The sequence below is a fragment of the Peromyscus maniculatus genome, chromosome 1, assembly GCF_049852395.1.
Source record: "Peromyscus maniculatus bairdii isolate BWxNUB_F1_BW_parent chromosome 1, HU_Pman_BW_mat_3.1, whole genome shotgun sequence".
NCBI classification, from domain to species: Eukaryota; Metazoa; Chordata; class Mammalia; order Rodentia; family Cricetidae; genus Peromyscus; species Peromyscus maniculatus.
This window is the reverse complement of record NC_134852.1, coordinates 22,268,990-22,341,078: the sequence shown is the minus strand read 5'-3', so window position 1 is coordinate 22,341,078 and position 72,089 is coordinate 22,268,990. Positions and strand designations below refer to the sequence as shown.

Below are 72,089 nucleotides of genomic sequence, written 5' to 3'. Positions count from 1 at the left end.
AGACTGGGATGCCCTTGCCCTCTCTGCTACCCAAATAATGGCATATAATACTTATTGACTTAAAAGACTGCTTCTTTACCATACCCTTACAAGAAAATGATAGAGAAAAATTTGCCTTCATAGTACCTAATTATAATAATTCTCAGCCATTCAAGAGATATCAATGGAAGGTCCTCCCACAGGGAATGTTAAGCAGCCTTACTTTGTGCCAATAATTTGTGCAGAAACCATTGCAGATAATTCATGTAAAGTTTCCACAAACCATAATTTATCACTATATGGATGATATCCCATTAGACGATCCAAAGTTAGATACATTAGAAAGCATGTTTGAAGAAGTAAAAACAGTTTTGCCTCGCTGGGGACTGCAAATTGCTCCTGAAAAAATACAAAGAGGAGATTTTATTAATTACTTAGAATATAAGATAGAGCTACAAAAAATTAGACCCCAAAAGGTACAAATAAGGAGAGATCGTTTAAAGACTCTTAATGATTTTCAAAAGTTATTAGGAAGCATTTCCAACTTACTGGGTATCATGGGAATACCCAAAGATGGACTACAAAATTTGGCTAATACTCTAGAAAGAGACAAAGAATTAAATAGTCCAAGAGAATTATCAGCCGAAGCTGAGAAGGAATTGACTCTAGTAGAAAAGACAATTCAAGAAGAACATGTGGATCATGTGGATCCAGAACTTAAATGCATTCTTGTCATATTCCCCTCCAGACATTTCCCAACAGGTATTTTGATGCAGAGGGAAGATATTATATTGGAATGGATATTCCTACCATGTAACCAAATAAGAAATTAAAGACTTATATAGAAAAGATCTCTGACTTGATTCAAAAAGGTAAATTAAGACTTTGCCAGTTGACAGGAATGGACCCAGCAGAAATTGTAGTACCTTTAACTAATGAGGAAATTTCATCACTATGGAAAGATAATGAATACTGGCAGAGAGCCTGAAGTAACTTTTTGGGAGAGATTAACAACCACTATCCCAAAAGCAAGAGAATAGAAATCATAAAGAAGACTGAATGGGTCCTTCCTCACATTGTACAACAAAAGCCAATTTCTGGAGTCCTCACATTTTATACTGATGCAAATAAATCAGGGAAAGCAGGATATAAATCAGGAGACTTAAGTAAAGTGTTACAAAGTCCATACAACTCTGTACAAAAGGCAGAACTGTATGCCATTCTTATGGTACTGATGGACTTCACAGAACCCCTCAATATAGTCACTGACTCTCAATATGCAGAGAGAATTGTTTTACATATTGAAACTCCTGAATTTATTCCTGATAATACAGAATTAACATAATCATTCATTCAATTGCAGGAAATCATCAGAAAAAGGGAATATCCTATATATATATATAACACATATCAGATCCCATACAGGTCTGCCAGGACCTCTAGCACAAGGTAACGATGAAATTGATCAGTTACTAATAGGTAATATGCTAGAAGCCTCAGAATTTCATAAGAAATACAATGTAAATAGCAAAGGTTTGAAGAAGGATTTCTCCATCACTTGGTAACAGGCTAAGGATATTGTGAAAAAATGTCCTACTTGTTCCATCTATAACCAAACTCCATTGCCTGCAAGAAGCAATGCAAAAGGTATGCAAAGAAATGAAATTTGACAGATGGGTGTGTTTCATTTTGCAGAATTTGGAAGATAAAAGTATGTACATCACACCATTGACACCTATTCAGGATTTCAGTTGGCAACTCCTATGAGTTCTGAAAAGGCTGATCTGTGATCACACATCTATTAGAAGTTATGGCCATCATGGGAATACCTATGCAAATTAAGACAGACAATGCCCCAGCATATGTCTCCAATAAAATGAGACAATTCTTCGCTTATTACAATATAAAGCATGTTACAGGTATAATACACAATCCCACAGGCCAAGCAGTCATAGAAAGATCCAATCGAACCTTAAAGGATATGCTAAATAAACAGAAACAGGTAACAATGACTCCTAGAAATAGACTGCATAGTGCTTTTTTAACCTTCAATTTTCTCAATGCTGATGAGAAAGGAACAACAACAGCGGAGACACATTGGACGACAGACAAAACTCCTGAGCTAAACCAACGGGTTTATTTCACGGATGTGCTGACCTCAGAATGGAAACCTGGATATGTTCTACGTTGGGGAAGGGGTTTTGCCTTTGTTTCTGCAGGAGAAGAAAAGCTATGGATACCAACAAAATTAATAAAAATTCGATTCGAATAGGAAAAACCCCTCGATGAAGAGAAGAAAAAGATCATTCATCAATGTGACATCTCTACAAGGTATAAAAAAATTTAACATTTAAAGGTTGGGGTAGGGTTCTGTTTTTGTCTTTCCAGGATAACAGAAATACCCATCTTCCAAAAATCATAACGCATTGGATATCCGGATGTTTACAGCAGAAAGAAAAAATCTATTGGTACCAGTCTACACATGGTAAAATCTCACTGTCTAACATCTATCTCTGTATCAATCTAATAAAGTTATGGTTCCAATTCAATTATAAGCCAAGCTGGCTTTGGAGATGGAATTGGCTCACTCCTTCTCTAAACCCAAGCATATTTCTAAAAGAAAAGTTTGAGAGATTCTTCAGTCCCGTATCAGATAAGCCCTCATGTGTGGGACAGAAGGAAATCAATAAAAAGGAACCATTGTCTTCTAAATTCTAATTCTCTCCATGATTACTCTTGATTTCTCAGAATCGTTTCTTACATGCTATGTCCTATTTAAATCCAAACCTTCCATTTTCAATAACAAATAAGTTTTTCCAAAAGCAATCTCAGAAGTCTGCAGAAGGAAGTTGGGGCCCTAACAACAACCCATTGAATGATGCCATGGTAATCATCATCATACTACACTTCTTGCCAGAATTTCTGACAATCTTACCTATTACTCTAAGACTTGCTGCAGAACCTACAGTAAGTCTAACTGAGATTTAACTATGTGAGCTTTCTCACAGTACCCAACAGAGATAACATCACCCCCTAAACAGCAGGAAGCAATTCTAAGAAAACAATGCCCCTTCTCCCTTAGGTTTCATATTTCTCAGGGTTATGGATGATGGTTATACGGTTGTGGGTGGACAAAAATATTAAACTCAGTATTCTCCTTAAAAAAAGGAAAAAGAAGAAATGGAATGGATAGGTATAAGATTTTATGGTAGATCATTGTATATACAAGTAAACAAATTTAGTAAAAAAGCAACCTTAGGTAATTTGCACTGTAATTTGTACTGTTATGGATTCTTATATGTTGATGCAAATGTAAGCTATTTTATATTCCTGTTTAAGATAATTTGTATATTGATACAAATACAGAATTATATTTTTATAATGTACATATATTTCTACTCTTATTTGAAATATTTTTATATTGCTACAAATGTAAATTTATATCTGTCATACTTTATGTATGTTCTACTTCTGTTTAGGATATTCGGTATATTGATATATATTTAAGATTATTGTCATATTGCATATCGCACTATATATTCCTACCTCTGTTATAAATATCTTGTGTATAATCACAATTTTGAAGTCATCGTTCTTCACCATACATTTGCTTATAGACTGTTTACCTGGTTTACATGAAGCCTTAGTTCTTAGGTTATTTCGGCAGATAAGACTTATAGGTTTATAGTCACCTATGTCTGTCATCTCTATAGTTATATTAGTTAGGTTATCCAGATTTATTGATACATTGGTCAGATGGACAGATAATCTTCAAACACTTCATAGACCTAGAGAATATGGCATTTAAATAACTTAGAATTCTGTTGACATGAGACACAATTGCTCCTGGCTGCGCCAATTTGATCCCGAGAGAATGTTGGGCTTCTAAGACATTTCCATTTGGAAGTTTGTCTTCTTGGCACAAAATGGCCTACTAGGCAAAGAACTACCCTTTCCTTGATGGCTGACAGTACGAATGCAATGCTGTCCTTCCTGGACAAGCGGGACACAAGGAAAGGGACCACTGTACTTTGCCAAGACAGAATAAGATGGTCTTTCAGAATTCCTGCTTCTGAAAATGGTCTGTCAGATACTCTAGGCCTGTAGCCAATTTGAATGCACCAACAATGCTGAGAAGCATTAGGTGACTGTCCAGGCTGCCAGTTGTCTCTGTCTACTCTTGCAAGACTCCTGAAAGTTGCTTGAATCCATCTTCCATTTCTCAGGTACCATTATGTTCCTTCTCAGGTCTTTGATGGGATTGAAGACTAGCAGTTATAGTTACAACTTAGTATATATAATATCTTAGATAGAACATATTAAGTATTAGATTCAGGTTCTTTAGGATAGGACACCTTTTGGAATGATCTTAATATCATGCCATTTACCTATGCTCTATAATTCTCTGAATTTTAGTATGTGCTTCTTGCATGATATTGTTTGCGTTGTTTGTAGTTCCATCTTGTCTAGGTCATTATCCCTCATTATTCCTGGACAATATTTGATAACCATTCATTTGTATATAGTCTTGTACTACTTTAGAACCTTCTTATTTAGACAAAAGGGGGAGATGTAGTGGGTAGCCATTCCAGCTTGGATCTGTAAGTTCCAACACCCATTGAGTGAGCAGAGCTCCAGAGAATACCGCTAGACTGCGATACACCTTCCCCAGACTTCCGCAATCTACCTATCCCTTCATTTGTAAGTCACCCACTAAATAAATCTTCCTTTCAACTACGTGAGTGGCCTTAATAATTTCACCAATAGAAAAGGGCAGATGTCTACTTAGAACTGAAGAGGTCACGTGGCAGATCACTCCTCCCTAACTCAGTCCTCCCTAACTCATTCCTTATAGTTTCCTTAGTCTGCTTTTCCAAACAAACCAAAACCAACTGCCTAGGGTAGGTGCCTCCAAAACCACTGGATTGGGTCCTTCCACATGAATAATTAACCAAGAAATGGCTAAGACATAACTATATGCCAGTCAGTTGGAGGCATTTTCAAAATTGCGATTCCTTCTTCCAGGATGTACCTGGTATATATAAAATTGCATAAATATTAACCAGAAGACTTGAGTTTATTAATGAATATACAATGACTTATGTATAGCTACCTATCACTGGACCAAACAGCAAGTCTCTCCTATAAGGTCTATCAGGCATCATCTTTATCTTCATTCACATCTGTGTTCCTTCTAGAAAAATATTAACTCTTTTTTATTTAAAATATATCAATTGCCTACAGTTCTTCTATGTTATGTACAACCAACTGGTCACTTCAAAACAGACATATGATCAAAATTAAATCAACACATTAGGTGTGATATATTATATATGTATACCAATATAAATGCATCCAAATTATATATATATACATACATAACATATGCATTTATCTATTATATTTGTACATATATAAGATATGTAAAAATTCTTATGAATTTGGGAAATGAGGACCACAAGAGGAGGGAAGAGTAGCAAAACAGAGAGAAGGTACAATGTAATGATTACAATATTAGTGTAGGAGTTTCTCAACAGACTAAAGGGGAATAAATTAAAAAAACTATCAAACAACATATAGCTAGAGAGTTCATATTAGACCATACAAAGGAAACAGGAATTTGGACTTAGAAATTGGTGTATGCCATTGTTCAAGGCTAACTTACTAAAGTAGAAGTAATTTAATCTTGACATAACTCTAACCAAGCAATTGAAAGACCAGCCTGACAAAAACTTCAAGTCCTTGAAGAATGACTATCATAGAAGACTAATTGTTTTATTATAATTTAAATGAGTTGGATGAACATAATACCTTAAATAAGAGTAAAAATACATATATAGTATAACAAAATTAACTTTAAATCTGCATCAATAAACTAAAATCCATAGCAATATAAAACGCTTTTAAAGAAGTTGTTGCTTTTTAAAAGTAGGTTCAACAATCTACCCTTTTATCCTATATATCTATATCAAACAGCTCATGCTGGAGAGGAGGTAGAGTAAGGGGAGCACTCTTCCATAGCTGGTGGGAGTGAAAAATTGTACATTCTCTTTGAAAGTCATTGAGGAGGTTACTCAGAAAACTGGAAATCAACCTACAAAAAGACCCAGCTATACCACACTTGGGCACATTCCCAAACGATACGCAATCATACAACTATGATATTGTTCAACTATGTTCCTAGCAACTATATTTATAATTCATGGAGAATTGCTTAGTCTTCCTGCACCTTCACAGGCCATGGTTTGTTGATACTCATGGGAGACCTGCCCCTTCCTAAACAGAAACAAAGAAGGAAGGGTTTGAGAGGGAGATTGGAGGAGTTCCGGGGAGGCAAGGAGGAATGGGAAACTATGGCTTGAATATAAAAATATACATGAGTAAATTTATTTTAAAATGAAAAGAAAAAAACAAACCAAAAACCCAATCTTGTCAAATACTCTGGTCATGGAAATGCTCCACTATCAATAGCAGCAATCTCTCATACCAGCCAAACATGTCATGCCTTCAGTTCCAACCTACTTGTCCCACTTTACTACTCCATTTTTCCCACATCTCATTAATTTTTTGTTCATCATAATGGCATAGGGAACTGGGGAGTGTCATGCAGTATATCATTTTGCCCAAACATTTTACTTACTGATAATGTACATTGCAATGAGCTGTTGGTCTGGTTTAGGGCCTCCGCATTCTGTTACACCATCAATACTGGACCCTCACCTAGACACATCTTGGATATGTTACTATCACTCACAGTCATGGATATCCTGTGACTAGGTTCTGAAGGATCAGCCCTTTTAACCTTCTCCACCACCTCACATATAGGGCCAATGTTGTGGTGACCCAACTCAAAGCCCTAGATTGGGCCTCAGTGGTAGCTGAGTTATTCAGTGATGGTCTTTAATGTGCCTTTTCCCACCACAGAGGTTACAGGCAAGGGGCAGAGCCAGTCCTGACTATTTTTAAGGTTCCTTTTATTTTATGTGTAGAAGTGATTTTCTTGAATGTATGTATGTGTTTGTTGCAAATGTCTGTGGCCCCAAGAGTCTAAGCAATGGCATTGTGCATTGTTATACAGGTACTAGAAATTGAATCCTGGTTCTCTACAAGAACAGTCAATGCTTTTAACTGCTGAGCCTTATCCCCATCCACACTTGATTAAATGTTTAAATCATCATCTTAGTTTAATTATGGTAGTTTTTGATCTCTCTAGAAATTCATTCATATGTCTTACATTTTTCCAGTTTTGTGGAATGTTATTAAAATAAACTCTAATAATTTTCTGAATTTGACTGTTGCTTTTCATAATGACTCCGTTTTTGAGTCCTACATTTCAGTGTTGGATTACACGCTTCCTTTTGGATAGTTTGTCAATATTGTATATATTTTGAAGGACCAAAATCAATTTCATTGACTCTGTGGTTTGTTTCCCTTTCAGCTGTTTTCATTTCACTGATTTCATTAATGTCAGTGCTTTCTTTCCAGCTCCTGATTTTGATGTGTAAGTTGTTCTTTTTCCAGAGCCCTAAGGTGAACCATTAACTAAATTATTAGAAATCTCTTTAAATTTTTAATGTAGACATGTTGGCCTTTAAACATCTCTTTTAGGACTATTTACATTGCATCTCAGAGATTAAAGTACATTGATTGGTTTTAATTTTCATGTTATTATAGGAGTCTTTCTACTCTTGGATTCTTCAAGAAATTATTCATGATTATGTTGTGAGTTGTTAAACCGCCATGAATTTCTTTACCTTCTAGTGTTTCTCTTGTTTTTTGATTATTTCATTGTTGTCATGTACAATAAAAGATAATATTTCAGTTTCTCCATGTTTGCTCCGATGTTCTTTGTGTCTTAATATATGATCTATATTAAAGAAAGTTCCATGGGCTGCTGAGAACAATTTGTATTCTGCAATGTATCATACAATATTCTATAGTTGTCTTTTTAGGCAATTTTATCTTTGATTTCATTTAACTCTGTCTACTTGTTTTGGGATGAAAGATTAATTCTTAGAATGAACTACTATGATACCTGGTGATAGCCTTTGGTTTTACATCTAGTAGTAGTTTCTGTGTAGTACTGTGTGCACCTCTGTGTATAATTGTACAGTTCTCTCCATGAATTGTTCCCTTAATCAGTAGTAAGTGATATTTATCATTTTTCATTACATGTGTTTTCAAGTCAATTTTGTGAGATTGCATCAGCAACAATTTCTTGTTTTCAAGCTCCATTTACCTCAAATATCTTTTTTCATCATTTCATTTTAAGGTTACATATGTCGTTTTATGATGGAGTACAACAAAAAAATACTTCATACTTTATTATTCTAAGTCAGGGCAGTATCTCCAAAACGAACTGAAGCAGAAATCATTTTCCTAATCTGCTTGTTAACTTCATCATTGTTTCATGCTCAGTTTCTTTCTTATACAACTCAATCTCAGCTACCTATGCTGTGGGCCCAAACACATTGATCATCAATAAAGATAACATCTCAATCACCTGGTAACAAGTCAGCCTGATGAGGACAATATCTTAACTGAGGCTTTCTCAGATAATTCTAGGTTGTGTCAAGTTGACTGGTGAAATGAATTTTGCTTGTTTCACTCTTAAGGATACACCTATATTTCTCTTAACTGTAAAAGACTCCTTTCCTTTAAATATGCTTTGTAGAGGTGTATTGGTGGTCATAATCTCATTTTGCCTATTTTTCGCATATAAATTTTTGTATCTCATTCAGTAATGACAAGCAGCTTTGATGGGTAGTCTGAATTGTCATTAGCTGTCTTTTGGAACATGAAATACCACTTTCCAGTTTTTCCTGCTTTTCAAAATCTCAGCTAAAATCTATTATTCTGACAGATCTTCCTTTAATTTTGTCTTGATGTTTCTCTTGCCAATGTCAATGCATATATTTTATTTAAATATAATATTTTGAGAGGTGGTTCTTTTCTGGTCTTATCTATTTGAGGTGCTAAATTCTGCCTGTATCTGAATGTGTATCCATTCTAACAAAATGCAACTTAGTGAGAAAGGGGTTTGTTTTACTTACAACTCCAGAGTACAGTATATCATTGATAAGAAATCTTGGTAGGAAGTTAAAACACTGTATTCACAGTCAAAATCAGACAGACAATGTGGTTACTCTTGCTTTCTTACCTGCAACTAGCTTTCTCTTCCCTTATACTTTTGTGGACTCCTATGAGTAGGGAATGATGCTGCCCAAAATGTGATTCATCATTCTACGTTATCAATGAACTATCAGGATACTCTTTCAAAGACATGCCCACAGGCCAATGTAATCTAGATGATTCCTCATTGCAAATCTCTTCTAAGATGGATATAGAATGTGTTAAATTAACATTAAAAGACACTAAACATGATATCTCATTTCCTTATTACAAGAAATGATCATAAAATATTTACTACACCTATAAAACTTACATTTCAACTTTGCATAGGATGACAGATATCCTGGAATTCCTACTTTTATCTTCTTATTGTGTTACCTTTATTATTATTGGATTGTCCCAAGTCTGCCATCTTGCTTTCACACTATTATTTTTTTCCTTTAAACATACATTTTTAAAATCATTTTCAAATTTATTTTTTTTATTTTTCTTTATTAAGAAATTTTCTACTCACTCCACATACCACCCATAGATCCACCCTCCCCCTTCCTCCCACCCCCAGCCATAAAAATATCTTATTAATTTTGGTCCAGTATGTATGTGTGCATGTGTGACTGTGAGGTTACACAAATTTCAAAGAACATTTCAGAGAACTTGAGAACAATGTTGTGGAGTTACTTTTCTACTTCTGATTTATGTGGGTTACAGACAGAGTTTGATCATTAGGTTTATATGATGAACAATGTATATTTTTACCCATTGTTATCTCATAATGCCACCATTCCCTTTTGTATATTTATTTACTTTATTTACAATTATTTTTTGTCATGTCATCTGTGAAAATTTCTACACTTCCTTCTTGAATAAAGTTGTTTTTATAACTTACTCTTCAAAATTATGTCATTAGGGCTGGATAGACACTTCAGTAATCAAAAGTACTTAGAAATACTTAGAAAATAGTACTTAGAAGAGTGCCATGTGTTTCCTAGCACTCACATTAAGTAGCTCAAATTGTTTCATTACTCCAGCTTCATGGAAATGACACTCTGCAAACCTCAGTGAGCACACACACATGCAAACTCACACATACACACACAGATTCATACGTCTCTGATTATGAAAAAACATATACAAAAATAGAAATAAATCTCTTGAAAATGATTTCATTAACTACAAATTTCTAGGGTGTCACATACTATCTGAATGCCCAAGTAAACCATTCTCTCTCTCTGCCCCCCATCTCTGTCTTTCCTACTCCCTCTCTGCATCCCCACTCCAGTCTCTATGAGATGATTTATTCTCCTCACTCTGTTCATTGATGTGATTATTAACAATGTCATATAACCTTGATTCATACCATCAATTCTTTTCACTCAAAATGTTTTGGTATTGATGTGAATCATTCATCCCAACATCTACAAAATATCATTCTTCCCATTTCTGTCATGTAATCTTTCTGTCCTCACAGCACACTTCACCAGGAGGCAGGTATTTACTTGTTTGCTTTTTGAACATTACTCCCTGTTAACACATAGATTTTGTGGTTGTTTTTTGTTTTAGATCCAGCCATTAGTTCTCATCACCTGATAATCATCAATGAAAATGTAACAAAATAATAAATATCCAGGCTGACTATTATGGTGCACGCCTTCAATCAAAACATTCATGAGACATATTCAAGTGGATCAATAATTTATAACCATCCTCAGCTATATGCCAAGACTGAGACACCCTTATTGACATACCCTTTGGAATCCATGTCTCCAAGTAAACACATATTTTCAATATCACTTTCAAGTCAGAACCACTGTTAATTATCTGCTATATTTATGATATTGTTTATTTTTGTGCTTGTAGTAACAGAGTTCGCCTTTTTTTTTCTTTTACAGATCTGTTGTATTCTAGGACGGCCACAAATGCTATGTGAACTGGAAAATGACACTGGAACTTTGGTCTTCTCAAGTCTCTTTCTCCTGAGTTTTAGTATCACAGATGGATGCCATCACATTTGACTTGGCTTTACCTTTTCTTTTGATGTGCATAGGTATGTTATTTTACGATGGTATGAATACAAATGTGTGAATATGGTAGTTCTTTTGCTAAAATTAGAGTGCAGAAGAGAAACAACCACATCAGGTTTATTACATTTTACTCAATTACTCCTGAACATGAAGACTGCATTGGAATGCTTGATATATCCAGTGTCACTGCATTGGAGAAAAATGGTTCTCCCTCTCCAAGCCGGTATAAATGAGAGCTGAGTTGTTAACCTGTAGCTTAGTATGTAGATTTCCATTCATTCATTCACTCATTAATTGATTCATTTAAAAAATATATAGCAAAATAAAATACAATATGTTGAAATATTATAAGCAGAAAACTGGTGCAGAGTAGAGAGGCACTATGCATGCTGCTCCAGTCTGTGGGTCATATGAGCTTTTCTTGTGTTGATGTGGAAGGCCTTGTTGTTTGCTGTCGTCCCTCTAAGTGGTTCTAACATTCTTTCTTCTTCTGAAGAGTTCTCTGATACATAAAGTGAGAGATTTGGTTGAGACAGATGATTTAGGGCTGATTGTTCAAGAGCATCTCAAACTCTTTGTGTTGTCTATCTGTTTGTTCCCCACTACTTTGGAAGAAAATTTATCTAATGATGACTGAACAAGTGACTCATCTGAACATAGCAGAATATCATTAGTCATCATTTTTCACAATATTTTAGACCAGTATTATTTGGTTTTACCCCAGTCTCTTGTCACCAAAGCAGTGTCTAGAATGCATCCCATCTCATGTAGTGGGCCTTAAGTAAAATCTGTTACTGGTTGTTCATTGCCATGAGATTTGTAGTATCTTTGGCCTATCTTATCTTGCAAGTTTGACTATGTAAATGAATGTTTCCTGTTCTAATTGCCTGGTCTCAAATAAACAACAGAGTCTGAATGTGAATTATGAATGATTGGCTGATAGCTTAGGCATTTTACTAGCTAACCCTTACCTTTAAATTTACCCATTTCTATTAATCTATATATTGCCATGTAGCTTCTGACTTTACCTGTCCTCTAGTATGTCTTGTTTCCTGGGTGGGTGGCTAGCATGTCTTCTAACTCCTCCCTTCTTCTTCCCATCATTCAGAGTTTGGCTTTTCTCCATTACTCCCTTCCAAGTTACTTTTCTATCAACTTTTTATTAACTAATGAGACTAAACATATGCATAGTGTAGAAAAGTATTGCTGAACTGCAGACACCATTGTAGATCAAAAGATTTGTTGCTGGCTTCATGTCTACATTTCTCTTTTGATAGTGTGCAAAGCACATTGCAGTATCAAAGATCTAGGAACTAGAGGTGAAAGCTCTAGGTGGTCACCAGTCTATTATCTCCATGTTCAATGAGTTCTGAAGGTGTTGTCCTCAAGATTGGGTCCTTGCAGTCATTTTGTAAAGAGCAACCTAGAAACTGAGATGTTTAGAGGTTTCAATAAGGTCTCTTTGCAAAAAAATAAATTTAATTTAATCAAATCAAAGTAAAAGAAAATTCCTTTGTTGTCTAGACATAAACATTTAGAAAACTATCTCCACCATTACTATTTTATAGTATTTAGATGGTATTCATATGTATGTACATTCATATTTATATTTACTATTCATTTATATATTATATAATTTATAATATTTATATATAATTGACCTGAGTTTTCTTCTTTATCTTCTATTCTTAATATTAAACATTATTTTCATGGTGTCCCAGACATCCTGCATGTTTTGTGCAAGGAATATTTTAGATATAACATTTTCTCTGACAAATGTCTACATTTCTTCTACATTGTCTTCAATGCTCTAGTTTCCCTCATCTATTTCTTGTACTGCATTATTAAAGTTCATCTCTGAGGTTCCTGTTTGAGTTCCTAAATTTTTCTCTTACATTTCTTTCAATTTGTTGTTGTTGTTGTTTTTGGTGACTAATATTCTTTCCATTTTCAGGTCTTGAATGTTTTCTTTAATTCCTTGTACTGCTTATATTTTCACAGATTACTTTATGAGATTTATTATTTGCTCTTTAATGATGTCTGTCATCTCCACCCAAACATTTTAGTGTTGTTTTCTTTTTTCCAATTATTTTGGAATATTCAGAGCCTGTTGTAGTATATTTGGTGGGCTCTAGTGAAGGTATACTGTCCTGGATGTTATTTACTGTGTTTTTAGGCTGGTGTCTAGGCATCTGGGATTGGGGAAATTGTAATTCTACATGCTGATATCTGATCTTGTCTTTGCTGGGTTGGTATTTCCTTCCTTACTTTCTGTTGCTCTGTCTGGTACTTAGGACAGTGTGTTGCCTGGTAGAAAATTCTTCTGGAATCCTGATAAGTGTGGCCACTTGCAGTTTCAGGTAAAATGTCTCCATTTTTACAATGCTTACATTTAGGATTGGGAATGATCTAGGAGGAAGGCATAAGAAGATCCACAGAAGGGAAGATAAGAGATTAATATACAGGAGCTACTTAGTTAGTTACCCGGGAATGGGAACACTGAGTGAAGTCAGATCACAAGAGAAGGTCTGAAAACAAGCTGTGAATGAGACTGAAGATTGGACTTGGAAGAATGGAAGGAGAGATCAAGATCTGCAGTTAGTCTACTTGTTTCCTGATTAGACTGGCCAGTAAGTATTTAGATAGTATCTTCTGGATTTCATCATTTGCTACACAAAAAAAATGAGTAGGGGGGAAGAACTTTGTTTGTTAAGATCCGTGTTATCTACATGAGACAGGGACATATGTGGGAGGAAGGCTGCAGCAGGTGATCCACTTAGAGCTTGAAACATAAGACTAGGAAATTGGATGTGGAGATTCAAATGGAGAGGTGAAGATCTGCATTTAACCTGTTTCCTTGCGTAGGTTCTTTTGGATGTTTTTATGGAATGCTTGATTGAGTTGAGATATGGGGCAAATCCTTGCATTGTGGTAGGGATGTTAGCAGGGATCTCAGACATCCACTAGAGAGGGGGTAGCTAACCCATGTTGTCTTCTGCAGAGCTGGGGGGAAACCTGGGAAATTGGACTCAAAGGAATAAGGAAAAGTGAAGATCTGTATTTAGGTTAGCTCTTCTTTGACACAGTAGTTGGTGGGTTCCCAAGGAGGCCGCATTTGAGTTAAAAGTTGAGACAGTACTCCGAGTTTGATTATTGAGTTTAGAAATTTTGTTGGATTCAATCTAGATGAGGGAGATACCACAGATTATTCTCTGGCATAAATGAGGATGAGACAGGGGATTTGGAGCTGTAAAAGCACAGGAACAGGTAAAAATCTTCAGTCAGCCTACCAGCTTCACTAGCAGGTATTCAAATCTTAAAAGGTATTATTAAAGCTGGGTGGTGGTGGTATATGGCTTTAATCCTAGCACTTGGGAGGTAAAGGGAAGTTGATCTCTGTGAGTTTGAGGCCCAAGAAGGGTGCAATTCTACAGAGAAACCTTGGCACAAAATAAAAAAAAATGTTTTATTTATAAAAATCCATTAGCCAGATAATGGGGTGAAAGCTGAAAGATCAGCGAAACAGAGAAAGCCACAGCCAACTTCACATCACCAACTCCTCAGCCAGTCCTGAAAGCCTCTGAGTTATAAATGTAAAGGCATAGGCCAAAAAGAGCCTCTAGTTCCTTTCTCCTTGTAACTTGTCGAATTTTCTTCATCTTCACATAATACATCCTGAGATTAAAGGCATGTGTACTTCCTCACCAAAGGCATGGGATCTTAAGTGTTAGGATTAAAGGTGTGCACCATCATTATCTGGCTCTGATTCCTCTCTGAGACTGAATCAGTCTTCTGTAGTCCAGAGTGGCATTGAACTCACAAAGATGAAGATGAATTTCTGTGTAGCTGGAGAGTTCTCCAGTCCTGCTTGGCCTATGGTCAGGACAAATCTCTCTCACCTGCCAGTACTGCAGCTGCTTAGAACCAACTGAGTAAGCACACAGAGACATATTGTTTACAAACTGTATGGCCACAACAGGCTTTTTCTATCTAGTTTTTATATCTTAAATTAACCCATTTCTATTAGTCTATAAGTTACCGTGTAGCATGTGGCTTAGTGGTATCTTACATCTCACTTGTCATGGCAGCAGCTGACATTGTGTCTATGCCTTAGCCTTTTAATTTTTTGAATTCTCCTCCCTCCGTTTCACACCTATACTTCCTGCCTGGTTACTGGCCGATCAATGTTTTATTTATTAACCAATCAGAACACACATTTGACATACAAAACATCTCACAGCATCTCTGCCTCCCAAGTGCTAGGATTAAAGATGTGTGCCACTACTGCCTGATCCAGTGGATGGCTCGGCCCTCCGATCCTCAGGCAAGTTTTATTAGGTTACACAATATATCACCACATTTCCACATTTTTGTCTAAAGTAATAAAATAAGATTATAACTAATATAAGAATTCTATATTCAGTAAGTATAATAAGTATATACAATATATCCAGTCAAGAATTACATTAACATTGTCCAGTCCATTAACATTGGACAGATTGAGAGAAATTATTCCATTATTTATTCCATTTTGGTGAGTCCAGAATATTGTACCTAATTCACTTTCTATCCTAACTTTTATTACCAACTGAATATTCTCTTTCAATGACTTTCAAACACTTTATACCTTTTTAGTGAGTTTCTTTTCTCAATTAGTTAACAAGTAAAACTATAACTATCTAGTCTTGAACTCCCTCAGAGACCCAAGAAGGAAGTAATATTCACTAAGTAAGCAATAAGTGCAAGCAGGTAACTTCCAAAAAATGTGAGAAATGACAGAAACTGATGGCTGCCTGGACATTCACCCAAGGATTCTCAGTTGTAGTATCCATCTTTGGCCCACAGGACTAGTATTTGGGACAGAGTCATCCATGAAGCAGGATGTTCTAAAGGGTTTTATACCTTGTCTATGCAAGGTTCAGCAGTCCTGTCATTTGTGTCCTCCTTGTCCATTCAGACACTCTGCTGTCAGCACTTGAGGCAAGGGCCCTTTCTTACCAAGTGGCTAACATTTTGCAACAAACGAAGTAAACTCCATAAGGAGTTATTAAGTGCCCCTCATTTTCTCTGAAGTAGTTTAATGCTGCCAGGAGTACACATGTCTCACAGACATGAAACAGAATATATATTATTAAATCATCACAAATACCATATTCTGCAGATCTCTGAGGTGTTTGAGATGACCTATCTAAAATATATTTCAGTTTGAATTTGAAAATGTACTTAATATAAATACAAGTTCAAATGTAACAAGTGACTAACAACTAACTTTTATTTCTTTATATGCTAAATACATGATAATAATAAATTTCAGGGACTAGCAATTTGCATTACATTTTAAAGGAGTTGTATAGGTACAAAGCCTTGAACAAGATTGGAATAGTTTGTACAATATGGTCTTGTATACAAATTTCTAAAGGGTCTTACTAAATAAAAACAAGGAAACTAATACAGGGGTAAAGCCTTAGAGAGATCAGGGAAATAAGAAAAGCTAACAGCCAACCTCACCTCACCAACTCTGTGGTTTCCAAATGCAATCTACTTCCTGTCTACCCATGCCTCTTTATGCATTGCTTTTCTGCCCTCTTATTGGCTCTTATACCAACTACCTCACTGCCTTGTAACTGTCTGTCTGTACAGACCTCCAGATGTCTATATTTGGTAATGAGATTAAAGGCATATGTCAACACACTTGACTCTGTTCCCTAGTATGTCTTTGAAAACCCAGAGACTCTGCCTGCTAGTTGATCAGATTAAGGGCATTGTACTGCCTGACTTTGTTTACTTAAAATGGCTGGTCTTTCACCCTGATTTCCAGGAAAATTTCATTTCTAAAAGCATAAATAAAATATCACCACACTTTGCCTTTTTTTATCTAATAAAAATTTTCAAAATTAAAAATTTATAATTAATATAAGAAAAACTATATACTATAAGTACAATAAATACATACAATACATACAAGCAATAAATACATCAATAATGTGTAGTCCATTTATATTGGACAAATTCAGAGAAAATGTTCATTTATCTATTCTATTTTGGTACGTCCAAAATGTATCTAATTCACTTTTTATTCTAACGTATATTATCAACAGAAATGTCTTTCAGACTTATATACTTAACACATCTTAGTGAGTTTCTTTTCTAAAATTTTTAAGTAGGAAATTTGTAACTACACCTATATATTGTTTAACTCCCTCAGAGACCAAAGAAGGAAATCATATTATCTAGTAAAACAGGAAGTGTAAACAAGCAACTTCCAAAAAATTGAGAGTTTGTAGAAACTTTCAGCTGTGTGTACAGTCATCTGAGGTTTCTCTGCATGTTAGGGAATTATCTTCAGCCTATAAGCTTAGAGTATCTGACAGACCAATTTGTGAAGTAGGATGTATGCTAGGCCTACAGTTTAACATCATATTTGGTGCAAGTGTTCCATGTTCCATATAAACTTGAATTCCACCGGTGTCCCGTCCTGATTCAGGATTTTAAATTCTGGAAATTATTGTTGTTGTTGGAATTTGATTGTGTATTCTTCTCAACTAGTTGGTGGCTTCATCTCAGAATCATATCATTCTTAGCTTATGGATGGTTTCATCTCCTTTCTTCAATGCCAGTCTATCATTGAGAGGATGTATGCCATCAGCCTAGTTACTCCTTCAGGAAAAACTGTTTCAGTTACTCTTTCACTGCCTACAAGAAGCCATCAGGCCACTGTTTGTTTGGTTGACTTGCAATAAAGGGCACTGTACCTTTTCTGGATTGCAAAGCCACTTTGGTAATGGTACCATATTGTCCGTGTCTCAGAGGACATCTGTTGACAAAGCTGCAACTACACTTGTCATGGCAAGAATTGGTCATCCTGTGTTTGGTGTACTATTTGTCCATTTTGGACATAACACTGTCAGCAGTCAATGTGAGGTCACTTTGTTGCCCAGTGGCTAAGTTTTGCTACAAAATAGTTAACTCTATATGTATTTATTTCTTTGCCCATATCTTCTCTGAAGTAGATTGGTACTGCCAGGAACTGACATGTATAGGCAGCTAAATGAAGCCTTTTTCTAGAATAAGTTTGTACTTTCTAACCACTAATATCATAACATAAGTTTAATACATATGTATATATACATGTATTTATACATATATATTAATCTTATAAATTTTGACATAAAATTCATACCTTAAAAAAGTTTAAAGAATCAAAATAGAACCAAAGAATTGAGATCAATGGCAGTAGAAAAGTTCCTTAAATTTTTGGTTTTTTTCTGTCCCATATCAGAAGATGTTTTTTGCTTCTGACATGATACAGAGAATTTCCAATTCCCTTTTTACAATATGCTTGGGTTTAGAGAAGGAAAAAACCATTCTCCAATTCCAAAACCAGCTTTAATTTTTAATTGAACTGGGACTACTTAAAGACCATTTGTGTTAAGTGTCTGTAGAGAAGATTAAAAACAAACATTTAAGGAAGATTTATGAAATTTTACATGTGATATACCAATAGGCCAATTTTCTCTGTCCTATTTTTTTCTGATGTCTCATTTGTCCAGTATTCTTCAGATCCCTTAGCCTTTATTCTTCTGAAAGAAAAAAACAAAAACCTTTCCCCTAGCCATCCAGATAGTTATATCTGAGTAAGTGAAAAATGAAATGAAAAGCATTTGTTACTTGACTAAGTTTCAAATTGGGTGATCATACTGGTTGATGAAATATTACCCCTTCTAATTAAGAGGTCTCTCCTGTTCAAATCAATCCTTTATCACTTTTAATGATATCCATAGCTTTTCTTCTCCTGTAGAAACAAAGCAAAACATCATCCTCAATGTAACACATATCCTGGTTTCCATTTTGGCGTCATCATATCTTTAAAGTATATAGGCTAATTTAATACTGTAGATTTTTTTATTATCCAATGTCTCTCCAGGAGATATAACCATTGTGTTAAATAAGAAATACAGAGCCAATTGCAAAGTTAAAAAGCCCAAGAGGTCAGAGCAAATGCTAAGAGCTAAAAACCTTACCCTTCTTTGTTGCTGTTGTCCTCCTCCGCAAGAGACCCCCTTCCTGTTTTTTTGTCCTTTTTATTGACTTTCTATTCTGCCTTCTCATTTGTTGTAAACCCAACCACATGACCTCCTCGTCACTGCCCATCTATACAGACCTCCAGATCTTCTATGGTTGGTATTGAGATTAAAGGTATGTGTCTCCATGCTGGCTGTATCCTTGAACACACAGATATCTGTCTAGCTCTGCCTCCCAAGTGCTGGGGTTAAAGGTGTACATCACCACAACCAGGCTTCTGTTTTGTCTTGCTAATAACTCTGACCCCCAGGCAACTTTATTTCTTAAGACATTTCAATACAAATAAAATATCACCATCCTCTCCACAGCTGTTGCTCCTTTCTTATTAGCACTGAGAAAATTCAGTGCTAATAGAGCACTATGTAATCTCTTTCTTGTGGGTTGTGTTTCTTTTTTTCTGTTTATTTAGCATATTCTTTAGAGTTGTATTTGATCTTAATGTGACTGCTTGGCTTGTAGGATTATGTGGTATACCTGTAATATGCTTTATCTTGTAATAAGCAAAACATTGTTTCACTTAAACATAGAGATATGTTGGAGCATTGTCACGTTAATTTCTTATACATGTACCCACAATAACCATCACTTCTAGCAAATGTGTGAATACAGAACCACTTTACTTATTTTTTTATTTGTATCCTGCCTTTCCTTGTTTGTTTTCATCTGAATAAAATGCTTCGGCTTCAGTAATGGGTGTTTTCCTGAAAATTTTAAGGCAGAATCCAATCAGCTCTCTTAATAAATTAAACTCTATCACTTTTGGGATATTTACTGTTAATCTCTCCCCAAAATTTATAGCAAGTTCTTTGCCAAGGTTCACTTTCTGCCCATAATTTGTCATTTTTTTCTTTAGTTAAAGGTACTACAATTTCTGCTGCATCTATTCATGCTAATTGACAAAGTCTGAATTTTCCTTTTAAAATTAAGAGATATTTTCCACATAAATTTTTGATTTTTTACCCATTTGCTTAGTAGAAATATTCATTCCAGTATATTATCTTCCCTCTTCACTAAAATTCCTGTAGGATAATGCTAAGACTGTGAAATAACCAAAATTGATCAAGCTTTGGATCTACACGATATACATCTCCTTCCTGTACTATCTATTAAAACAAGGCTAATTCTCACAGCTTCCCCTGAAAATTCTCTTGGAGTATAAAAATTCTTAACACCTTCTAAGGTTTTGAACAAATTACTCAGTTCATCATTTTTTTACCCCCAAAATAGTTTGTGGAAGGGAAATTTTTCCAAATAAACTTTGAAATTAATTAATAGTCTATAGTAGATCTCTCCTAATTTGCACCTATTGGGGTCTAATTTTTTGTAGACCTGTGTTATATTCTAAATACTTAATAGAATCTCCTTTTTGTATATTTTCATGAACAATTTTCAATACCCAGTAAGGCAAAATTTTATTTACTTCTTCAAACATTTGTTCTAAATTATCTGCATTTGAATCAGCTAGTAAAATATTGTCCATGTAAAGATAACTTATAGATTTGAGAAATTTTGTATGTATTACTTCCAATGGCTGTTGTACAAAATATTGGCACAGGGTTGGGCTATTCTACATTCCTTGTGGGATAACCCTCCATTGATATCTCGGAACCATCTGAGAATTATTATAACTAGGCAACATGAAGACAAATTATCTCTGACCATTTCTTGTAAGGGTATTGTAAAAAAACAGTCTTTTAAATCAATACCTATAATAGGCTAGGTAACAGAGTAAGCAAAAGAATTCCAGATTGTAGAGATCCCATTGGCTGAATTACTTTGTTAATTGCCCTGAGGTCTGTTATCATTCTCCATTTACCAGATATCTTTATAATACCACATACAGGAGAATGCCAAAGGCTGTTTTATTCTTTGATATGCTGAGATTCAACTGTTCTTGTACCAGGTTTTCTAAAGCCTGCAGTTTCTCTGTTGTGAAAGGCCATTGCTAAACCCATACATCTTATCTGTTAACCATTTTAAAGACAGACCTGTTGGGGTCTATGAAAGATCAACAGTTGTTGAGTCCTGTACTTGTACAATCTGGATGACCAGTGATCTCTCTTTGTAATAATAGCTCCTAATATTTCTCTCAGAAACATTTGTTAGTTTGTGGTTTGCTTCTGAGGTTGGAGGAATGTTAATCTGAGTATTCCAATGTTGTAATAGATCATGTCCCAATAAATTCATAGGTATATAAGCCACATATGCCTGTAATTTTCTTCTATGTTCTTTTGGACCTATACATTCTAGCCATCTAGAGTTCTGTTTCACTTGAGATAATGTTCCAGTCTCTAACAGGTGAACATTTGCCTCGTGAAGAGGGAAATTTGGATGACAAAATTCTGGTGCAATTAGTGTAACATCCACACCTGTGTTTAACAAATCTTCCAAGAGAATGACATTTTCCATATTTTTAATTTGGTATTTGTTCATTTATAGAATTTTGTGAAAAAAAATTGCTTTATGGTTTCTCCTGAAATTTCTGTTCTCTGCTACAGCTGTTCTGTTATTCTGAGCACCCTGGTTTATTCCAATAGGCATTTGGTTATTTAATTGCTCTGAGAAGAGGTTTCTTCTATGTTGACAGGAAAAGTCTGAATTTAATTTGCTGTGGGTACCTTCATGAGACCTCTCTGGGAGTTCCCAAGGGCAGACGAAAAGGATTACCTTGTCTGTTCATTGTTGATCTACATTTGTTTGTCCAATGTTTATTCTTAACACACTTTCTCCATAATCCAGAATGGAGGGCCTTCTGTTGCTGCTGTTCCTTGAATTAACATTCTTTATAGGAAAACCTTGTTTACACTCCCTTTTAAAATTACTTTCTTTCTTAAAGCCAAAACAGCTCACATTATATTTCCTCAATGATAATACCACTGAGATGATAAACACCACCAAAAGATAAGCTTTGGACTATAAAGTGCTCAGGACAACTTCAAGTTGGCTAGCTGAGATGATCCAGCTTGAGAGTCTACTTTAACATGGACTTGAGAAATAAAATTTTATTATTTTAGACAAAAAAAATGGAAATGTGGTTATACCTTGTACACCCCAATAAAACTTATCTGGGGATCAGAGGACAGAGCCAGGCACTAGATTATGAATATAGACTAGACAGTGATAACACACACCCTTCACTATCACTCAGGATACATAGATCGGTCTGGTTTTCTGTGAGTTTAAGGCCACACTGGGAACAGAGTCAGATGTGGTGGAACATGTATTTAATCCCAACACTTGAAATCTCATGCCTTTGCTTGGGAAGTATACATGACTTTAATCCCAGGAAGTAAGATGCCAGGGAAGAAAAAGAATATATAAGGCCTGAGTAAAGAAGAAGTCTCTCTCTTGAAGCTGAGGATTTTGTACAAGTAAGAACATGGCTGTCTTGTTCTGTTTCTCTGATCTTTCAACTTTTTCCTCAATATTTAGCTCTCTGTTTTTTATTAATAATACCATTTAGTAATTTTTGTTACACACCTGTTGACTGGCTTTTCAACAATGAAAATTTACATACAGATTATAAGTTGCAGCAATGATAACATATCCAAAATATTTTTTTTGAGACAGGTTTTCTCTGTGTAGCTTTGTGCCTTTCCTGGAACTCACTTTGAAAACCAAGCTAGGCTCAAACTCACAGAGATCTGTGTGGCTCTGCCTCCCGAGTGCTGGGATTAAAGGCGTGCACCACCATTGACCGGCTAAATTTTCATCTCATTGTGTAAATTTAAGAAAATTTAAAATTTTCATCTCATTGTGTAAATTTAAGAAATTCATGTATGCTTCAAGGAATAACATCTTGGATCTATCTGTCACAACTCATACTCTAGATAAGTACTTCTGTCAATCAACAGCAGAATTTTCCCTACTTACCTACTATCAATTCCTAACATTGGGATCTATTTATCTAACTATCTACCTCTGATACGCTTAGTCTTTAAACTACTTGCATACCCTGTAGATCTGGAAATTTCAAGCATATACGCAGGAAAAAGTTTTCCACTATGCTCATTAGCTTTATTTTTTTCCTCCAGTCTATATCTCTCCCACCAGACTTCTAATTATTTAAAAACTTTAAACTGCTCCAAATTAAAAACAGCTACCCCTACACTTGCTGTAAACCATATAAACTTGACATTTCTGATGGAATTCCAAAGTGGACTTAGCCTCTGGCTTTAACCAGAATGTTCATACTGCTCTAAAGCTCTCTGTATTTTGCCTCCTCCATGTTGTCCCTGTAAACCTGGATATCAAAACAGATGTCTCCAAACTTAACTCAACTCCTTCCTTCCAATCTTTCATAAGCACTCCAAACATACAAGGTCCTGACAACAAAATCATAATTTCAGCCAAGAAGCAGTTACAGAACTGACTACATAGGCCTTCATCACCAAAAAACAGTTTGGAATGTCAGGGTCAAAAAAAATTCTTAGGACAAATGGCTAAATTGGTGCCTGTTAGCATAAGAAAGTGCATGCTGGCCTCCATGCTCTCATGGCAAAAACTGTTACAGAGTTCACACAAGTATTCAGTATCCTGGCTCCTCTCTGTTCTTCTCACCCCAGTCCCTATCCTGAATATATCCAGGTCATAGACTTCTATTCCCTAGCCTCTCATTTGTATATAAAACACTCAATTTGACAATGTCCACTATTTGCACTCTTGATCTTCTCGGCCACTCTCTCTCATCTTATTCTGTTTTAGTCTTGCTTTCTTGATCCCCACATAGTAGCCTGACCTATTCTGCTGGCCATGTTCTGTCTACTACTTTCTCTCTCTGCTCTGGACTCTTCTAGATGCCCCTAGGTTTATTCTCCATCATACCTAAAATAAATAACTTCCATGTAATCATAAAAAGGAAAGAAAATTAGGCAACATTTTCTCCATTCTGAATATCCATATTTAAATATAAGTGTGTCTATAGGACCCCCAGGCAGAGAGGTGCTGTGTGGGAGGAGAAAGTACTAACATGAGTGAATGTATGGCACTTGGCAGTAGAGGAACAATACTGAGAAAATGAAAATGATGTGCATGTATGAAACAGTTTTATAATGAAACCCATTATTGTATACACCCAGTAAAAATTACCAAAAAGAAGGAAAAATCTGAAATACAAATACACAATGGTGAACAGAAACGTAAGTTTTAAAGATCTTCTACCATAGACTAGTTATATTAGCTTTGAATGTCTATAAATACAATTTATTTATTTTTCATCCAAATGTCACAGACCAAAAATCATCTACAAATTTCTGTAGAGTGTTTTGCATTTCAGACATTACAAGGGTTGTTTTAAGTTGCAATTCTGTGAAGCACATTGGACTTACTTGTCTATGTATAGCAAACAAACATTTCATGACTCAAGACTACAATATTTAGGGCTGGAGCATTGATTCAGAGGTTAAGAGAACTGTACTACCCTTACAAAAAAGCTGAATTTAGTTCCTAGGATGAAAAGAAAGGAGCTTACAGCACACGTGATGTTAACTTCATGGGAACCAATGCATTCTTCTTATCCCTAAAGGTACTACATACAGAAATGTACATGCACAAACCAAACACATACACACACACACACACACACACACACACAAATATATATATATATATATATATATATATATATATATATATATATATATATATATATATAAAACAACCACCACTAGTATACTACTATGGCCACTAATACTACTGCTACTATTACTACTAATACATTTTAGAAAAAAACTACACAATTCAATAAACACCAGTGTTCATGTAAGATTATGAAGTTTTAAGGATTTATTTCCATGGAAACAGCCCTGGAGGGAAACCAGCCATTCTCTCCTGGAATACTTTATCAAAGGCTTCAGCTTGGGCTACTGTAAAGTGATTCTTCCAGTCCCCAGTTATGCCTAGAAAATGTGAAACAGACACATAGATTGGTAAATGTTGATTTTACATATGCTTTTATTCCTTTATTCACATGATTTTACCATCTGCTTAAGTAGGACTACACAGTCAATAAAGTAGAACTAACAGTTATTCTGTGGAGAACAATTCTTATGCTTTGAAAATATGCAAACAGACTTGTACCTCTGTGTAAATAATGTCAACCATCTCCTATACCAACATATCCACTAAACAATCTAACAGCATAGACACTGGATCTACATTTTTTAATGTCCAGATATTTCTCCTTCTCACTAGACATTCTTCAATCATTCTCAGCAAGATACAGCTTGCTGAGAGCAATCCAGGATGTCGGTTTTCAGTTAGTATGGAGTTTGGTGATGCATAAAGATGATTTCATCCACAGTCTTTACCACCATATCTTCGTTCTCATAACCACATTCTAGGAAGTCTTTAGATTTGGGCTTAGAGATCTCAAGTAGACCAATTTTTCCCATTGTATTATGTGTTCCTTCACCATGAAGTGCTGATGTGTTCCACATAGTGACTTCTTTTACTTTTGTATCATTATTTGTGTGACTTTAACCATCTCTTCCTATCTTCTTTCCATATATAATTCCACAGATCCCATCCTTTGTGTATTTTATTTCACAGCTGTGTCACTTTATGCATTTCCTTTTTGTAAACATGGTTGAAATATGCATCTAATATATTTGAGAAGTAAAATATTTTTTAAATTCCCTAAGGCTTCATACACATACTCTTTTACCTCTGCCCAATATTGATTCATTACAGGAAATCCAAGAATGGGCAATTTCTTCTCTTACTTTAGGTTCTCAGTTGTAGTACAGAGAACTCTATGTCCACAGAACCTGGAGCACATGAGTTTGAGGTTATGGGTCAATGGCAGTGGATCCTCCCATAGGCCTCAGTCCTTAGTGTATAGATGACCATTTTCTTGAGTTGACATTTTTGTGTGCCCAAATCTGAGTATAATTTCCTCTTGTGAGGACACCAGGATTACTGAATTAAATGCAACCACTAATGACTTTAACTTAATTATCTCTATGTATATTCTTGATGTCTTACAGTTTTATGACCTGATCCTCACACTGTATGTTGGAGAGGGAATGAAGTTTAAGGCTGAAGCATGTAAAAAATGGAAGAGGAAAATTAAACCCATAACTCTCCACTTATGCATTTGTACCCGGGTTTTTTAGTCATCCCCAAATACCTCACATCTAACTCATTCCTTCATCAAACTTGAGTCTCACCTCACCAATCATTCACTAATTCAATGTGTGTAGTCTGGCTGTCACTCCTGAACTGCACTGATCTGAAACCACACCCACAATTTGTTCCTAGTGTAAAGTGGTGGCACAGACATAGAGAAGATGGATATTCCTATTCCAGGAGAGACAATTCAGAACAAAGCCAGTAACTATGATTGTGAAGCAATCGAAATTTGGCTTGGCAAATGCCATCATATGTTAACCCTGGAGGACAATTTTCTTAATCCTTGTAAGGTCTGCCCTTTGCCTGTGGTGGATCAGCAGTTTTGACCTGTTGGACATCTATTTCAGCAGTGAAGGGAAGTGCATTTTGTGCTTATCATGCAATACACACACACACACACACACACACACACACACACACACACACACACACACACACATATATATATATAATATAATTAAATATTTTTCATTAAATATTTTTGAGAAGTAAAATATTTTTTAAATTCCCTAAGGCTTCATACACATACTCTTTCATCTCTGCCCAAATTTGATTCATTACAGGAAATCCAAGAATGGGCAATTTCTTTTCTTACTTGAGGTTCTCAGTTGTAGTACAAAGAACTCTATATCCTTTTCATAAATATTTTCTTTTCAGTTTAGGGCTATGCTACTGGAAGCCTAACCAAGCCTCACAAAAACATGTCTACTTTCTCATTTATCATTGGGGATATTGGACACAACACTCTAAAATCCCAAGATCACCCCCCCCAAAATAAATATTTTCAGTTTCTGAGGTCCATGCCATCACCATGGAAAGATCCCCCTGGAAAGTCTGTGAAAAACTGTGAGTAATGAGCAGTGACTGCTGACATATTCCCAATATTTTTTAGAGTCTCATATGAAAAACAAACCCACCACAGATTCTGACATATTTTGAAACTAAAGAGTTTCTTCACCTCTTCTCATGAGGACCAAACCATTAGTAACCACATCTTCTGGGACAAGACTAAAATTAGACATTTTGTTTTCTTTCATGGCTTGGAACGAGCTGTACTTGAGGACCAGATCTAGCTCATCTGGCTCCAATTTCTTTCCTAGGAAGTCACAGATCTTCTCTATGGTTCCCCTTGTATTCTAAAAGAAGAAAGAAAACAAAATGAGGTTAATAATTAGAGAGCTTAGGAAGAACAGATGCCGAGAAGGTAACTACAGATGGACGATGGAAAGAAACATGAAGGAAAAAATGGCACCACAAAATGAGAAAGTATAGAATGGGTTTTAGCAAACAAACAGGCCTTGTATGGAGGGCAAAAGTCACACACAACATTTGTATATTTAGTGGGTTGGATTGTGACTGATCACTGGCCCCTTAAATACAGAGGCTGGGATTTCTTTTATGGGGGAGTTGATATTAGATGGGTCTCATATAACTTAGACTGTCCTCAAATTTACATTGTACTGAATGAGGACCTTAAACTTCTGATCATTTTGTCTTCATCTGTGTATTGCTATATTCATAGGTGTATGCCTACCCACCTCCTAACTACAATGGGATATTTTGTCTGGAGACAGAGTGTGCTATGTCCTATAGAGGGGGGAGTCCTATGTAGTGTGATGTAAATTGCTGTGGAGACCAGAGGACCTCACACAGTAATACACATTTCCTCTTAAGAGCTAGCATTAAAGTTTTGCACCACCATACCCAACCTTCCCTGTGATGTTTAAAGATACTTATAGAAATACTTCTAGAAGGCATTCAAGGTGAATGAAGGACATATGCACAAATAATTGAATGGAGGTTCATGTATATGCCAAATGATACCTTTTCCTATGGATAAATGAGAATAAGACAGTTTTAAAATACTTTCATAAAAATGTTTTCAATAGTTTTTAGTAAGGGTTACAGCCAAACTTTAATTTTGTTTTGAATTTTGCTTTCATGCTGTTTCTTAGATGGGCATCAAATCCACAATCTGTTTACCTCAGACCCCTGGACTGGCATTGTAACTGTGCACTGCCACAGCTGGCTCACTTCTAGGGTTGAACATAAGAAAACAAAGTTTTGGAATAAAGATGACTTTGCTTAGAATTCAAGCCCTACACATGGGCTCATAAAGGTTCTTTTAGCTCTAAACTTGTATCACAGATTCAGGTAACTTTTAATTGAAAGTAAACAACTATGCCAATAACTGGAAAGAATGTGTTGAATGGTTGGAAGGGAGACTTATGGGAAACTGAATACACATAGGGCAGAGGTGAGTAATGAAGCTACCTGGGGAAAATTGAATATATAATGAAAAATTAAATTATTTTTTAAAAGGCAAGGAATCTGATGGATGGCTTTGCTTCTTACATGGAAACTTTCTATCCCTGGAAAATAAAATTAAGAGAGCAAATTATTTTTGGAATAATTAAATTTTTCTGTTTTTGGTAATCCTTAATTGTTTTTCTGACTCCTGCCAGGGAAGTAGGTAGACTGTGGTGATATTTTATTTGTACTGAAATGTTATTTTAATTTTATGTTAATAAATAAAGTTGCCCTGGGGTCAGAGCTATTAGAGCCATAGTAAGAGCATGGTGGTTAGAAGAGCTAGGTAGATTTCTGTGTGTTCAGGGATACAGTCAGTATTGGAGACATACGCCTTTAAGACCTGGAGGGCGGTACTTACAGGCAGTGATGAGGCAGTCATGTGGTTGGGTTTACAACCAATGAGAAGGCAGAACAGAAAGATTATTTAAATAGGGACACAGGAAGTACCTCTCTCTCTCGGGGAAGCTAGGAGCACTGCAGGAGGTAAGATTTTATCTCTGAGCTCTGACCTCTCGGCTTTTCTCTTTTACCTTGGCTCTGTGTTTCTTATTTTAATAATACGATTGGTTACATCTACATCTGGCGCCCAACGTGACAAGAATCCATTAAAAACTGCTTGGGGCCGGCTCCCTAGCCGGAGCAGCCGGCTCCCTAGCCCCAGCCCAGGTCTGCTTGGGCTCAGGCCGGACTGTGAGCTGCTTGCTTAAAGCCAGTGCTACAAACAGCTCAGGCCTGCCCTGCTAAACAGGGCCCCTGGCTGTAAAGCCAAGCCTTGACTCGGCTCAGAGGGAACAAGTGGCTGGCTTTAAGCTTTAGCCGGCTACCCCTTCGCTTTCACTTTCACTTTCACTTTCACTTTCGCTTTTGCTTTCTCTCTTGTTTTCTCTCTGTCTCTCTGTTTCTCTCTCTCTCTCTCTCTCTCTCTCTCTCTCTCTCTCTCTCTCTCTCTCTCTGGATTTACACCTAGGACTCTAGGTGGCTGTTTTGAAATTCGCTCGGATTTCTACTGTTCTACGCAGATTTGGTAAGTCATAAAGGAAACTATTTAAAAGACAAATTTTTTCCACATTTAAAAAAATGGGTTTCCTGTGTACATTGGAAGAAAATTGGGTTTTGTTTGAAATTTTAGGCAGTCTGACAATGGAACAACTATATGAAAAGATTAGTATTATGGGAATTATGCAGTTAATCACCATGCTTATTCTCATTTTACTATTTAAAAAGATAGTCGATTTAAGTGCCAGGATAACAGCTTTAGAAAAACCTGTTAATTTTAACAGTGAAGTTGGTTCAAGTTTGGATCATAAGGTTACAGAAAGAAAGCCTGTTTTCACACAATCATCCTTAATTTATCCTGTAACCGTACAGCAGATGCCTGATCAAATGGCTACACAAAATATCTGGGCTCCAATTGAACTGATGGATTTTAAAAGGTTTAAGGAGGCAATAGTATCTTATGGCATGCATTCCCCATATGTAAAGCAAATGTTAAACTCTTGGTCAACATATAATAGGATTATACCACAGGACTGGCGGGACCTTGCACAAGCTGTTCTGGAACCCAGCCAGAGAATTCAATTTCTGACTTGGTTTAAGGAGGAAGCTAGAAACGTAGAAACACAATGGAGGGATAAAGGAATACAAGTTTGTCAGGATCAGCTTATTGGAGAAGGCCAATATGCTTCAATACAAACACAATGTTTATATGATGTTCAAACCGTAATTTTATGTCGAATGGCAGCCTTGAATGCATGGGACAGAGTTGATGAACCAGGAAAAAAACATGAGTCATTCACAAAGGTTATGCAAGGCCCTAAAGAATCTTTCACAGATTTTTTAGAAAGACTGGCTTCAGCAGTAAACAGAATGGTCTCAGGATCAGAAGCTAGTAAGGCAATAATTGAAGCTTTGGCATTTGAGAATGCGAATGCAGCATGCAAAAGAATAATCAGGCCGTTAAGGGCAAGATCTGCACCTTTGGAAGATTGGATTAGAGAAACAATTAATGTTGAGGTTGATGAGCATGATACGTGGGTAGGAGAAGTAATTTCAAAAGGTTTGAGGAGTGTTAGATGTTTTGGGTGTGGAAAGCAAGGACATTTTAAAAGGGACTGTAAACAGGTCAATCCTAGAAGCAATGTTTCTTCAAGGAACAATGGCAACAGAATGCCCCTTCCTTCTGGAGTATGCAGAAGGTGTGGTAAGGGAAAACACTGGACCAACGAATGTAGATCAACAAAGGACAGACAGGGTAATCCTTTGCCTCAGTTTTCGGGAAACTCCCGGAGGGGCCTCATGCAGGCCCCCATAGCAAAACCAGTTCAAACCTTTCCTGCAGCTGTAGAGGAAATCCCTGCTCTGAGCGATTAAATAATCAAATGACTATTGGAATAAATCAGGCTGGTCAGGATGATGAAAAAGAGAGAATAGAAAATTCAGGAGAAAACATAAAGAAAATTTTTTGGCAAACTTCTATTAATGAACAGAGACCAAAATTAACGATAAAAATAAATGGTGTTTTGTTGTCTGGTCTGGTAGACACAGGTGCGGACATTACCATAATTGCACCAGAATTTTGGCATCCAGCTTGGCCTCTTCAGGAGGTAAACGTTCAACTGTTAGGAATTGGGACATTATCTGGAGTGAAACAGAGTGCAAGATGGCTGGAATGTATAGGTCCAGAAGGACAGAGAGGAAAATTAAAACCATATGTCGCTAACATAGCTATGAACCTGTGGGGTCGAGACTTGTTGCAACAATGGAATACTCAGATTAAAATCCCTCCAATATCAGAAACAAATCATAAACTAGCACATGTTTCTGAGAGAAATATTAGAAGGCATTATTTTGAATGGTCACCAGCCATCCATATTATACAGGAACAGGGCACAACAACTGATAATCTTCCAAAAATACCAACAGCTCTACCTTTAAAATGGTTAACAGACAAGCCTGTATGGGTTCAGCAATGGCCTTTAACAACAGAGAAACTCCAGGCTTTAGAAGAGCTGGTAGAAGAACAGCTAAATGCTCAGCATATTGAACAGTCAACCAGCCCTTGGAATTCTCCTGTATTTGTTATTAAAAAGAAATCTGGTAAATGGAGAATGGTAACAGACCTTAGAGCAATTAACAAAGTAATTCAGCCGATGGGCTCTCTACAATCTGGAATTCCTTTGCCTACTCTGTTACCAAAAGGATGGCCTCTCATAGTTATTGATTTAAAAGACTGTTTCTTTTCAATACCCTTACAAGAAAAAGACAGAGAAAGATTTGCTTTCACAGTGCCTACTTATAATAATTCTCAACCGGTTAAAAGATTTCAATGGAGGGTCCTCCCACAGGGAATGTTAAATAGCCCAACTCTGTGCCAATATTTTGTACAACAGCCATTGGAAGTGATACGTAAAAAATTTCCTAAATCTATAATTTATCATTATATGGATGATATTTTACTAGCTGACTCAAATGCAGATACTTTAGAAAGAATGTTTGAAGAAGTAAAGAAAATTTTGCCTTGCTGGGGATTACAAATTGCTCCTGAAAAAATACAAAGAGGAGATTCTATTAATTATTTAGGATATAAGATAGAGCTACAAAAAATTAGACCCCAAAAGGTGCAAATTCGGAGAGATAGACTACAGACTCTTAATGACTTTCAAAGATTATTTGGAGATATTTCTCATCTACGAACTATTGTTGGGGTAAAAAATGATGAACTGACTAATTTGTTCAAAACCTTAGAAGGTGACAAGGACTTAAATAGTCCAAGAGAATTATCACCTGAAGCTGAGAAAGAATTGGCCTTGGTAGAAAAGAAAGTACATGAAGGGCACGTGGATCGTATTGATCCAAAGCTGGATTGCATTTTGGTTATTTTACCCTCTAGGCATTCCCCTACTGGAATATTAATGCAGAGGGAAGATATTATATTGGAATGGATATTTTTACCAAATAAACCAAATAAAAAATTAAAAACTTATGGGGAAAAAATCTCTGACTTGATTTGGAAAGGAAAATTGAGACTTCGTCAATTAGCAGGAATAGACCCAGCAGAAATTGTCGTACCTTTAACTAAGGAGGACATTGAAAAATTATGGACAGAAAGTGAACCTTGGCAAAGAGCTTGCAGTAATTTTTTGGGAGAAATTAACAGCAAATATCCCAAAAGCAACAGAATTGATTTTATAAAGAGAGCTGATTGGATCTTGCCTCGAATTGTACGGCAAAAACCCATATCTGGAGTTCGTACATTTTATACAGATGCCAACAAACAAGGAAAGGCAGGTTACAAATCAGAAAATTTAAGTAAAGTGGTACAAAGTCCTTATAATTCAGTGCAAAAATCAGAATTGTATGCTATTCTGTTGGTATTAATGGATTTTTCAGAACCTCTCAACATAGTAACTGACTCTCAGTATGCTGAAAGAGTGGTATTACATATTGAGACTGCAGAATTTATCCCTGATGCTTCAGAATTAACTTCACTATTTATTCAATTACAAGATACAATCAGGAAAAGGAGTCATCCTTTATATATAACTCACATCCGATCTCATACTGGTCTGCCAGGCCCTCTAGCACAAGGCAATGATGAGATTGATAAATTATTGATAGGAAATGTGCTGGAGGCCTCAGAATTTCATAAAAAACATCATGTCAATAGTAAAGGTTTAAAAAAGGATTTTCCCATAACCTGGCAACAAGCCAAAGAAATAGTAAAGAAATGTCCTACTTGTTCCTTCTATAATCAAACACCATTACCAGCAGGATGTAACCCAAAGGGTACTCAGAGGAATGAAATCTGGCAGATGGACGTGTTTCACTTTGCAGAATTTGGAAAATTGAAATATGTACACCACACCATTGATACTTATTCAGGATTTCAATGGGCAACTGCTCTGAGTTCTGAAAAAGCTGATTCTGTAATCACTCATTTGCTAGAAGTTATGGCCATCATGGGTATACCTGCACAAATCAAAACTGACAATGCTCCATCATACGTCTCTGTTAAAATGAAACAGTTTTTTGCTTATTACAATATAAAGCATATTACAGGTATACCACATAATCCTACAGGTCAAGCAGTTATAGAAAGGTCAAACAGAACTCTAAAGGATATGCTAAATAAACAGAAAGGAGTAACAAAAACCCCCAGAAATAGACTGCATAATGCTCTATTAACTTTGAATTTTCTGAATGCCAATGAGAAAGGAACAACAGCTGCAGAGAGACATTGGGTAATAGAAAAAACTACAGAATTAAATCAGCCTATATACTTTAAGGATGTGCTGACCTCAGAATGGAAGCCAGGGTATGTATTACGTTGGGGACGAGGTTTTGCTTTTGTTTCTATAGGAGAAGATAAGCTGTGGGTACCATCAAAATTGATAAAGGTTCGATTTGAACAAGAGAAACCTCTTAATTAGAGGAGGTGATAGTTCATCAACCAGCATGAACATCCAATTTAAACTAACTTGTACCTGTAACACATGTCTTTTCATTTAATCAGATAATAACTTGCCAAAAAGGAACATCCCCAAAATTAGTCTTGGGGGAAGGTTTTTGTTTTTGTCTTTTAGGAGAATGAAGGTTAAGGAATCTGAAGAACACAAGACAAATGAGACAACTGAAGAAAAGGGACAAATCATCTATCCCAGGAAACAGAGTATATTGGAGTATATGGCATATGGGTATATATTATCTAAAAAATTTTATGTCTTCTTAAATGTTTGTTTCTGCTTTTCTCTAAAGATTTAACACTATTGGTTTTCTAATAGTCCCAGTTCAATTAAAATTTAAAGCTGACTTTGGAGTTGGAGAATGGCTCTCTCCTTCTTTAAACTCAAGCATGTTGTTAAAATGAAAATACAAACTCCCTGTATCATGACAGAATAAAAGAGCCATTTTCTGCTATGGGACAGGACAAAAGCCAAATTAATTAAGGGACTATTCTATTACTAATCTCAACTCTTTGATTCTATTCTGATTCTTTAAACTTTTCTTAAAGTATAAATTTTATGTCAAAATTTACAAGATTAATATATATATACATTTTAAACTTTGTTAAGATATGAATGGTCATATAGAGTACTAACTAATTCTAGAAAAAAGGCTTCAGTTAGCTGCATATATATGTCTTTGTGTTCGAGTCTCTTATCAGTTTTCTGCAGGAAATCACGGCCAGGCCTAACATCAACTGAAGTCTCCGGAAAGAAGATGGGGCCCCACAACAACAACAACAACAACAATTCCACGTGGACAATAATAATATCACTAAGCTGACAAACATCATCTACAGATCAGCTTTGAACTACAAGGTGCTCAGAACAATTTTGAGATGACTAGCTGAGATGATCCAGTCTCAAAGACTACTTGAATAAGGACTTGAGATAAACCCTGAACTTTGGCTTTATACACAGACTGGATAATAATGAAGGATATAGTTACCTTTCCTAGAATTTGACAATTAACCTAAATTTTTCTTTCAGGATAAAGATAACTTCACCCATACCCAGCAGGAAGCAATTTTAAGAATATGACGCCCACATTCCCAAAGAGGTGGTGTGGGGCGGGTGGTTTTTTTTTTTTTTTGGTTCTTTTAATGGGTTTTGGGTCTGGGATAATTTTCATTATTTAGGGGGGTTGGTTACAAGTTGTCAAGGGTTAGGAAAAAGGCTAAGCAAAGGAGATTAGATTTAAGGTTCTTGTTTTTTTTTAAAAAAAAAAAAAAAGAAAGAAAAAAAGAAAGAAAGAAAAGAAAAGAAAAAGACAATTACTAGTTTTAAATACTTTACATTATTACCAACTATTAGGATATAAAGAAATGAAAGTTAGTAGTTAGACATTACAATAGAAATTGTAGTCATATTAGATAAGTTTTAAAAATTGAGCAGATGTATTTTAGACAGGTCATCTTCAAACCCTTCAGAAATCTACCGAATATGGCATTTAAAATGTTTTAATAACTTAGAAATTTTTCTTTTTTGAGACATGTCGGCTCCTGGCAGTACCAATCTACTTCAGAGAAAATATGGGCATTGAAGAAACTGCATATGGAGTTAATTTTCATTGTGGCAAAAGTTAGCCACTGGACAACAAAGTATCCTCAAATCAACAGAAAAAAATGGACAGACAGAACACGAAACAAAGGACTACCAATTCCTGCCAAAACAAGTGTGGTTATGGCTTTATCAGACGGCATCTTCTGAGGCCAGGACAATATGGCACCATCCCTGAAGTGGCCTTCACAATCTGGAAAAGGTACAGTGCCCTTTTCTTTGAAGGCAGCTGAACAGGCAGTGGGCCGATGGCTTCTGTTGTGCAATGGAACAGCAACTGAAAGCTCACGCCTCTCAATAGTAGACTGGCATTTAATAGAGGGATGTGGAGAAGGGCATGCTTAGATGAAGCCATATATACACAGCCAAGAAGAATGGACAGCTGAATTCAAAAACCATCAACAATTTCCAGAAATTAAAATCCTGAATCATGACATGACACTAGTGGAATTCAGGTGTTTCTGGTACATGGACTGCTCTCACCCAGTGTGAGGTTGAACTGTTGACCTTGTGTACAACCTACTTCACAAATGAGTCTGTCAGATACGATAAGCCTATAGGCTGAAGATGATGCCCCAACACTGTGGAGAAACCTCAGGTGACTGTCCAGGCGGCTAGCTGTTTCTGTCGACTCACAAAATTTTTGGAAGTTGCTTTTGTGCACTTCCTGTTTTTATTTTTGTTAGCTAATATTATTTCCTTCTTGGGTCTCTGAGGGAGTTGAAGATTAGTTAGTTATAGTTGAAGATTAATTAGGATAGAAAGTGAATTAGATACATTTTGGACTTACTAAAATAGGATAGATAAGGGAATTATTTTCTCTGATTTGTCAAATACAAATGGACTAGACATCGTTTAGGTATTTGTTACTTGTATATATTGTATATAGTTATTGTACTTTTGTATATAGTTTTTCTTTTGTTAGTTATAACCTTTTGCCTTTTTTCTTTTTATTAAAATAGAAAAGGGGAAATGTGGTGATATTTTATTTGTACTGAAATGTTATTTTAATTTTATGTTAATAAATAAAGTTGCCCTGGGGTCAGAGCTATTAGAGCCATAGTAAGAGCATGGTGGTTAGAAGAGCTAGGTAGATTTCTGTGTGTTCAGGGATACAGTCAGTATTGGAGACATACGCCTTTAAGACCTGGAGGGCGGTACTTACAGGCAGTGATGAGGCAGTCATGTGGTTGGGTTTACAACCAATGAGAAGGCAGAACAGAAAGATTATTTAAATAGGGACACAGGAAGTACCTCTCTCTCTCGGGGAAGCTAGGAGCACTGCAGGAGGTAAGATTTTATCTCTGAGCTCTGACCTCTCGGCTTTTCTCTTTTACCTTGGCTCTGTGTTTCTTATTTTAATAATACGATTGGTTACATCTACAGTAGACTGACCACATTTTTTTTTTCACTTTTTCCACTCATCCTCATCTCTGTGAAGAACACCTACTATAGTCTCCCCAAAATTCCCCAATATAATGTGCATAACATAGGTCTTATTCTCCAAAGTTCCCTCTACCTACACATTGCTTTCCTGTACACTGTATAAATTATGCCCAGATTGGTTTAATGAAAAAGCTGAGTGACCAATAGCCAAGCAATAAATGGTTAGGCAATAAAATCAAATTATGGAGGAGGAAATGAAGGGCAGAGTGGGAGTGAGCCACTGAAGAAGCAAGATGTTTTCGGCAGGTGAAACCACAGGACATGTGGCAATAGATAGATTAATAAATATGGATTAATTTAAATGTAAGATCTAGTTAGTAACAAGCTTGAGCTATTGGCAGAGCATTGTGGAAATAATAGAAGCCTCTGAGTGCTAATTTTAGAACTGGCACGTGGGAGAGAAATATCCATTTACATATGGCACCCACTGAGGGTCCCACAGTGTGAGAGGTCTTAAAAAGTCTTCTAGACACACAAAAACAGAGCCAAAACCAGCATTATCCTTCATGCCTCTCATGTGGGCCACTATATACAGACACATCCCCTGGCTGTGACATGTGGGCTTGAGTTGCAGCATGGCTAGTTATCACATTCTCACACAGGATGAGGTACAGAGAGGCAACTCCCAGCCACATGGTAGGTGGCAAATTAAGGTTTTTTGCTCATAAAAACAAAAAGGGTTAGAGATACACAGTAAGGAGAAATTTAGACATAAAGTCCTCTAAGTGGATTGCACCATGTTTTAAAAATGTATGTAGGCTTGGGAGAGGAAGAGAAAGTATAGAAACAGTCATAGATTTAAAATGATTTATAATTAATCAAGTAAAATCACTAAAAATCAATAGGAATAATAAAAATTATGCTAAGCCATATACAGATAAAAATACACATATAGTCTAGATTCTATATTATGCCGTATGTTGTGTTTAGATTGTTTGTATATTTGTGGATCATAACATCTGAGAGACATTTGATTGTGAAAGCAACATCCTTCAAAATAGCCACAAGTAAGATAAAATATCTGGGTGTAACTGTAAGAAAGCAAGTGAAAAACGGTATGACAGAAACCTAAAGATTCTGAAGGAAGAAATTGGAGAAGATTTCAAGGCATAGAAATATCTCCCATATTCATTGATCATCAGGTTTAACATAGTAAAACTGGTCAGCTTATCAACAACAGCAATAACCATCAAAATTCTAACACAATTATTTACAGATCAGAAAATAACAATACTCAACTTTGTATGAAAAAATAAAAAGAAAAGCAGGATAGCTAAAGCAATCTTGGACGAGAAAATAACAACACTATCACTGATTTAAAGCTATACCACAAAATACTAGTAATAAAACTCATATGCTTTTGTCATTAAAAACAGAGAGATTGTTCTTTTGATAAGATCAAGGACCCAGAAGAAAATACATACTCCTATGGACATTTGATTTTTGACAGAGAATCCGAAATTACACAATAGAAAAAACAACATTTTCAACAAATGGCACTGGTAAAACTGGATGTTTGCATGTATAAGAATGCAAATAAATGCATATCTATCATTGTACAAAAATCAAGTCCAAGAAGATCAAAGACATCAACATAAATCCACATACACTTAACCTGATAAAGGAGAAAGTGGGATATAGCCTTGAACACATTGAAACAGGAGACAATGTTCTAAGCAGAATACTAATTGAGCAGGCAATAATACTGACAATTAACAAATGGGATGTTATAAAACTGAGACACTTGTGTAAGGCAAAGGAAACTGTCAATAGGCCAAAAGGCCATTCACAGAATGGGAAAAGATTTTAACCACTTCCACATTGGACAGTGGTGCAATACCTAAAACATATATAGAACACAAGAAACTAGATAACATTAAAATAAACAATCCAATTTAAAAATGAAGTAGAGATCTACACAGATAATTCTCAACAGGGGTGTATCAAATGGCTGAGAAGTAGTCAAAGAAATATTCAAATCCTTAGGCATCAGGGAAATGCAATAAAAATCAACACTGAAATTTTATCTTACCCCTGTCTGAGTGGCTAAGATCAAAATTACCATTGACAGATTTATGGCGAAGAACACGTGGAACAAGAGGAACACTCCTCCACTGCTGGTGGGAGTGCAAACTTATACAGCCACTTTGTAAATAAATATGGCAGTTTCCAAGAAATTTGGGAATTGATCTACCTCAAGACTCAGTTATACCATACCACTCTGGCCATATGCCTAAAGAACAATCCATACCACAGGACCATTGTTCAACTATGTTTATAGAATCTTTATTTGTAATAGTCAGAAACTGTAAATAAACTCAATAGAATAATGGATACAGAAAATCTGGTTTATTTATATAATGGAGTATTACTCAGCTGTTAAAAACAATGACATCATTAAATTTGAAGGCAAACTGATGGATGTAGATAAGATAGTCATGATTAAGGCAATTCTGACACATAAATACAAGAATGGTATGTACTCAATCATAAGTGACTATTACATCAGAAGTAAAGGAGAAACAAGCTACAACTGACAGACCAAGAGAAACTAAATTATTAGGTATGCCCAAGGGCGGGTGGTATGCATGCATCTCACTGTGAGGAAGTAAAACGGACATTGCTAGTGGATGGGGGAGAGTCTTTGAAGGGAGAATGGATATGGAACAGGAGGGATCATATGGGCAGAGGATGGGTTGAGAGAGAATTAGGAGAGACAATGGAATATGGGGACATCACTGGGATGAGATGGAAACCTAGAGCAATAGAAACACCCTCAGGAATCGATGAGGGTGACCTAGTAACTTAGAGTATGGCAGCTGAACTAGCCATCTCCTCTAATCAGGCAAGATTTCCTGTGGGAGGCCTGGGATACCAGGCCAGCCACAAATCCTTCAACCTACAATCTGTCCTACAGAGAAAATTTGTTGGGTAAAGATGTGGCAGCATTTGGGAGAATGAACACGTAATGACCAGCAGAGCACAGACTCATATCAAGAGAAGGGCTCCCATCTGAGGGCCAGCACCCAGAGGCAGTATACCCCAGAGATTTGGGATAGCAAAAATATGAACGGCAATGGAAGTCAATGAAATGATATACTGCTTTTTTGTATAGATTGATATCTAGTACTACTGTCATCATATAGGCTTCACCACAAAACAACTGATGGAAAAATATGCAGAGACTACAGCCAAACATTAGGTGGAGCTTACAAATACACTTCAGAACAGGGCAAGGATGGAGTGTAGGGGCCAGTGATATCAAAGTCACCAAAAGAAAATCCACCGAGTAAACTAACCTGAGCTCTAAGAGTCTAAGAGCCAGAGAGGAGGGAGGACATAAAGAAACAAGGCCCTCCACATCAGCATGAGAAAAACACATATGAAGCCACATTCGGCAACATGTGGCATTGTGTTCCATGTCTGCACCAGTTCTCAAATTATAAATTAGAGTTTCTAGTTTTATGATTTGTTTGACTTCCCATGTGTTCAAACATTAAGATCTCTGATTTTTGTGCTATTTCTTGTGATGCTTCTGTTCTGGTGATTTGTCTAGTCCAACTCTAAGATTATAGTATTGATTCATCATATTGTACTTTATTTTGTTATAATTTCTAAAAATGAATGAATGAGTGAATGAATGAATGAAAATCTAGGCACTGGGGTAAAGGTTAACATCTGAACTGTCATTTATACCTGCTGGGAGAGGGAAAATCAGGATTCTGCAGTGCAGTGACCCTGTATATATCAACCACTCCAGGCCAGTCTTCATGTTCAGGAGTAATCAACCAACATATAAGAGACTCCATAGTTTTGGGGGGTTTTGTGTGTGGGGGTGGGTGCTCACAGTTAGTTACACTTTGGTGTTTTACTTTTGTTCCTTTTTTATTAGTATTAGAAATTTTCTATTAATTTTACATACTGACCACAGATCCCCTTCCTCACCTTCCTCTGACCACCATATCCTTCCCCTTCAACCCACACCTACATTCCCATCTCAAACACAAGACCTACGATAGGGAGTCAGCAGAGCCTAATAAACTCAGTTGAGCCAGGTCCAAGCCCCTACTCTGCTGGGGATATCACTCTGTATAAATAAACAAAGATGGGCCAGTGGCGAGGCAGGAAGGATAGGCAGGACTAACAGAGAGGAGAAAAGAGGAAAGAGGAAGGCAGAGAAGAGACTGTCTGGAGCCATGGCCAGGACAAGGAAGATGTAAAGTACCGGTAAGCCATGAGCCAAGTGGCAAAGTAAAGATTAATAGAAATGTGTTAAATGTAAGTAGGTAGACAATGATAGGCCTGAGCTAATGGCCAAGCAGTTTAAATACTGTAAGAGTCTGTGTGTTTATTTTATAAGTGGGCTCTGGGACTGACAGGACTTGGCAGCGGGAGCTAGAGAGATATTCTCCAACAACACTACTCCTGCACCAAGGTTATGTAATTTGTCCCACGCTAGGATGTGTGGACTCTCAAAAGCCTGCTATACACCAGGGATGGTTCCTGATCCCACTTTCAGGGGGCCCATTAAGAAGAATAAACTAATCAACTGTCTTGCCTATGCAGAGGGACTAGTCCAGTCTCATAGTGTTTTTCTCTTTTGCTATTGTTTTCATTTGGGGATTTTTTTTAACAAGAAATTTGAAGTTGGGTGTGTAAGAATGGGGAGATGATTTGGAAAGAATTGTGTGAGGGAAAGTATCTGATCAAAATATATTTAAATTGCCATGTTTGGTGGTGCTTGCCTTTAATACCAGCACTCAGGAGGCAGAAGCAGGCAGATTTCTGTGTTCAAGGCAAGGCTGGGCTACAAACTGAGTTCCAGGACAGGCTCCAAAATAATATATAATTAATAATTGTTTTAAAAAATAAAAAATATAATAAGAGAAAATAAAAGCAACAAAAGAGTTTCAACTATCAGCAACCTTTGTCATCACCAGATTCTACTTCTATAAGTTTAGCAGTGGCTGTAAAATTGCTTCTCCTTAGCTAAATTTTTGAAGACTTCTAATGGTGGACAAGTTTTTTTTTTTTTTTTGACAGACTGTTTGCTCAGGACAATTTCGTTTTGCTCAGTAAAAAGTACAATTGGTATCTTTATCATTGATTATAAATGTGTAAATGATTGTTGCATTTCAGATGTAACTTTAAAACTACTTAAATTTTTGAGTTGCTGATCAAATGATAATACTTTTTTGCTTATATGCTTGGTTTCATTATTATGTGCCCATCATTAGAAGGAAGATTTTTTAATCACATGAAAATAAATTAGATAAATGAACTTCAAAATTATTTTCCTTATTAGTCTTTTGAAACAAGGTCTCTTGTACCCAAGGTTGGCCTCAAACACACCAGACAACCAAGGATGGCCTGTGGTTCTGAGTCAGTCTCTAACTCTCAGTGCAATGTTGACAATCGTGTGACACCCTGCCAAGATATGTTTTTAATTTTTAAAGTAAGAGATATTTGTGACACGCACATATTACTTAAACATATTTATGACTTTCAGTGGGACATTTCAATGAAATGAAACCTGCAAAATAACATAAGGGTAGGGCTTATCAGAGTATTTAGATATATTTCATTACTTAGCGTTGAAATATTTTAGATATTCTCTTCTAAGATTTTTGAAATTTCCAGTGTCTTCTAGCTCACCATGCAGAAACCCTCAGTACTTCAGAGCACAGGACACCTTCCTCCTGAAAGATTGCATGCCTTTGTCCCTCTTCTTTTCATCAAAGGGAGATGGCATACATTTTGGCACATCAGTGGTATGACACTGTGTACCCCTTCCCCACAACCCCTGGGTCATCAGCTGTACCAAAATTGTAGCATAGACAGATTTGAAACACAACTAGAACAAGTTTGAGCTCCCCCAATCTACTTCAGGGTCAAGTAGAGTGGACTAGGAGGCTGGACGTTAAATGACAGACCACCTTAATAAAGGAAATAGGGTATGATCTCATATTTAGTGAATCTTCATGATCCAACAAGTGATAGAATAGGTGGAATAGGGATACTGAACAATGTGGGGTGCTGTATGGGGTGAATTGCTAAAGGATTTTGTGATTGATGTAAGAATGACAGTTACCTTTTTCATGTCTTCATAGCTCAGTAACAGGAAGTTGTCCTTTTCTCTCATAGACAGCCAGTTACGGGTGTGCTCAAACCATGATCCATATGGCACTGTATGAAAGGGGAAGGAAATTATTGATTACAAAGAATAAAATTGAGGTTTGCCTGTTATTATTCACTTTCCACAAATGGCAGACAACTTTACTAAGAAAAACCAAATCAGTATTTAAAGCATTTAATGTGATATTTTATGTAGCCATGTCAGAGGAGCTGTAGGTGGCAACTGAAGATCAGTAGGTTGGTCCACCAGGAAGGAAAGTTCTAATGGGTGAATCTCAGATAGGTGAGGCCCCAAAGGCTTTGGCTCTATAATGACTTTTGCTAATGTTGCACCTTAACATTTATGCCACTGCTATTTTCCTATGGTATCTAGCATGATGTGAATGCATGCGGGAAGTTCTCCACTTCCCTTAAATTATTATGACTATCTCCAGGAAATATCCCATTCTACTGGGCATTTTAATTTGTGGATTATTATAAAAATGATTTACTCCTAAGCTATTCTGTTTAGAGCAATGATTTTATATAAAATAATATTGTTGGTTTAAACAGCATTTTGGTGATTTGGGTTCTTTAAAAATATAGTAAATGATTATGATAGTTTAGTTGAGGAGGGAAACTAATGAAGCCAAATGCAAGATAGGTGTTTCCCATGCCCATGATAATGAATGGGCAACAGAGGATAGAAAATAAGAACAAGGAAATTTCACATACCTAGTTTCTTTTGAGGATCTACATGGATTGTGGTTTAGAGTAATGATTAAGAAAAACAATTGTGTTGTAGAATATTTTTAAAAGTATGTTACTTTTTTATGTTGCATTTGTTTAACTTTGGGAAGTTATGGTACTTGTCTAAACACCTGATAGTCTAATAAAGATCTGAAGCCAATAGGGAGGCTTGAGAAAGGACAGAAGGGGCTGGCAGGCAGAGGACATGTAGAAGAATTCTGGGAGTAAAAAAGATCAATGAATGAGAGAGGAATAGGAAGGCATCAGAGTCAGCCAACCAGATACACAGCCAGTGCCAGAAGAAGTAAGAAGAAGAGTAAGATTTACAGATGTAAGAGAATGGGAAAATCCCAGAGGCAAAAGGGAGATGAGATTATTTAAGTTGAGGAAAGTAGGAAAGAAACAAGTCAAACTAAGCCCAGGTATTTACAAGTAAGAATAAGCCTCTTCACGGCGGTAGATGGCAAAGACATACAGGCCCGGCTGTGGCCCGCAGAGGTAGATGGGGCCCAGTGGCGGAAACCAACAGGGACATACAGGCCCGGCAGTGGCGGTGGCCAACAGGGACATACAGGCTTGGCAGAGACATACAGGCCTGGCGGAGACAGCCCACAGAGGTAGACGGGCCCAGCAGCAGCAACAAGCAGAGGCAGGTAGGTCCGAGGTAGAAGCCTGAAGAAACATACAGGCCCAGCAGTGGCCAGCTGGTTCATACAGGTCCAGCAGTGGCCCACAGAGGTACAAAAGGCACTACAGCAGCAACAAGCAGAGGCAGGTAGGGCCGAGGCAGCAGACAGCAGAGACGCACAGGCTTGACAGCAGCCCGCAGAGGTGGAATGACCCAGCAGAGGCAGGCAGGCCCAGAGGGGAGGCAGGCAGGCACACCAGGTGATGGCCGAAACACAGTCACAATAAAGACCAGAAACAGAGCTATTACCCTCTGAAGAGCTAGTGAAAACAAACTCTTAATCAAAAGCTTGGAACAGGGATGCCTTAAACACCAACACCCAGGGAAGAAGCTATTTCCATGGGACAGAACCAGAATGAATCTGAACACTCATCTGAGGAAAACCCAGCGCACAGCTGCTGATCCTGCAAAACCCAACAACGTGGAGGTGTTGGTGAGGCTACCCCACTCAGCTGAAATCCATCTGGGAGAGGATTCAGATCCATGCAGTTTGAAGTCTGAAGAAACAAGATCAGCTGAGGAGTTGACAAATGAACAAAACATGACCTGGGAATACAGAAGAAGGTGCTGGCCAGCCACCAAACCAGATCATCAGAATCATAAGTATATACTTCACCGACTGAGATCAGCTGCCAGTGAAGAAACAGCCCAATAGCACCAATTTAACTAAGAACTCCTACTGAACCAAGACTAAAAATTAGAACAAGGGAGGCACTCTCAGACACAGACACCACCTGCACCAAGCAGAGGAAGAGATGAGTAGACGCCAGTGCAAAAATACAGGCAACAACATAAAGACCGATATGGCAACATCAGAACCTACTGATTCTAAACCTGCAATACCTGAACATGCCAAGACAAAGAAACAGAAGTAATCAATACTAAAAATGACTTTAAGAAGATGATAGAGGCCCTTAAAGAAGAAATAAAGCATTCACTTAAAGAGGAAATAAAAACTTTTTTAAAGAGAAAATGAAAAACTCCATTAAAGAGGAAATAAAAAATCCCCTGAAAGAAATAGAAGAAAAAATGAACAAAAAATGGGAAGAAATCAAAGAAAGCCATTAAAAAGCAATTAAACAGATGAAAGAAACATTCCAACATCTGAAAAATGAATTTGAGACAATAAAGAAATCATATGCTAAGGGAGTGCTAGAAATAGAAATCCTGACTAAACGAACAAGAACTACAGAAACAAGCATAACCAACCAATTGCAAGAGATGGAACTGAGAATCTCTGACACTGAAGACACAATAGAGAAAGAAGATTCGTCAGTCAAAGAAAACACTAAAGACAAAAAAGTCATAACACAAAATGTCCAGGAAATTTGGGACACCATGAAAAGACCAAACCTAAGAATAATAGGGATAGAAGAAGGAGAAGAATACCAACTCAAAGGCACAGAAAATATATTCAACAAAATTATAGAAGAAAACTTTCCTAACCTAAAGAAAGAAATACCTATGAAGATATAAGAAGCTTACAGAACACCGAATAGGCTGGATCCAAAAAAAAAAAAAATTCCCCTTGCCACATAATAATCAAAACATTAAACACACAGTACAAAGAAAAAATATTAAGAGCCACAAAGGAAAAATACCAAGTAACATATAAAGGCAAACCCATCAGAATAACACCAGATTTCTCAATAGAGACTATGAAAGCTAGAAGATCATGGACAAAACTTATGCAGACACCAAGAGATGACGGATGCCAATCCAGACTATTATACCCAGGAAAACTCACAATCACCATAGGGAGAGCAAACAAAATATTCCAGGATAAAACCAGATTTAATCAATACCTGTCCACAAACCCAGACCTACAGAAAGCACTAGAAGGGAAAATCCAACCCAAAGAAGCTAAACACATCCATGAAAAATCAAGCAATAGATAATCCCACACCAACATACACCACAGAAGGACAACACAACACAACCACAAAAAATAACAGGAATTAACAATCACTGGTCATTAATATCCATCAATATCAATGGTCTCAACTCACCTATAAAAAGACACAGGCTAACAGAATGGATAAGAGCACAGGACCCATCCATATGCTACATACAAGAAACACAACTTAACTTCAAAGACAGACACTACCTCTGAGTAAAGGGCTGGGAAAAGGCTTTCCAAGCAAATGGACCTAAGAAACAAGTTGGTGTAGCTATCCTAATATCTAATGAAATAGACTTGAAATTAAATCAATCAAAAGAGATCAAGATGGACATTACATATTTATCATGGCAAAAATCCACCAAGTGGAAGTCTCGATTCTAAACATTTATGCTCCAAATACAAAAGCACCCACATTCATAAAAGAAACACTACTAAAGTTTAAAACACACATCAAACCCCACACATTAGTAGAGGGAGATTTTAATATACCACTCTCACCAAAAGACAGATCTACCAGACAGAAACTTAACAAAGAAATAAAGGAACTAACAGATGTTATTATGACACAAATGGACTTAATAGATATCTACAGAACATTCCATCCTAACACAAAAGAATACACCTTCTTCTCAGCACCCCATGGAACCTTCTCAAAAATTGACCACATGCTTGGACACAAAACAAATTTCAACAGATACAAAAAATAACCTCCTGTATCTTATCAGACCACCATGCCTTAAAGTTAGACAGCAACAACAAAAAAAAATTATAGAAAACCCACAAACTAATGGAAACTGAATAATGCCCACCTGAAACATCAATGGGTCAAGGAAGAAATAAGGAAAGAAATTAAAGATTTTCTAGAATTCAATGAAAATGAAAATACAAAATACCCAAACTTATGGGACAATATGAAAGCAGTGCTAAGAGGAAAATTCATAGCTCTAAATGCACACATAAAGAAGATGGAGCAATCCCATACCAGTGAATTAACAGCACAACTGAAAGCTCTAGAAAATAAAGAAACAAACTCACCCAGGAGAAATAGATGCCAGGAAATAATCAAATTGAGGGCTGAAATCAATGAAATAGAAAACAAGAGAACAATACAAAAAATCAATGAAACAAAGAGTTGGTTCTTTGAAAAAATCAACAAGATAGACAAACCCCTAGCAAAATTAACCAAAAGGCAAAGAGAGAGCACCCAAATTCACAAAATCAGAAATGAAAAGGGAGACATAACAACAGACAACGAGGAAATCCAGAGAATCATCAGATCATATTTCAAAAACTTGTACTCCACAAAAATGGAAAACCAGGAAGAAATGGATAATTTTCTGGATAAATACCACATACCAAAATTAAATCAAGACCAGATAAACCATTTAAATTGATCAATAATCCCTAAAGACATAGAAACAGTCATCAAAAGTCTCCCAACCAAAAAAAGCACAGGATCAAATGGTTTCAGTGCAGAATTCTACCAGACTTTCAAAGAAGAACTAATACCAATACTCTTCAAAGTGTTCCACACAATAGAAACAAAAGGATCATTACCAAACTTTTTTTATGAGGCTACAATTACCGTGATACCCAAACCACACAAAGATGCAACAAAGAAAGACCAATCTCCCTCATGAATATTGATGCAAAAATACTCAACAAAATATTGGCAAACTGAATCCAAGAATACATCAAAACAATCATCCATCACGACCAAGTAGGATTCATCCCAGGGTAGCAAGGATGGTTCAACATACGAAAATCAGTCAATGTAATACACCATATAAGCAAACTGAAAGAAAAAAACCACATGATCATCTCCTTAGATGCTGAAAAAACCTTTGACAAAATCCAACACCCCTTCATGATAAAGGTCTTAGAAAGATCAGGAGTACAAGGAACATCTCTAAACATAATAAAAGCAATTTATAGCAAGCCAAAAGCAAACATCAAATTAAATGGAGAGAAACTGAAAGCCATACCACTAAATTCAGGAACAAGTCAAGGCTGTCCATTCTCCCCATATTTATTCAATATAGTACTAGTGGTTCTAGCTAGAGCAATAAGACCACAAAAGGAGATCAAAAGGATACAAATTGGCAAGGAAGAAGTCAAACTTTCACTATTTGCAGATGATATGATAGTATACATAAGTGACCCCAAAAACTCTACCAGGGAACTCCTACAGCTGATAAACTCCTTCAGTAAAGTGGCAAGATACAAGATCAACTCAAAAAAATCAGTAGCCCTCCTATTCACAAATGATAAAAGGGCTGAGAAAGAAGTCAGAGAAACATCACCCTTTACAATAGCCACAAATAATATAAAATACCTTGGGATAACACTAACTAAACAAGTGAAGGACCTTTTTGATAAGAACTTTAAATCTCTAAAGAAAGAAATTGAAGAGGCTTTCAGAAAATGGAAGGATCTCACATTCACATTCTCATGGGTAGGTAGGATTAACATAGTAAAAATGGCAATCTTACCAAAAGCAATCTATAGATTCAATGCAATCCTCATCAAAATCCCAGCACAATTCTTCACAGACTTGGAAAGAAAAATACTCAACTTCATATGGAAAAACAAAAGACCCAGGATATCTAAAAGAATCCTATACAATAAAGCAACGTTTGGAGGCATCACCATCCCTGACCTCAACCTCTACTATAGAGCTATAGTAATAAAAACAGCTTGGTATTGGTATAAAAACCAACATACGGACCAATGGAATCGAATTGAAGACACTGACATTAATCCATGCACATATGAACACCTGGTTTTTGACAAAGGAGCCAAAACTATACAATGGAACAAAGAAAGTATCTTCAACAAATGGTGCTGGCATAACTGGATCTCAATATGTAAAAGATTACAAATAGATTCATATCTGTCACCATACACAAAACTCAAGTCCAAGCAGATCAAAGACCTCAAAATAAATCCAGTTACACTAAACTTAATAGAAAAGAAAGTAGGAAGCACTCTTGAACACATTGGCACCAGAGACCATTTCCTAAATAAAACACCAACAGCACAGACCCTGAGCACAACAATTAATAAATGGGACCTCTCGAAACTGAGAAGCTTTTGCAGGGCAAAAGACACAGTCAATAAGACAAAAAGACAGCCAACAGAATGGGAAAAGATCTTCACCAACCCCACATCTGACAGAGGATTGATCTCCACAATATATAAAGAACTCAAGAAACTAGACATCAAAGTACTGAACAGTCCAATTAAAAATGGGCTAAAGAGCTAAACAGAGAATTCACAAAACAAGAACTACAAATGGCTGAAAGACATTTAAAGAAATGCTCAACATCCTTAATCATCAGAGAAATGCAAATCAAAACGACTCTGAGATACCACCTTACACCTGTTAGAATGGCTATGATCAAAAACATCAATGACAGTCAATGTTTCGAGGATGGGGAGCAAAGGGAACACTCCTCCACTGTTGGTGGGAATGTAAAAATGTACAACCACTGTGGAAACCAGTATGGCGGTTTATCAGAAAATTAGGAATCGAACTACCTCAAGAACCAGCCATCCCACTCTTGGGCATATACCCAAGGAATGCTGATTCATACCATAAAGATTCATGCTCAGCTATGTTCATAGCAGCACTATTTGTAATAGACAGAACCTGGAAACAACCTAGATGCCCATCAATGGAAGACTGGATGAAAAAAACCGTGGCACATATACACAATGGAGTACCACTCAGCAGAGAAAAATAATGAAAGCATGAAATTTGCAGACAAATGGATGGAACTAGAAAAAATCATCCTGAGTGAGGTAACCCAAACCCAGAAAGACAGTCATGGTATGTACTCACTCATAGGTGGATTCTAGATATAAAATAAAGAACAATCAGACCACAACCCATAGAACCATAGAGGCTATATATATCTATAGCATGGAGGTCCCTAGGAAGACTGTGGCTTATAATAAATTTCAGTTTTACTCAATTATTGAAAAAAATGGCCAAATGAATGGAAACACATGAACTATGAACCAAAGGCTGAGGGGCCCCCAGCTGGATCAGGCCCTCTGAATAGGTGAGACAGTTGATTGGCTTGATCAGTTTGGGAGGCAACTAGGCTGTGGGACCAAGTCCTGTGCTCATTGCATGAGTTGGCTATTTGAAACCTGGAGCTTATGCAGGGACACTTGGCTCAGTCTGGGAGGAAGGAACTGGTCCTGCCTGGATTGAATGTACCAGGTTGATCACAGTCCTCAGGGGAGGACTTGTCCTGGAGGAGATGGGAATGGGGGGTACGCTGGGGGTAAGGGGAGGGGTTGGAGGGGGGAGAATAGGGGGAACCCATGGCTGATATGTAGAACTGAATGGCACTGTAAAATAAAATATATATAAAAAAATCATTCCACTAAACCAGAAAATCTAAAATATATGGATTAATTTCTACATAGGTTAAAACCTACCAAAATAAAACTAAGATGACATTTTAAAATTTTAATTAGGTAGATGTGGGGACAAGGCTCAGCAGTTAAAAATAATTACTTTTCTTCTAGAGGGTCAGGATTCAATATCCAGTACCTACATGATAGCTCACAATGCCATCTTCCTGCCTCTGTGGGCACCAGACACATATCCAAAAAAACACACATACATGCAATAAATCCCTTCTACACATAAAATAAACCTGTAAAACACTCAGGCCTGACACTGCCTCTCATCTGCTACCTCAGGAGCCAAGGGAGGGCACAGCAAAGACTGAGGCTGAACAACTCAGCTACCACTGAAGCTCAAATCCTCAGCCTTTAGTTGGCTCTTTCCAACATCTACCCTGTCTATGAGCTGCTGGAGATGATGGAAAGAGCTGGTCCTGTGGAACCATGGCCACAGGATTTCCTTGATTTTGAGATATAGTAGGATATCTGAGAGGAGTCTGGATGAGGGTCCAGTATTAATGGTGTAGCAGAAGCCAGAGGCCCTGAACCAGACCAGCCATTTATTGCAATGAACATTCGAATATAAAGCTGTTTGGGCAAAAGGGTATGTGGTGTGACACACAACAGCACCCAGTGCAACTATAATGAAAAAATATGCGGTGGATAGTTAGGGAATACAGAGGAGTGAACAGGGACAAGAATGCCAGAATTGGACACGTGACAGCTGGGACTGGTATGAGAGAAAACTGCTGACTGGCAGCAGAGCTTGTCATTCCCCAGAGGGGTCCATGAGATATTTGTTTTTTGTTTTTGTTTTTATTTTTTATTATGTTTTGGGTGTCAGGATACAAGGGTGGAGGGTAGATATGAAAGGACAGAGCAATGTGTGGGAATGATATGCATGATGAAAATTTCCTAAGAATCAATAAAAAATATGTTATAAAAATACTCTAAGGCCTATAACATCAATGAGTTTGCAAAATAATTAAAAATCTCTAAAGAAAATGAAATGTTCAGACCAGATTATTTTTTCCAGACCTTCAGAGAACACAAAGATTATTGAATTACTATATAAAAGAAAGAAAATAAGGCTCATTACCAAAGTATTTTTTGAAGTATCATCTTGATACAAAGAACAGACAAATATTCACCAACAAACAAACCATATAGTCCAAGATCTATGATTAACATAGATGCAAAGTTTCTCAATAAAATACTTTGTTAACATATTCAGGAACTTATTAAAGGATAGTAAAATGGCTGAGCAGTGAAGTTCTTTATTGCCAAACCTGAAGACCCAAATCCACATGGTCAAACGATAGAACACATTCTTGTAGGTTTTTCTCTGGTTTGTACCTACATATTTGGGTATACATGGACCCACACAATATACATATATATGTACATGCACATGCACAAGTACACATGGAGACACACACACACACACACAATATCAAAAAAAAAACATTCACCATGATCAAGTTGACTTTACTCCAGAGACTCAGTGATGGACTGGTTCAATACACAGACATCAATCAATATAAATTAAATAGTATAAATGGACTCAAGAACAGAAAAACCATTGTAATGTGTGTAGATAAAGAAAAGAATTTTTGATAAAATTTATCATCCCCTCATGTATAAAATGCCAAAGAACTTAAAATAGAAGGAAAATATTTCAACATAGTATTGGCCCTATGTAGGAAAAGTTTAGGTTACATTCCACTAGGTAGGGGGAATCCACTATATTTCCAGTACAAGCAAGAAGAAAATGATGTGCGCTTACTCCACTCTTTTTTAATGTAGTACCAAATACCAAAATAGAAAAAAAGACAAAATAAACAAATAAAAGCTGTACAAATAAGGAAAAAAATACAAGTCAAAGTACCTATTCTTGAGTGATATGATTCTATCAGTGCAACACTGAAAGTGTTTAGCAGAAAACACTTAGATCTGATAAAGTCTTTTAACAAAGTGACAGGGTACAAAATTATCAAACAAACATAAATAGTTTTTCTCTATATCAATGATGAACAAATTGAGAAACAAATCAGAGATATCAGTCTGTTAACAAATGTCCAAAGATAACACCTCAGAATAAATCTAAACAAGTGTATTGGCTTCTAAATATGTCCCATATAATGTTCAGGTTTGAAAACCTGGTTGGCAGTTTTGGTGTATCTTATGGGAAGATCAGCAAGTATGAACTTATTGGATGAAATATGTCACTGGGGTGGATTTTAAGGTCTCAGGGCCTAGCATTGTTTTGAGTGCTCTCCTTCTGCCTCCTGTTTGTGGGTTGAGGTGTGAGATCTCAGGTTTTACCCCCATGCCGTGCCTGTCTCCCTGATGCCATGCTTCCTGTAATAGTAATGATTGAATTTTATCACTCTGGAATCATAAGTTCCAAACAAAGCATTCCTTCAATACATTGCTTTGTTCATGGTGTTTTATCACAGCAATAGAAAAGCAATGAATACACCCAGGAGGCAAAGCCCTCATTACTGAAAACCTCAACACATTGAAGACAGAATCTTACACAGATGTTATGAGATGGAAAATGTTCCCATGGTCACAGACTAGAGAAATTCATGTTATGAAAATGTCCATCCTACCAAAAACAATGAACAGATTCAATACAATACCAATCAAGAGTGTTATCAATAGAAATAAAAATTAATAATCTTCAAATTATTATGGAATGGTTGGGTGCTCTTTCTTAAATTCATTATTACAGAACTGTCTCTAAACCTCAGGGATCATTGCAGAAAAGGCAGTGTAAATAATGTAGAAGCTGAAAAAGAGAAAGAGAAGGGCTAGAAAATGCTGATGTGTGGGCATTTTCAGAACAAGTGTACTCATGATCTTAAAGCAACTGAAGCAGCTGCAAAGATCCTGCATAAGACTTGCTCATTAATGAGGTATCATAGAGTGATGAAGATACTCACTGGACACTACAACTCCATAGTAAAATTATGAATACTGAATGATTCTGGGTGGTAGGAAGACACTGTCTTCAGTTGTGTCCCCAGTGAGGTGCCAACTAGGTTTCCATTGGTAGTCAAAACCCCCCACATTCCCACAGAAGATAAAAATCATGGTTAAATTGAATGGGCCACGAATAAATAGATGTGAAGTTACAAAAGAGAACTGTAGGGAATTGGGGTTACTAAAGGTGAGAGGGAGATTAGAGAGGGAAAAGGGTTTCAATAAGCAGAATATAATTTATACATCTTTGTAATTTCTAAAGAACAAATTCAATATTAAATTCATACAAAAGCACAAACAATTGCAGATAATCAAAGCAACGTTGGAATAAGATAGTACCTTATTTCAAGTTATACTACAGAGACAGATTAATGAAAACAGCAAAGCACTGACAGAAAACAAACATGTGAATTAATTGAATAGAAAACCAAGATATAAGTTCACAGAACTGCAGGCACTGTATTTTGACAAAATATTGAAAACATGCATTGCAAGAAAGAACTTGGTATTTTCAGTACATAGTATTTTGGAAACTAGATTGCTATGTATGGAAGAATGAATTTCGATCTTAATCCTTCATCAGAGAGAGAGAGAGAGAGAGAGAGAGAGAGAGAGAGAGAGAGAGAGAGAGAGAGAGACATATTCACACCAATTATAAATTTATCAAGACCCTGAACAGAAGACACAAAACTCTGACACAGTTGAGGAAAATAGAGGAAGTGTACTTTGAGGGGTAATCATAGGTAAGGACTTTCTAAATGCTACTCATCTCCCTCAGAAAATAAGGCAAATACCCAACAAGTGGGACGGACCCCTTGAAGTTAAAAGATTTCTAGCCACAAAAGGAAATCATTAACCATGTGAAGATTGAGCTAATGAAATGGAAGAAAGCTTTGCTAGTTATATGCTTCCAGACAATGTGTATCTACTATATAAAAAATTAAAGATAATAAAATATTCAATATAAAGAAAGAAATGGATCCAAAGTTGTTGTATGGAACTAAAAAGTACACTGTAAAAGAAAGAGAATGCCTCACATGAATTTTTAAAGTGTTCACCAACATCAGCTATCAAGGAAATACAAATAAATACTATAAACTACTTAGGAGTCCATCTTATCTATGTCAGAATGGGCACCATTATTAAAAAAAATGCCAGAGCTGTAACACCAAAAAAATGCATCTCAGAGACAACAAAAAAGACAAAAAGGAAAAAAAAAACAAATAAATGTTTGAAGTGTATGTTGAAAATATTTGAAAAGAGGAGATAATTTAAATATAAAGGGATGAGAAAGGAGTAGATGTAAGTAATGGACAAGACTGTTGAATGAGCATATAGGCTAATGTTTTTCTTGTTATAAATTTCTCATGGATTTGGGAGTTTTGTGGTCTATAATTGGGTGAAATGTAAGCAATATTGAAATTATAGCATATAATATGTTGTTTCCCAGCTTCCCTTTTGGATACCAATTCTAACTGTACATGAATTCATTAAATTGTATAGACTTTGAGTCTCAATAATTTTGGTGGATATGGTTTTTATTTATGTACAAGTTGCTTTATAATAAAACATAGTTTTTAATATTTTTTTAATTTTCAGAAAAATTGTGGGGAAAGAAAAACACTGTTGCGACTGAAAACTGCACAGCCAGTATTTAAATCACTGTGAGAAGATTTAAAAATCTGAAAACAGAAATTCCATATGACCCAGCTGTAAAATCTTAGTATATAGACAAACTAGGTAGGTATATACTACTATAGACTTAGATATATACAACTACATAGATAATTGAACATTTGTGCTAATTGAAGCTCTATTCACAATAGCTACAGAACATGTTTAGCTTAGATGCACTTCAATTGAAAATATATGAGATTGTGATATGTACACACAATAAAATTTCATTCAGCTATAAAGACAAAATTACGAAATTCACAGTAAAATATTTAGAACTGGAAAATATACTTAATGAGGTAACAGAAGCACAGTTAGAAAAACACTGCATCTTTTTCTCATATTTGGATACTAAACAAATTCTTAGCATGTTTACCTTGATGTGTATATAAAGGAGAGGAAGGCAGAAAAGAACCATTAGAAGAATAGCAAGAAAAAAGAGACCTGAAGGAGAGAGAAGTACTTGGACACATATGATATCAATATGAAGGAAAGGAATATGAGGTTGATTGTGTTGATGCAAAGATGTGGTGGGTAAATTAGGGATAGAATTAAAACCAAGAATATATAAATATGCCATATGGAAACTCATTAGTTTTTAAGCTCATTTAAAACTTTATTAAAGAGTTTAAATCAAGGCAGCTTTCATGAGCAGATTCAACTGCTCCTAGAAGTTATTGGTTATAAAATGAAAAGTCCATTGCTATAATTGGGAAACCTCCCTAGGAGTTGTTGCCTAAAATGGGCCTGGGGATCCAAATAATGTAGGCAATTGTCACTGTTGTCAGTTGCCCACAAAATCTGGTTGGTACGACCCTATTTCTTTCTCTCTCTCTCTCTCTCTCTCTCTCTCTCTCTCTCTATCTATCTATCTATCTATCTCTATCTCTATCTCTATCTATCTATCTATCTATCTATCTATCTATCTATCTATCTATCTATCTATCTATCTTTTTTTTAGCTTTGGAGACAGGATTTCTCTATGTAATTTTGGTGCCTGTTCTGGATCTTGCTCTGTAGACCAGGCTGGCCGCCTTGAACTCACAGAGATCCACCTGGCTCTGCCTCCTGAGTGCTGGGATTAAAGATGTGCACCACCACTGCCTGGCTAAGACCCTATTCCTAAAGCCAATCTCATAGTCTTGTCACACAACATAAGGAAAGAAAACTGGGAATGAGGTGAAATATATCTTTCTGGTAAATAGCCCTCATTGTAGCAGAAGGTTTATGTAGGATTCTAGTGGGAGATTCTTGTCAATAATATTACTCAACTATGGACACTGATATCTATACTTCAACTATCACCCACTGGTGCAATAACTGCAATTGTTGTATCAGAGTAAACAGTCATTTTCTGATAGAGAAGACTTCACATCTGGTACTGTCATCATGGTCAAATATTCATGATGAGGAGGAAATAGGTCCTAGTGTTGTTGCTATCACTGTTGCTCTGTTAACCACAAGGTAAAACATCTTCCTTAGTACTAGAAAGACTAACTACTCCAAATATTGCCAGGATGGTTATTCATAGGTCAAGCTGTAGCTGTGCCATTATGCAGTGGCTTGTGGGAACAGGAAGACTTCACAATTAGGTTTGTAATGGTAATGAACCTTGGATCAACAGGTTGGTAGAGTGTAGAGGAATAAGATGGAGTCAAGATAAAATTACAGAATATACTAAAGGCTAGAGTTGTAACCAAATTAGAAAACATAAATGACTTGGGTTTGAGCCCCAGCATTAAATAAACAGAATATAGAGGGGAGTGTTTGTAGTCCTAGAACTCAGGAGGTAGAGGGAGGAGAAGCAGATCTTCAAGTTAACCCCTATCTGCATAGAGAATTCAAGGCCAGCACAAGCTATATCACACCTTCTCTTCATAAATGTAACTGAGCCTCCCTCAACCCCTATATTTAACAGGACACTCACCATTTCCTTTGAGGAACCATTCAAAGTAAGTTCCTAGTGACTCTGGATTATCAATAAGGTTTGTGTTACGACGGAAAAAATAACCAGACACAAGAACATCTCTGGGATTTCTGATGATATAGATCACCTGAATTGGAAAACATGTAAATGAAGATCAATATAGTCATAAAACAATTTGATCTGGCATAGTTTATATGAAAAGTCAATCAAATATCAGTGAAGTCTCCAAAAATATTTATTATTTTTTTGAACAAAATGTGAAGAGAAGTGCAAAATACCTACATTTATCAGAATGTTCTTTTATAATTTTATTTGATTTACAAAAATGTAACAGCACAATGACTGAGATCACTTATACTGTAAAAAACACAACAGCAACAATAAAAAGACAAATTGATTTCAATACTTGTAAAGATCAATATCTTACAGGGTGTAAGACTATCTATCCACTGTGAAAACATGTCTTATATACACAGAATAATACATACTATTCTATATATATGGAAAATGAAAAACTAATTGATTTCTGTAACTGTAATTATAAAAGAAAATTCTCAAAAGAATCATGATGCAGAGTTTAATGCTAATGTTTCATTGCAAAATGGTGTACACAAAGACCCATGAGCACCTAAAAAAATGCTGAGATGGAAAGAAATAGACTTCCCTATGGAAAAGCAACAGTAATTTTTTATGCAATACCTAATTCTTGGCCTTGAAATCAAACATACACTAACACTGTATGTACTGAGCGGATTGTACCAAGGTACTTTAGAATATGTAGATACATATACAGATGTAACAAAAATCATGAAAAAAGACACAAATTTGAAAGAAAGAAAAGAAGGTTATGATGGTAAGTCTGGAGATAGGAAGAGGAAGGGGGAATAATGTATGTAATTATTGTACAATTTAAAAAAAAATAGAAGAAGTAATTTCAAAAAATAATATTAATTAATTAATGAGAACAATATTTTGTCCCAATACTCATTGTGACATTATTATATAATTCATCTTTTAGGCCTTAATTTCTCCAGACATGAGTTTTCCAAATCCAGATAAGACACACATATATAGCTGTATGATCACAACTTCACTGTGATGGTTTCGAGAGAGATTATTTTCTACATTTGTCTTTGTAGTTTAAGCATAAATACTTATAGGTTCTAAGGTGTGGGGACTTCCACAAAACTTTCTTACAATGAGAAATGATATGTCAGAACCTGGATATTTCTGATTCCTTTGAGAGATCCCCTATCAGTGATGTTGGTGATTTTTTTGGCTCCTGATCTCAGTGAACAGCTAGACACAGCGAGACACAATGGATACAGATAAGTCATGATTGTTGAACAATCTCTCAGATTATAGCATTCATGCCTATTCAGGCTCCTTCCCCTATGAGCAACTCTGCTTAGGTGTTCACCCTTTAGGTATGAATTATATGTAGAATCAAGATGACTTTGATGACAACAGAACAGTAATATCCACTGGACACTAGAGCTTGAACTCTACTTAACCTGTATATGTAGTCCCTGAATTCCCTATGGTGATAACACAGTTTTTTTGCATTATATCTGCCCAGGATCACTGAGAGGTAGTTGATATCCTGGTACTCTGATATAGGCTGAGGAGGGGACACATAAGCATCACCTAGTGCATGAAAATCCCATCTTCCCTCTCCAAATCTACACAGAATGCATTTCAGGCAGAGGAACAGAGCCCAATGCAGTAGAATAAGTTCAAACATTTGGCCAAAGACTTCTCAACCACTGGACACTGACCTTGGCCTTGGATCTGAAGAAAGACTTGGGGAAAAGATGAAAAGGAAGGTTGGAGGTCATGAGGCGTGGTCCTTCCTTATTGATTAATGTTAGATGTGTATTTGGATACTCTATCCAGAGCGAGCGTTCCCAGATAGGCACAGATTGGATCCATTTGGGATTTCCCTTGGTATGAATCAAGCAGACAGTCTCAATCAGCCAGTTAGTTCCTGAACAAGAAGGAAAAGTTATTGTCACTCATTTCAAGAGCACTTCTGAAAAGCCTTAAATAGAATATACAACCATACAATTTACAATGTAGCTATTTCCAAGCACAAAAGCATGTGGTATTTGCAATATCCACATTGTGTAAGTGGATATATTCTTTCAGCAGATTCAAAATGCTTCACCTAACAAAACTAGAATCTTTACTCAGCAACCCCCACCTTCCTATGGAACATTGCCTCCAGTCAAGAACCATTTGTTTTGGTGAATTCAACTATTCCAATATTTGTCACGTATGCAGTCATGGAATCTGTCCTTGAGATTGGAACCTTTCATTTACTACAATGTCATTAAGTTGCATCCATCCTGCACTGTATGTATTAGTACTGCTTCTCTTTAGCTTAAATAAATCCCCTTGTGTCTATTTATCATACACACGTGTATTTGTGATTATATGCTCATTTCTCAATGAGTGTTTCTCTAGTATTACTTTCTGGGCTATTATCCGAATCCTTTTCCTGCAGTCCACTGTCCTTAGATTTTTCCATTTTATTGCCCTTTGATGTTAGCAACCTAATACTTAACCAATGTCTACTGCTTCTGCCACCCACCATATGGCACCTCCCCCAATGACCATGATGCCTTTCTTTTTTTCCTTGAGTTTTGAGACTCTTTCTTCTACCTGAAGAATGTCCATGGTAATTCTTCTACCTGAGCTTGTCCTGTCCTCCACATATTCTTATATTCATGCCTCTATTCTTGATGCCTTTTTATCTGTTTATTCTCATGATTATCTCTCTTCCACACAGAGACAAGCCAATGCCATAATATGCTTTAGGAATCACTGTCATTGCCCCAAGGATTAGCTCAGGCACTCTTAGTGCCTTAGCTGCTCCTCTGACTACATTAGTTAGGTTAGAGTTCTTCCTCTGAGTGAAAATGCTCTCAGATACAGCTCTCCAAGCCCACAAACCATTGAACAAATGAGATATATAAAGTATTCCATTCACCACCTAAATGATAAATGATTAAACCCCAAACCTTCCACAGACCACAGACAGTTCAGGATCATTGTCAATGATGTTCCTTACCTGACTTAGGATAACTCACTATGACTGTGTCTTCATCTCTGATCACAAACTTATCACGGCTTTCTTCAATAATTGCTCTTTTATGCACTATAGCATAGAAAGGTATTCCCTCAAACCAAAGGTAGGCTGACATCCCCCCAAAAAAACTCTTTCTTGGTGCTGTGAGAATTCCAGCATTAACCACCTGTTCAGCTTAAATCAAATGTTGAGAGGTAAAATTTATAGTGCAGGCAAAATATCATTAACATACCAAAGTTTGTACTGAAATGAGCTACTGATATGAAGAAATACAGATTGCAGAAACCAGTCAAAGGTTGCTGTATTAAGCAACTGTGCACTTATTTAGAGATTGTTCTAGAGAATTGTGAGCCTGAGTTTATGATCCCCAACCAGAAACTCAATAACAAGTACTTAGACATTGAAATAAGGCTTAATTTAAAATATTTTCTAATACAAGTAAGCATTCCCAATGGTTTCAAATGTGCAAAAAAATTTACAGAGACCATAAAAAAATTTGACCTGAAAAAAAGTTGTTCTGTACAATAATTTGTTTTAAAGTAGGGATTGTTTTTGATAAATATAGTGCCTTCACTGCACCTCAGCCTCATTTTCCCCCTCCATTGCCTCCCTCTCTTTCCCACATTCATGATCCCTTCTTTAATTTTCCCTGCTATGTTTATATTATCACACAATCACATAACATATAGAGTCAATTTACTTCTGTTTGTATGTGAATGTGTCCTTAGATGAACACTTGGGATGGAACAACCACTATGTGATTCCCCCTATTGAGGCAGTTGAATCTACTACCTTCATTGACCTGTTTTTTTTTTCAATCTAGGTATAAGACAATGTAAAATTTCCTCTATCATTATTTGGGTAAAAACTGGTGCCTTTATGGTGGTTCATTTGGGTAAGTATACTGGCGAGAGTTCAAAGATGTATTGCTCTGTCATCGCTCTAGGATGTATTCTATCCACAGATATCCTTAGGCTCTGTGTTTTTCATAAGCCTTGGGTAGGAATTCATTTTAAAAAATTTTGAAACTCTGTGGGTTTGGTCCTAGTTTTTGGCACCAAAATGTATGTAAGTTTTGCAACTCTGTGGGTTTTGTCCCAGGTTTTGGCACCAAAATATGTCACTCTCAACTATCTGTAACTGCAGTTCCAGGGAATCCAATAATCTCTCCTGGCTTCAACAGGCACCAAAATGCATGAGGTACACAGATTAGCATGCAAGTAAAACACTCAAAAATAAAAGTAAAATAAATTTGAAACATCTTTTTAAAATAAGAAATGAAATTAGAATTTTGACAAAATTTTACTATGGATTTTCTGAGCTAATTTAATCATATTCATAATATTAAATTTGTCAATCAGTGAAGAGTGTATTGCTGGAGAGTATCATTCCAGTTCATGTTGTTCTTTTTAGGTGCTTCCTTTAATTCTTAAATATTTACTGTAATTAATTTCACTTCCTTTTTCAGGACTGGTCCCAGTATAGTTTAATCTATTGTTAAGAGTATTAGTTTCTTATTTTTTCAACATTTTCATTGTTATTTTAAAAGGTCATGGATCTTGTGCCATGCTTTGTTGTGGAAAGTAGTAATATGGTCTGAGTGTTTTGTGGAGGAGTCCTTAGAATCTGTGATATGTGGGACCATTTTCTTTCAAACCACCACAACTTGGTGTCAGATGATAACAATTTGTTAGAAAGGAATTCAAAATGATACTCTTTTGTTATGAGATTGGTGCTGCTAACTGGCTCATTTCCATGACATTGTTCAACCTGATTTCTTTCTTTCTTTCTTTTTTTTTTTTTTTTCGAGACAGGGTTTCTCTGTGTAGCTTTGCGCCTTTCCTGGGACTCACTTGGTAGTCCAGGCTGGCCTTGAACTCAGAGATATCCGCCTACCTCTGCCTCCCGAGTGCTGGGATTAAAGGCGTGCGCCACCACCGCCCGGCTCAACCTGATTTCTTATGGAACCCACTAACAACAACCAAGGGAGAGCACCACCCACTATGGGTTTGATGTTCCCAGAACTAACTAAAGAAAAATACATTGCAGCTGAATCTTATGGAGGTATTTCTCAGTTGAATTTCCCTCCATTCAGATGACTTGATGCTGTGTAAAGTGAACATAAAACTAGCCAGGATACAAAAACTCTAGCTTCAGCTCAAGGATGTCTATTCCTGATCATGAATATTCTATAGCTTATATAGAACAGGAAGCATCACAATAATTTTGCCTATGCAATCATCCCAGCGTGCCCTTTTCATGCATGTTCCATAAAAGATTTTTTTCTGGAACTGACCAAATTTTACAGAAGCTGAAATTACAGGTTTCTAGTGAGAATTTTTTAAACTCTAGCAAACAGAAGTTTATGTAGAAGCTAAAATGAAGTGATGGTCACTTCTAAAAGGAAAAGGGCAGATGTCTACTTAGAACTGAAAAGGTCACATGGAAGTTCACTCCTCCCTAACTCATTCCTCATAGTTTCCTTAGTCTGCTTTTCCAAACAAACCAAGACCAACTGCCTAGGGTGCCTCCAATTCCACTGGATTGGGTCCTTCTACATGAATAATTAACCAAGAAATGACCAAGACATAACTACATGCCATTCAGTTGGAGGCATTCTCAAAATTGCAATCCCTTCTTCCAGACTGAACCTTGCATATATAAAATTGCCTAAATATAATGACTTATGTATAGCTACCTATCACTGAACCAAACAGCAAGTCTCTCCTATAACCTCTATCAGGCATCCTCTTTATCTTCTTTCACATCTGTGTTCCTTCTAGAAAAATATTAACTGTTTTCTATTTAAAATATATCAATTGCCTACAGCTCTTCTATGTTATGTACAACCAACTGGTCACTTCAAAACACATAGGCATATGATCAAAATTAAATCAACATATTAGGTGTGATATATTATATATGCATACCAATATAAATGCATCACATTTTCATATATACATACATAACATATAAATGTATCTATTATATTTGTACATATATAAGATATGTAAAAATCTTTAAGAACTTGGGAAATGAGGACAAGAGGAGGGAAGTAGCAAAACAGAGAGAAGGTAAAATGTAATGATTACAATATTTCCGTAGGAGTTTCTCAACAGACTAAAAGAGAAAAATTAAAAAACCTATCAAACAACATATAGCTAGAGAATTCATATTAGACCATACAAAGGAAAAAGGAATTTGGACTTGGAAAATGGTGTATGCCATTGCTCAAGGATAACTTACTAAAGTAGAAGTAATTTATTCTTGACTTAACTCTAACCAAGCAATTGAAAAACCTGCATGACAAAAACTTCAAGTCCTCGAAGAATGACTATCATAGAAGACTAATTGTTTTATTACAATTTAAATGAGATAGATGAATATAATACCTTCAATAAGAGTAAAAATACATATATAGTATAACAAAAATAACTTTAAATTTGTATCAATAAACTAAAATCCATAGCAATGTAAAACATTTTTAAACATGTTGTTGCTTTTCAAAAGTAAGTTCAACAATCTACCATTTTATCCTATATATCTATATAAAACAGCTCATGCTGGAGAGGAGGTAGAGTTAGGGGAACACTCTTCCATTGCTTGTGGGAGTGGAAAATTGTACATTCTCTTTGAAAGTCAGTGTGGAGGTTTCTCAGAAAACTGGGAATCAGCCTACAAAAAGACCAAGCTATACCACACTTGGGCATATGCCCAAAGGATGCACAGTCATACAACAATGACATTGTTCAAATATGTTCATATCAACTGTATTTAAAATACATGGGGAACTGCTTAGTCTTAATGCAACTTCATAGGCCAAGATTTGTTGATACTCATTGGAGAACTGCCCATTCCTAAACAGAAACATAGAAGGAATGGTTTGAAGGGTGGCTACAGAGGGAGGTTGGTGGAGTTCCTGGGAGGTGAGGAGGGATGGGAAACTATGGCTTGAATGTAAAAATATACATAAGTAAATTTATTTTAAAATGAAAAGAAAAATGAACAAACCAAAAGCCAAATCTTGTTGAACACTCTGGGCATGGATATGCTCCACTATCAATAGCAGCCTTCCCTCATACCAGTCAAACATGTCATACCTCAGATCCAACCTACTTGTCCCACTTTACTACTCCATTTTTCCCACATCTCCATTAATTATTTGTTCATCATAATGGCATAGGGAACTAGGGAGTGCCATGCAGTATATTGTTTTGCCTGAAAAGCTTTACTTACTGATAATGTACATTGCAATGAGCTGTTGGTCTGGTTCAGGGTCTTTGCATTCTGTTACACCATCAATACTGGACCCTCACCTAGACACATCTTGGATATGTTACTATCACATACAGTCATGGATATCCTGTGACTAGGTTTTGAAGGGCCAGCCCTTTTCACCTTCTCTACCAGCTCATAGATATGGCCAATGTTGGGGTGAACCAACTCAAAGTCCTAGATTGGGCCGCAGTGGTAGCTGAATTATCCAGTGATGGCCTTGGCTGTGCCTTTTCCCACCCCAGAGGTATTGTACAAGGGGCAGAGCTTGTCCTATTTTTAATTTTCCTTTTATTTTATGTTTAGAAGCATTTTTCTTGCATGTATATATGTGTTTGTTGCAAATGTCTGTGGCCCCAAGAGTCTAGGCAATGGCATTGTAAATTGTTATACAGGTACTAGAAATTGAATGCTGCTTTTCTACAAGAACAGTGAATGCTTTTAACTGCTGAGCCTTATCCCCATCCACACTTGATTAGATGTTTAAATCATCATCTTAGTTTAATTATGGTAGTTTTTGATCTCTCAAGAAATTAATTCATATGTCTTAGATTTTTCCAGTTTAGTGGAATGTTCTTAACATAAACTAATAATTTTCTGAATTTGACTGTTGTTTGTCATAATGACTCCATTTTTGAATCTTACATATTCAGCTTTGGCTTACATGCTTCCTTTTGCATAGTTTATCTAAAGTTTGTCAATATTTTTTATATTTTGAAGGACTAAAATCAATTTTATTGACTCTGTGGTTTGTTTCCTTTTCAGCTGTTTGCATTTCACTGATTTCATTAATGTCAGTGCTTTCTTTCCAGCTCCTGATTTTGATGTGTAAGTTGTTCTTTTTCCAGAGCCCTAAGGTGAACCATTAACTAAATTAGAAATCTCTTTAATTTTTTAATGTAGGCATGTTGACCTTTAAACATCTATCTTAGGACTATTTACATTGCATCTCACAGATTAAAGTACATTGATTGGTTTTAATTTTCATGTTATTATAGGAGTCTTTCTACTCTTGGATTCTTCAAGAAATCACTCATGATTATGTTGTGAGTTGTTAAATCGCCATGAGTTTCTTTACCTTCTAGTGTTTCTCTTGTTTATTGAAGTTATTTCATTGTTGTCATGTACAATAAAAGGAAATATTTCAGTTTCCCCATATTTTCTCTGACGTTCTTTGTGTCTTAATATATGATCTATATTAAAGAAAGTTCCATGGGCTGCTGAGAACAATTTGTATTCTGCAATGTTTGGATACAATATTCTTTAGATGTCTATTCAGGCCATTTTACCTTTGATTTCATTTATGTTTGTCTACTTGTTTTGGGATGAAAGATTAATTCTTAGAATGAACTACTATGATACCTGGTGATAGACTATGGTTTTACATCTAGTAGTATTTTCTGTGTAGTGCTGGGTGCACCTGTATGTGGAATTGTACGGTTCTCTCCATGAATTTTTCCCTTAATCAGTAGGAAGTGATATTTATCATTTCTCATTAGATGTATTTTCAAGTCTATTTTGTCAGATTGCATCAGCAACAATTGCTTGTTTTCAAGCTCCATTTGCCTCAAATATCCTTTTTCATCATTTCACTTTAACGTTACGTATGTCTTTTATGATGGAGTACAACAAAAAATACTTCATACTTTATTATTATAATCTCCTAACCTGTGCCTTTTGAATAATGAATTGACTTCTTTATAATGAAGATACTACTGAAAGGTGCCTATTCATGATTGTAATTTTGATGATTTTGCCAATGTGCTCGAGCTGTTTTCATTTCTTTATTATTTGTTTAGCTGTTCCTTTACTTTGCCTTATGGTTTCTGTGAAAAAACACTCTTGCTAGAATCAATGTAGTGGAAGAAATTATTATACTTTCTGGTCACAATTTATCTATTGGAGAAGTCAGGGCAGTATCTCCAAAAGGAACTGAAGCAGAAATCATTTTATTAATCTGCTTGTTAACTTCATCAGTGTTTCATGCTCAGTTTCTTTCTTATACAACTCAGTCTCAGCTACCTATGCTGTGGGCCCAAACACATTGATCATCAATGAAGATGACCTCGCAAACACCTGGTAACTTGTCAGCCTGATGAGGACATTATCTTAAGTGAGGCTTTCTCAGATAATTCTAGGTTGTGTCAAGTTGAGTGGTGAAATGAATTTTGCTTGTTGCACTCTTAAGGATACACCTATATCTCTCTTAACTGTAAAAGACTCCTTTAAATATCCTTTGTAGAGCTGTGTTGGTGGTCATAATTTTATTTTGCATATTTTAGCATATAAATTTTTATATCTCCTTCAGTAATGAAGAGCAGCTTTGATGGGTAGTCTGAATTGTCATTAGCTGTCTTTTAGAACACGAAATACCGCTTTCCAGTTTCTCCTGCTTTTCAAAATCTCAGCTAAAATCTATTATTCTGACAGATCTTCCTTTATTTTTGTCTTGACGTTTCTCTCTTGCCAATGTCAATACATATTTTTTATTTAAATATAATATTTTGAGAGGTGGTTCTTTTCTGGTCTTGTCTATTTGAGGTTCTAAATTCTGCCTGGTTGTGAGCCTAGCCTTTAAAGACTGAGCCATCTCTCCAGCCCTATTCAGGATTTTAAATTCTGGAAATTGTTGATTTTGGAATTTGGCTGTTCATTCTTCTCAGCTTGTGAGTGGCTTCATCTCAGAATCCCATCATTCTCAGCTTATGGGTGGCTTCACCTCCCTTATGAAATGCCAGTCTACCATTGAGAGGATGGATTCCATCACCCTAGTTACTCCTTCAAGATTAACTGGATTACTGTTCCACCGTACACTGGAAGCCACCAGGCCTCTGCTCAGCTGCCTTCCAATAAAGGGCACTGTAACTTTTCTAGATTGCAAAGCCACTTTGGTAATTGTGCCCTATTGTCCTGGTCTCAGAGAACATCTGTTGACAAAGCTGCAACCACACTTGTCTTGGCAAGAATTGGTCATCCTTTGTTTTGGGTACTGCTTGTCCATTTTTGATAGCACTCTCTCAACAGTCAATGTGAAGTTACTGTTGCCCAGTGGATAACTTTTGTTACAAAATAGTTAACTCCATATGCATTTCCCTCATTGCCCATATCTTCTCTGATGTAGATTAGTGCTGCCAGGAACTGACATGCATAGAAGCCTTTTTTCTAGAACAAGTTAGTACTCTATATGACCATTAACATCATGACAAAATTTAATATATGTGTTATTATATATTAATCTTATAAATTTTGATATAAAATTCATACCTTAAGAAAAGTATATAGAATCTAAATAGAACCAAAGAATTGAGATCAATGGCAATAGAATAGTTCCTTAATTTTTTGGTTTTTTTCTGTCCCATATCAGGAAGATGACTTTCTTCTGACAACATATGGAGATTTTGCATTTTTCTTTTAACAACATGCTTGGGTTTAGAGAAGAAGAGAACCATTTTCTACTCCAAAGCCAGCTTTAATTTTTAATTGAACTGGGACTACTTAAAGACCATTTGTGTTAAGTGTCTATAGAGAAGAGTAGAAAAAAAAGAGTAAAGATTTATGAAATTTTATATGTCCTATCTGTCCTATTTCTGCAGATGTCTCTTTTGTCCAGTTTTCTTCAGATTCCTTAGCCTTCATTCTTCTGAAAGACAAAAACAAAAACCTTTCACCCAGCCTAATTTGGGGATGTTACCTTTTGGCTAGTTGTATCTGATTAAATGAAAATCATTTATTACTTTTATAAGTTAGTATTAAATTGGATGGTCATACTGGTGATGAACTATCACCTCTTCTAATTAGGAGGTCTTTCCTGTTCAAATCAATCCTTTATCAGTTTAGTGATTTATATAGCTTTTCTTCTCCCATAGAAACAAAAGCAAAATATCATTCCCATTGGTAAAACATGTCCTGGTTTCCTTTCTGAGATCAGCACATCTTTAAAGTATATAGGCTAATTTAATACTGTAGTTTTTTCTATTAGCTAATGTCTCTCCACAGTTCCTCCTCCTTTCTTATTAGCACTGAGAAAAGTCAGTGCTAATAGAGCACTATGTAATCTATTTCTGGGGGGTTTTGTTACCTTTTTCTGTTGAGCATATTCTTTAGAGTTGTATTTGATCTTTATGAGAGTGCTTGGGATGTAGCATTATGTGGCATGCCTGTAATATGCTTTATCTTGTAATAAGCAAAAAACTGTTTCATTTTAACAGAGACATATGTTGAAGCATTGACAGTTTAATTTCGTACAGGTATACCCACAATAGCCATCACTGCTAGCAAATGTGTGATTACAGAATTATCTGTTTTAGAAACAAAGGCAGTTGCCTATTGAAATTCTGAATAAATATCAATGATGTGGTGTACATAGTTCAATCTTCCAAATTCTGCAAAGTGAAACATACATCTGCCAGAATTAATTCCTTTGAGTATCCTTTGGGTTAAATACTGCTGGTAGTGGAGTCTGATTATAAATAGAACAAGTAGAGCATTTCCTTACAATTTCCATGCCTTGTTGCCAGGTTATGGAAAAATCTCTTGTTAAAACCTTTACTATTGATATGATTTTATTAAATGAAATACTGAGGCCTTCAGCACATTTCCTATCAATAATTTATCGATCTCATCATTACCTTGTGCTATAGAGTTGACAGACCTGTATGGGATCAGATGTGAGGTACATATGAAGGATGCTTCCTATTCCTGATTATATCTTGTAACTGAATAAATAACAAAGTTAATTCTGACTCATCATGTATAAATTCTGTAGTCGCAATATGTAAGACTACCATTTCAGTATACTGAGAGTCAGGAACTATGTTGAAAGGTTCAAAAAAATCCATTAATATTAATAAAATAGCATAGAATGACAGTTTTTGATCCGAGTTATAAGGACTTTGAAACACTTCACTTAATTTTTTTTTTATTTTTTTACCCTGCCTTTCCTTGTATGTTTGCATCTGTATAAAATGTATGGGCTTCAGATATGGGTATTTCCTGAACAATTCAAGCCAGAATCCAATCAGCTCTCTTTATAAGTTGAATTCTATTGCTTTTGGGATATTTGTTGTTAATCTCTCCCCAAAATTTACAGCAAGTTCTTTGCCAAGGTTCACCTTCTGCTCATAATTTGTCATTTTTATCTTTAGTTAAAGGTACTAAAATTTTGGCTGTGTCTATTCATGCTAATTGATAAAGTCTGAATTTTCCTTTTAAAATTAAGTAAGAGATCTTTTCCACATAAGTTTTTAATTTTTTACTCGTTTGCTTGGTAGAAATATTAATTCCAGTATATTATCTTCCCTCTTCACTAAAATTCCTGTAGGATAATGCTTAGACTGCAAAATAACCAAAATTGATCAAGCTTTGGATCCACATGATATACATGTCCTTCCTGTACTATCTATTCTACCAAGACCAATATTCTCAGCTTTACCAGATAATTCTCTTCGACTATTTAAGTTCTTATCACCTTCTAAGATTTTGAATAAATTACTCAGTTCATCATTTTTACCCCAACAATAGTTTGTCAATGGGAAATGTTTCAAAATAAACTTTGAAATTAATTGATTCTGTAATAGAATTCTCTCCTAATTTGTACCTATTGTGGTCTAATTTTTGTAGACCTATGTTATATTCTAAATAATTAATATAATCTCCTCTTTGTATCTTTTCAGGAGCAATTTGCAATCCCCAAAAAGGCAAAATTGTATTTACTTCTTCAAACATTTCTTTTAAATTATCTGCATTTGCATCAGCTAGTAAATTATTGTCCATGTAATGATAAGTTATAGATTTGAGAAATTGTTTATGTATTACTTCCAATGGCTGTTGTACAAAATACTAGCACAGGATGTGTTATTCAACATTTCTTGTGGGATAAACCCCCATTGATATCTCTTAATCAGCTGAGAATTATTATAAGTAGGCACCATGAAGACAAATCTTTCTCTGTCCTTTTCTTGTAAGGGTATTGTAAAGAAACAGTCTTTTAAATGGATACCTATAAGAAGCTATCTTTTAGGTAACACAGTAAGCAAAGGAATTCCAGATTGTAGGGAGCCCATTGGCTGAATTACTTTGTTAGTTGCCCTTATGCCTGTTGCCATTCTCCATTTACCAGACTTCTTTTTAATAACAAATACAGGAGAACTCCAAAGGCTGGTTGATTCTTTGATATGCAGATCATTTATCTGTTCTTGTACCAGCTCTTCTAAAGCCTGCAGTTTTTCTGTTGTTAAAGGCCATCACTAAACCCATACATCTTATCTGTTAACCATTTTAAAGGTAGGGCTGTTGGAGTCTTTGAAAGATAAACAGTTGTTGTGGCCTGTGTTTGTACAATCTGGATGGCCAGTGACCTCTCTTTGTAATAATACCTCCTAATATTTCTCTCAGAAACATGTGTTAGTTTTTGGTTTGCTTCTGATGTTGGAGGAATGTTAATCAGAGTATTGCATTGTTGTAATAGATAATGACCCCATAAATTCATAGCTATATTAGCCACATATGGCTTTAATTTCCTTCTCTGTCCTTCTGGACCTATACATTTGAGCCATCTAGAACTCTGTTTCACTTGAGATAATGTTCCAATGCCAAACAGCTGAACATTACCTCCTGAAGAGGCACTTTTGGATGTCAAAATTCTGGTGCAATTAGTGTGACATCCACATCTGTGTCTACTAAATTTTCCAAGAGGATGTCATTTTTCATATTTTTAATTTTTGTATTTGTTCATTTATAGAATTTTGACAAAAAATTGCTTTATGGTTTTTCCCAAAATTTCTATTCTCTCTGCTAAAGCTGTTCTATCACCCAAAGCAGCCTGGTTAATTCAAATAGGCATTTGGTTATTTAATTCTTCTGAGAAGGGGTTTCTTCTTTGTTGACAGGAAAGGTCTGAACTTAATTTGCTGTGGGTACCTGCATGAGACCTCTCTGGGTGTTTTCCAAGGGCAGAGGAAAAGGATTACCTTGTCTGTCCCTTGTTAATATACACTTGTTGGTCCAATGTTTACCCTTATCACACCTTCTGCATAATCCAGAATGGAGGGACCTTCTGTTGCTGTTGTTCCTTGAATTAACATTCTTTCTAGG

General features: G+C 36.1%; 1 protein-coding gene across 2 annotated transcripts; it reads right to left on the bottom strand.

Annotated features, from left to right (window-relative positions):
• Nucleotides 1–24,975: 24,975 nt before the first annotated feature.
• Nucleotides 24,976–60,964, bottom strand: LOC102909487 (sulfotransferase 2A1-like). Of its 2 annotated transcripts, none has more exons than XM_042269884.2 (6): nucleotides 60,705–60,964; nucleotides 59,410–59,618; nucleotides 57,632–57,758; nucleotides 43,257–43,351; nucleotides 27,263–27,481; nucleotides 24,976–25,111 (listed from the first exon to the last, which is right to left on the bottom strand). In XM_042269884.2, the coding sequence occupies exons 1-5, from the start codon at nucleotides 60,835–60,837 to the stop codon at nucleotides 27,287–27,289; spliced, it is 759 nt and encodes a 252-aa protein (XP_042125818.1). In that variant the 5' UTR covers nucleotides 60,838–60,964; the 3' UTR covers nucleotides 24,976–25,111; nucleotides 27,263–27,286. The 2 variants fall into 2 exon arrangements, with proteins under 2 accessions (XP_042125818.1, XP_042125817.1); XM_042269883.1 differs by having other exon boundaries at nucleotides 27,304–27,481.
• Nucleotides 60,965–72,089: the final 11,125 nt, after the last annotated feature.

Coding starts and splice junctions, on each gene's coding strand:
- LOC102909487 (XM_042269883.1), bottom strand. CDS start 60,837: ATGTCAGCCTACCTTTGGTTTGAGGGAATACCTTTCTATGCTATAGTG. Junction 59,619..60,704: donor AGTGAGTTATCCTAAGTCAG/GTAAGGAACATC, acceptor CTTCTTGTTCAG/GAACTAACTGGCTGATTGAG. Junction 43,352..57,631: donor ATGGTTCCTCAAAGGAAATG/GTGAGTGTCCTG, acceptor CCTTTCATACAG/TGCCATATGGATCATGGTTT.